The sequence below is a fragment of the Nicotiana tomentosiformis genome, chromosome 1 (assembly GCF_000390325.3).
Source record: "Nicotiana tomentosiformis chromosome 1, ASM39032v3, whole genome shotgun sequence".
Taxonomy (NCBI): domain Eukaryota; kingdom Viridiplantae; phylum Streptophyta; class Magnoliopsida; order Solanales; family Solanaceae; genus Nicotiana; species Nicotiana tomentosiformis.
In genome coordinates, this window is record NC_090812.1 from 117,053,614 (window position 1) to 117,125,702 (window position 72,089).

At 39.3% G+C, this 72,089-nt stretch overlaps 2 protein-coding genes across 2 annotated transcripts in view; both read right to left on the minus strand.

Annotated features, from left to right (window-relative positions):
* Positions 1-26,259: 26,259 nt before the first annotated feature.
* Positions 26,260-29,281, minus strand: LOC138908948 (uncharacterized). Its single transcript, XM_070199770.1, has 6 exons — positions 29,155-29,281; positions 28,300-28,360; positions 27,630-28,073; positions 27,112-27,527; positions 26,844-27,024; positions 26,260-26,437 (listed from the first exon to the last, which is right to left on the minus strand). The coding sequence occupies exons 1-6, from the start codon at positions 29,279-29,281 to the stop codon at positions 26,260-26,262; spliced, it is 1,407 nt and encodes a 468-aa protein (XP_070055871.1).
* A 41,430-nt stretch (positions 29,282-70,711) lies between these two features.
* LOC138908949 (uncharacterized) overlaps positions 70,712-72,089 on the minus strand; it is a 1,563-nt gene continuing 185 nt past the window's right edge. The window contains exons 1-3 of the mRNA XM_070199772.1: positions 71,899-72,089; positions 71,635-71,774; positions 70,712-71,482 (exon numbers count right to left, since the gene is read on the minus strand). The exon at positions 71,899-72,089 is cut by the window's right edge and continues 185 nt beyond it. Coding sequence (XP_070055873.1) covers positions 70,712-71,482; positions 71,635-71,774; positions 71,899-72,089 — 1,102 coding nt within the window. The remainder of the gene's footprint in view (positions 71,483-71,634; positions 71,775-71,898) is intronic.

The following is a 72,089-nucleotide window of genomic DNA, read 5'->3' on the forward strand; positions in this document are numbered from 1 at the left end:
GTATGTTGACTACACATGTGGTTGACGTGAATATTATTCTAACCACACCTCGCCACTACTTCATTGTTAAACAGTCGGGTATATTTACTGAGTACTGTGCTGGTGGACTCATACTATACTTCTGCACCATGTGTGCAGATACTGGAGTTGAGCGAGGTGAAGAGTTCGAGAGTAGCCTGTGTAGATATATCAGTGTAACAACTTTGAATTGCCACTTTGTTCATGGTAGATTAGAACCTTGTATTTCTGTTTGCTATATTTCAAAAAGATGATGTATTTTTTATATAAGCATTGTATTCTTATTTTTAGTTGCTCATGACTTGTGACACCAGTTCTCGGGTAGTTATAATGATTTTCTGCATATTTATTCTTAATTTATATACTTATCTTCAGTTTGAGTTGTATTTGTGTTGGTTAGTTCGCCTAACGGGTTGGTTTAGGTTCCATCATAACTTGGTGGAATTTGAGTCACGACAAAGTGGTATTAGAGCACTAGGTTCACAATTGTGAACTCTTGTTCGCAAAAGCTAACAACTATTCGCAAAAGAGAACAACTTCTAAGCCCTCTGATATCGCAAAAGCGATGAATTCCTCGCAAATGTGAACCCTGGGCAGTCCACAAATGCGAATAATGCGAAGCTGCCCCTAAGACCACAGTGTCGCAAATGCGACTGGCTAATCGCAACTGTGAAGCCCCACAGTCCTCAATTGCAATACGAACTTCACAATGCGAAGTACCCAGACCCCAGCCCATCTTCGCAAATGCGAGCCATCCCTCGCATAAGCGATTCTCAGATTTGCAAGCAAGACCTCGCAAATGTGAGAACTGCAGACTCTCAACACCAGCTGATACTCAACTATTCCAAAAATATCCAAAATACATCCGAAACTCACCCGAGCCCCTCGGCTCCAATCCGAATATTTACACAAGTGTAATAATATCATACAAACTCGCTCGCTATCTCAAATTATTACAATAACATCAAATAACAAGAATCAATCTTCAAAACTCAAGATTTTCAAGTTTAAAACTCAATTTTCCAATTTTTCACATTATGCGCCGAAACGACCTTGGATCACCCGGGACCCCAACCAAATATGCGTAAAAGTCCAAAACATCATATGAATCTGCCGGAATTGTCAAAACACCGATCCGAGGTCGTTTACCAAAACATTGATTGTGGTCAATTCTAATCATTTTTAAAGCAAAAAATCATATTTCTTTAAATTTTCACATATGAACTTTTCGAAAAATGATACGGACCACGCACGTAAGTCATAAATCATCAAATAAAGCTAGGGGAGGTCTCAAAACACAGAAAAGGGAGCTAGTACTCAAAACAACCTATCAGGTCGTCACATTCTCCACCTCTAAATGAAACGTTCACCCTCGAACTGACATAGAAATGTATCTGGACTGGTAAAAAGGTGCGAGCATCTACTCCTCATATCAGACTCGAACTCCCATGTAGCCTCCTCAATGGGCTGACCTCTCCAATACACTTTCACAGAAGGAAAATTCTTAGATCTCAACTTTCGAACCTATCGTCTAAAATAGCCACTAGCTCTACCTATAGGTCAAATTCTCATCAAGATGTACCATGCTGAAGTCTAAAATATGTGACCCATTCTTATGGTACTTTCGAAGCATGAAAATGTGAAATACCGGATGTACCCCTACTGGTCTAGGAGGCAATGCAAGCCTATAAGAAACCTACCTAACTCTCTCCAAAATCTCAAATGAGCCAATAAACCTCGGGCTCAACTTTCTCTTCTTCCCAAATCGCATCACGCCCTTCATAGGCAACACGCCCACACGCCCGTCACCTAGCATGTGCGTCACATCAATACCAAACACATAACATGTATGTTCAGGGATTCATACCTTCAGCACCAAGTTTAGAAGTGTTACTTAACTCGAACAAGCCGAATCCAATATCAAGCAAGCCAAACAATACTCTAGTAACGCCATCCCGTGCGTATCGACCTTCGAAAGACTCGAAACTAGCCAAAAGAAACTCAAGAACATCAAATAATTCCAAAGGAAACAAATCCAATCGATAAAGGTCGAATCTTTAATCAAAAGCCCAAAGTCAACCAAAAAGTCAAACCCGGGCTCGCACCTCGAAATCGACGAAACTCACAAAATCCGATAAACCATTAAATTACTAGTCCAACCATACTAGTTTCACTCAAATTCGACTCTGAATCGATGTTCAAAACTCAAAAATTCATTTTATGAAATTTTAGACAAAACCCCCCGAATTTCACTTTGAAATCATCTATCAAATGCCAAAAACGAAGATAGATTCATAAAATATAACCAAAATCAAGTATAGAACACTTATCCCAATCCATGTGGTGAAAATTGACTCCAAAATAGCCCAAATCCGAGCTCCTTAACTCAAAATATGACCAAATAAAAAGACCATCGATATTATATGCTTCTGCCCAGTTGTTCTGCCTCGTTTCTTGTGCCAAATGATCCCGAAACTCGCTTTTGATGCCCCCAATGGATTCCCCATGAAATTTCAATCAAGTTAGGCCTTTGAATCACTCCATTTGACCATGTAATGAAGGCGATATGTTGGTTTAATATTTGAAAATAATGCAGATTTTTAAATACGAATTCAGTGGCAATTTCATAATTAATCTAAAACAAATCTGGCAACCCAATTCTTAGTAAAATGACCATAAATTTCTCATACGATGTCGAACCTTGATGATTTCAGTTGCTATGGTTCCAAAATTATGATACAAATACAATGATTTAGTCAAAACACGAATCAAAGGCCGTTTTCTCAATATAGTAAACTTTATGGTCAAATCGACGTCGAAACTGAAAACAATCACCATACAACCCAAACTTATCCAAAGCTCATCGGAATTTAATCAAACTTTGTGGACATGTCCAAAATCATCATACAAACTTATTGAAATAATTAAAACCTGATTCCGAGTCCGTTTACCCAAAAGTCAAACCTTGGCAACTCTTCCAACTTAAAGCTTCTAAAACAAGAATCATTCTTCCAAATCAAACCCGAACCGCTCGAAAATCGAAACTAACCACACACACAAGTCATAATACATAATATGAATCTACATAAATTCTCAAACCACCGAATGGAACGCTAAAGCTCAAAATGACCTGTCGGGTCGTTACATTCTCCCCCACTTAAATATAGGTTCATCCTCGGACGTGCCAAGAGTCGTTCCAAAGCCATCAAATCGCCATATACCCTTACCATACACATAACCATGGGTGATAACACATCACCCCAATCCATATAAGCCTGAAAACACCATCTAACAGAGGATCCTTACTTCAACCTTAGTCCATAAACCTTAAAACCCAAATCCCCAACATTCGAAACTCATTATATGACCCGATTCTTGCATCTATGCACCGTATAAATCCGAACAAGCTGTATCAATCCATAACCATATCTCAAGACATAATCACATGATATACCACATAACTCAAATACTCCTAGCAATCACTTCCGACCGCAAGAAACCAAAACCTCTCTTTTGCTTTTAAATCCAAACATTGTCATGGCTTAACTAAACAGATCGTAATCAATGAAAATCCAAACATTTGCAGCCACATTTTCGTAAACTAATTAATTCATGTATGCTCCCAAATAACGCATCAACGGAAACTTTAACATAAATAAACCAAATTAAGAAAGTTTTAGACAAACAACAGAATAATCACACGACATTCATAATCATCGGAGATTAATAGAGAGGAAACTTATCAGAGAAAGAAATTGACCTCAAAGAGTGACAGCTTTTCGATTACAGTAGCCGTATATGAGTGGAAACCCGGACCGAAAAACCCCGACGGAAATAGAAACTCGAACTTAAGATCGACATCGCACTGGTGATCCTGAACGGAAAACCTGCCGGCGACCTCGACTTCGAGCACAGAGCTTCAATGTAAGATTTCGGAGATAAAAATGGTGGCCTCCATTACTCGTCCGTTTCCCCTCTACTGTATCTACATGTGTGTGTGGCTGAGTGTTGTTGGGTTGAGAGAATGAGAGGGTGGTGGCAGAAGCTTTTGGAATTTTTTCCTCTTTTTGAGGAAGATAGAGATACAGAAGGGAATGGGATTTTTGGGAGTGGGCGGCCGTTAGAATAAGGAAGACCTCCTTTAGGTTTTGTGAAGATATGGGTTTTATATGGTTTGGGAAAAGAACCTTGGTCATTGGATGAAAGTAGATCGATGGCTATGATTAAGGAGGGGTTTTATGGGTGAGAAAAGGTTTGGGCTAAAAGAGATTGGGAAGAATGGGCCTTTGTCTTACTGGGCCACTAAAATTCGAAATGAGCTCCCAATTGGCCCAAACTTAATTCTTTCTTATTGAACAAAAATAAAAATAAAAATAAAAATACTATCAAAATATACTAATTAATAAGAATAAACTATTAAAGTAATCTATATATTAAAATAAAAATATTTTTGGTATTTTTTAAGTGTTATAAATATTATAAAATACTAATAAGCTTATATATATATATATATATATATATATATATATATATATATATATATAATAAGAAAAGAAACATTATAAAACTATTTTTGTGTTTTTAAACTTATGTTTTAAAATTAAAACTAAAAGTTGACTGAAATCCTATTAAAATAGAAATAAATAAATATTTTTAAAATACTACTTTTAAAAGTTGCGCGGGTCAAAAATTACGTGCTTACATTCAATAAATAAAGTTCAGTTCATGTGCGTTATATATCATGCTTCTTACCTCTTGATTGAGTTATCTTATCGGGTAAACCAATAACCGAACCGATAATGATCGATAATCGATTAACCGATAAATGATAACCGATATCTTATCGGTTCGTTTATCGGTTTACCGTATTTGTAAACCGATAACTGATACGCTAAACCGATAATATTCATAACCGAACTGAACCGATTGATGCCCACCTCTAAGTGAAATTGCAGCTATTGTTGTCAGAGGATGTTGTTATGGTTAAGCGACTTATGTGGTGAATGGTGTGATTTCAGCGGAGGAGCATGGTCATGTTGGGTGCAGTGTGTAAGGATTTATATGGTGCTTATATGTTGGAATCAGGTCTTGTAGAGAAGTTTGGAGGTTGGAATTTGGTTCTAAGGCTTATTGACTAAATAAAAGGGAGGATATTCAGTCTGGCTCGAGCTAATGTGCTTACATGGGTTGTAGCTGCTCGGGTAGGTGCACGAGGTGTTAGACAGTGATTTTGGACAACTCCGGAGCAGTTCTTGGCACGTTCGAGGACGAACGTATGTTTAAATGAGGGAGAATGTAACGACCCGATCAGTCGTTTTGAGCTCTAGCACGTCATTTGGAAGTTTAATGCCTTCTTTAGCTTCACTTCATGTGTTATGGCTTGTACGTGTAGTCGGAATTGAATTTCGAGAAGTTTAGAGTTGATTCAGATGGAAAATTCTTATTTCGGAAGCTTTAAGTTGGAAGAATTGACTAAGGTTTGACTTTTGAGTAAACAACCTCGGAATCGGGATTTGAAGGTTTCAATAGGTTTGTATGATGATTTCGCACTTGGGCGTATGTTTGGGTTGAGTATCGGGTGGTCCGGGAGCATTTCAGCGCTTATTGTAGAAAGTTGGCATTTTTGAAAGTTTTAGAATTTTAGAAGTTTGGTTTGAAGTGGATTTTGAATTTATCAATGTCTGTTTGGTGTTCCGAGCCTAGGAATAGGTTTGTATCATGATTTGTGACTTGCAAGCAAAGTTTGGCGTCATTCCAGAATGTTTTGATATGGTTCGGACGCGTTCATCAAAGTTTGGAAGTTTGAAAGTTTAAAGAAAGATTTCAAACATCGATTCGTAGTTTCGATATTGTTTGGCATGATTTGAGGCCTCGACTAAGTTCGTAATATTTTTTGGGACGCGTTGGTATATTTGGTCAAGGTCCCAGGGGCCGCGGGTGGATTCCGGATGGTTAACGGATTGGATTTTCAACTTGAGGAAAAGCTGGAAAATTCTGGTTGCAACCGCTTCTGCGGAAGCTTCATCGCAGAAGAGAGGCAGTGAATCGCAGAAGCGACTGAAAATGAACTGGGCAGAGGTCACAGGTGCAAAGCAATTCCCACACTTGCATGATCGCATACGCGACCACTGGAGTGCAGGAGCGGACAGAGGCAGCTGGGCATGGCTTCGCAGAAACGATTGTTTTGTCGCAGAAGTGACATCGCAGATGCGAAATGCCTTCCGCAGGTACGATGGGATGCTAGCCAGGGACATCAGCATGAGTGAGTTTTGTTTCACAAAAGTGAGACTGCAGGTGCGCAAACTATGTACGTAGATGTGAAGCAGCAATGGGCAGAATTGTTTTAAGACGGGTCCTTGCTCATTTTTCACTCCATTTCTTCATAGGAGCCGACTTTGAGAGCAATTTTGGAGCACCATTTTCATCATCAACTGAGAGGTAAGCGATTTCTTCACATTGCAAGTTAATTACACGGATTCTATAAGGATTTGACATGGAAATTTATGGAAAATTGTGGGATTTTGAAGAAAACCTAGAATTTGATATTTTTTTGATTTTAAGCACGTAATTGGACATGGAATTGAGAATACATCATATATTTGAGTTCGTAGTGTTATAGGTAAAGTTTATCTTCAAATATTTTCAGGATCCGGGCACGTGGGCCTGAGGGTTGATTTTATTGACTTTTTTAGCGAAGTTGGAAATTTTTCGGAAGTGATTATTATGAATATTAGAGTATATTTTCATTGGTTTGCACATTGTTTGACTAGTTTTGGATCGACGGGCATATGTTTGAGGTGTTAGAGAGGCTTTGGAGCCGGTTATGGAACTTCGGGTCGAGGTAAGTCTCCTGCCTAACATTGTGAGGGAAAAACTACCCCTAGGTGATGTATTTGATATGTGCTACTTGTTGCGGGGGCTACGTACGCACGAGGTGACGAGAGTCCGTGCGTAGATAAATTCATGTTATTATCCGGGTAGACTTAGGTTCACACCATGCTATAATTATACTATAGGAGTTATATTTGCTCGTTTAATTCCTTTATTTTGTATTAATACTTGAGACTAGGCTTCATGATTAGCCGCAAAATAATTGTACTCCTCTTACGAATTTCTCCCGCGCTATGTGTTTTCATCAAAAAGCTTTACTTAAAATTCATAACTCACACATTTATTTGTGAGTGGGGTCAAGGACCCATTAAAGCTTCTTATTCTAATAGGATCGGGTCGCTCGCCTCTGTAGGATTATGTACCACACTCTCATGGGAGCGGGTTGTTCGCCTCGGCAGTATAATAGATGCATCTATGGTTCGTGCCGTTCGACCCTCGCGAGTGCACACATTATGATGGGATCGGATCGTACGCCTCGGCATTTCTATAAAATACTCTTATGGAATTGTGCGTAATATTTGACAAGAAGCCAGTGTATCTTTGAATTTTCCTGATTTGAACTGTGACAACCTATCTGGTGAGGTCCATTATATATATACTCCGATTGAGGAAGTAACTGCTAACTGAGAGCTTGAGTTTATTGTTGAGAGGAGGATTGTACCACGTATTTAAACTTGTTATATTGTTTGGTTATTCTGCCTCACATCTGTTTACTTCCTACTGCATTTAATTTATTGGACCACTTGTAAGTGTTGATGTCGACCTCTCATCACTACTTCTCTGGGGCTAGGCTAGATACTTACTAGGTACACGTTGATTTACGTACCCATGCTGCACTTGCTACACTTATTGTGCAGGTACACATATGCCTGGTGGTCTTTTGGGCGCAGAGGCGTGGCTATTGCGGGGACTTTACCGTGAGCTGCATTCCATGTTACGATCCACAGCATACAGAGTCTCCATTAGCGTTATTTATATTTTCCTATCTAACTTGTATTCCAGAAATATGTTGTTTTTTATTATATTTCCTAGTTGATGCTCATGCACTTATGACACCGGGTTTTGGGGGATTCTATTGGATGTTTGCTATGGTAGTTCACGTAACTATTATTATTTTATCCTGTAAATTCTATTTCATACTATTTAATTAATGAAAATTATGATTTAAAAGTAATAAAAAAATGAGTAATTAAGTTGATCAATCACTGTTGGCTTGCCTGACGGCGGCGTTAGGCACCATCACGACCTTTAGTGAATTTTCGGTCGTGACAACACTCTTATGTTATTGCCATATCCTTGTGCACGTTATTGGTGAGTTGTGATCCTATATTTTCATGTGACTTTGGATATTGTTGTTTTGTGATATTGTATCACATGTGGACATGTTGTGCAGGTTGATTGTCGTTGTGTGGAGTATAAGGGTGGCTAGATGCGCATGTGGAGATATAAGGGTGAAAAATTATTGTGATGTGCATACGGCGACATAAGGGTGGCTATATGTGCATGTGGCGACATAAGGGAGGCATTCCATTGATTATGTGCATGCGATGACACAAGGGTGGCTTTGTTGTTGATATTATGTGTCATTTCAGGGTGTTCTTTTGATGTGATTCATGTATTGGAAGGAGGTTGATATTTTGATCACATACTTGTTTCTTAAATGTTCCCATCTTGAGTTTTATGAGTAGTTGTTGATTTTTGACATGCTATTACCTGCCACACTCTTATTTGATATTTTGTTGGCAAAGACGGATTATTCTAAATTGTGGTGTTGTGACACGCTCTGCGAGATTGTTGATATTTGTCCCTGTTATGCATTCTGTTGTCAATTTTATTTTGATATCTTGTGTAGGTTATTTGACTAGTGAGTATCATGATTTGAACCTCGTCATTACTCCACCGAAGTTAGTCTTGATACTTACTAGGTACCGACTTTGGTGTACCCATACTATGCTTCTGCATATTGTTTGTGTAAATTCATGTACTTCGGATTGAGCTGATATTTAGAAGGTGTGCTAGAGCTTTTTGGAGGCTTTAAGGTATTGTTGTTTCATTCTCATGCCTCAGAGTCACCCTCTTTAATTTACTTTTAATTGTTTATGTATTTCAATCAGTATTGTGCTCTTCGAGACTCGTTATATATTTCATGTAGAGCTTATGACTTAGTATTATCGGGTATTAGAAAATTGTTCATTGTACCATGCTGGCATCATTATCATATTTCGCATTACTTTGTTAATATTTAAGTTCTTACATTTTGTTTGACATCGTATGTGATAGGTTTTCTTATTCTTAGAGACTAGGTGTCATTATGACCCTTATGACGGGATTTTGGGTCGTGAGATTAAGTAATATCAAACTCATGGCCATTTGGGCTACACTAACATATGCATAATGTCAAAAACTCAAACGTTTAATCTAATAATATTATCCATCTTTTGAGAGACAAATCAAACTAAGAAAATCATATTCATTGATTAAACAGTTTGTACCAAATTAATTCCCCATGGGCCTAAACTAAAAGACGGTTTATACAACCTGCCAACTGCCACATTCATCCAAAAAACGAAAAACAAAATATCACCAAAATAAACTGGTATTAAAAGGGACTATGCTGGGACTACACGAGGGAATAGATTGAGCTAAGGATAGGACTACGGACAGGGCTAAGGACTAGGTCTATTTGCTAGAGGAGTAGGGGATACAAGCTTTAATAGTCAATCAAGACTAGTAGAATCCTCCTAATCTTTTATCATCTTCTCCATCAGCTCCTTATTTTCTCCTTCAAAAAGGCATTTTCCATAATCGACTTCTTAATTTTCTTCTTGGCCTCCTTAAATTCACTAATCAACTAGGTTATTAGACTGTTGCTCTTGGTACCCAATTTCATGTCCTGAAGATCACACTCCGTCAGTGTAGCTTGGTTAAATATGTCCTTCTTGGTCCCTTTCTTACCTTCTCCAACTGGGATCCTAAAGTGAACAAACACTTGTGTAAGCTAGAATTCATATGGAAATGCATGCCTTCCCTAAGATGGAGTTGCTACCCTAGTCATGTACTTGATTATGATTGTAGGGAGGTTTAGTCAAATGCTTTTGTCAAGCACCTCCATCAATTCCATGTCTAAGGCAGTGACCTTATTCCTTTTTTCAACCCTCGGTATGATATTGATGGTAGGTTAGAAACCCGTATTTTAGCTGTAGTATTGCACTCTAATTATTACATTTTACGTGTGTTTGAGCTTAATTGATAGTAAATTATACTTATTACGTGTTTTATGCCTTGTAGGAAATGATTCTGAGCTATTTAGGTAATTTGGAGTGAAATCGAACAAGTTGGAGCTTTGATGTCTCAGTAGAAGCCCAAGAAATTAAGTCGAGATCACGTTCGGGGGTCTAGGACCAAGTACTGATATCAAAAAGTGAACACATGAATTTACTCTAAGAAAAAGCCACTACCGCGCTACATGGGACGCGGCACAGTAGTGCAAAAGTGGTCTGGCAAGTAAAGTGCAAGCTCTCTGGATTTCCACACTAGCGCGTCGCCGCGGCGCGACTGTGCAAAATTGTCAGAGTGATTTCCAAGTTCGGCTGGGAAAGGGTAGTTTCGTCCAGGCTTGTTTCTACATGGTATAAATACAACAAAAATACGATTTTGAAGGGACTTTTGACCTACGGGATATTGGAGAACCAACCAAGGCAAGAAGACTCACGAATTCATCAATATTACAACCTGCAATCGGTGCAATACGGGAGTTTGTATTGAATCATTAGAATTGATGTTGTCTTTGTTCTTCAACTTATTTGAGATGTATTACTCCATTGTTATGGAGTAATTTCCTTTAGGGTATTGACAGATACGATGTTTCGATAAATTGAGTAGGGATTAGATTCTTGATAATTGTTAGAATTAATTGATGGAGCTTTAATTTGCATTTTGAGTTATTTATTGTTTTGCTTAATCGAAAGAGGCGTTTGATATTGAATTTCTTCACATATTATGCTCTAGTTTAAATTCGTGATTCAAATAGGTGATCAAAAGAGCCTCTTGAATTGTTAATCGAACTACAAAATAGGAAAATATTCGTGAGAAGCTACCCTTTAGATCATAATCATCATTTGATTGTTGCAGTTGTTTACCGTGCTTCAATTGGATTAATTACTAAATTATTATTTAATCGAAAGAGGAACATTAACTTCAAGTGCAATCTCATTATCTGTTGAATTCGTGAGAATCAACCGTATTATAGAGTGAATTAACTCAAGAATTGGACTCCGAGTCAGTTATCTTTCACTATCAGTCAAATACTCTTATCCCTCTCATTGATAATTCTTTGTTGCTCATCTGCTGTCTTTTGTGATCTATTGTTATTTGCTTAATATTTAGTAGTTAACCGTAGTAACAGTCATCAAATCAAGTGTAAATTTTCCTGGATAGTAATTAACTGGAGATTATTCAAACACTGTTTAAATCCAATCTCTAATTAAACTATACTATCTTTGACTAGCGAGCAATAATTTTGTGTTGTGGTTTGCACGCATCAAATTTTGGCATCGCTGCCGAGGATTGGCAATCAATAGTCTTTAAAATAGTTTTTCGTACTAATTCGGGAACCAATTTTTACTTTAGTTATTCACGTTTCTTTCTTATGTGCAGGATACATGTTTGATTTCTCTTGTGTATGACTCGATCTTCTTCAAAGGAAGTGATACCCTACAAACCGGAGTTGGAGAAACACATGCGACAACTGAGAAAAGAAAGAGAAGTAACAGAAAATTTCTTGGGTCAAACTTCAACTCAAGATAACATGGCAGACAAAGAGAGCGATGGAGTAGACTTAGTTGCACGAGAGGCAGCACAACAAGAAGCAGCCCGGAGAATTGCTGATGAGACCGTCAACGATGACAGGCGTTAAAGATTCAATCTAAACCGACCCATGATTGAAGACCAGTTCGAGAATGCAGCACCAAGCCTGGAAGATCATTGGGTGATTATGCTACGCTAGTATATAATCAAGGATTGTCAAGTGTCAGACCCCCACCCATTGCAGCAAACAACTTCGAATTGAAGCAAGGCTTGCTTTATCCAAAACAATTGCACTTTCAGAGGGAAGGTGAACGAAGATCCTAATACTCACTTGATGGACTTTGAAGATATCATGAACACCTTCCTATACAATGGAGTATCAAAGGATACAGTCTACTTAATGGAATTCCCCTTTTCATTGAAAGATGACGCGAAGCAATGGCTTCACAGCTAACCCGTAGGTTCTATCAGGATATGGGAAGATATGACCAAGAAGTTTCTTGACAAGTACTTCTCAGCTGCAAAAACAGGGAAGTTCAAAAGGGAAATCCACAATTTTTTTTCCAGAAGGAGACAAATGGTTTTTGAAGCTTGGGAATGATTCAAGGAGATAGTCAGAAAGTGTCAGCACAATGGAATTGATTTTGGATGCAACTCCAGGATTTTTGGGATGGACTGACATCGTCCTCGTGACGAACTCTGAATACTTCTTGTGGAGGTCCACTAATGAAGAAAATGTTAGAGGAGGTTGTCTTAATCCTTGATGAATTATCTGAGGATACAAATCAGTGGCCGGCTAAGAGTAATGACAGAAGAAAATCAGTTGGGGTTCACTAGGTGGACTCTAACACATCCATGCAAGCCCAGCTAGACAACATGGCCAAAGAGATAAAAAGGCTGACATTGGCCAAGGTACAAAATGAGCCGCAAACAGCATGTGATTTTTGTGGATTGGGACACCGTACACATAAGTGTCAAGCATCAGCTGAGGAAGTCAAAGCTTTGGGGAACTTTAATAGAGGAAACTACCAAGATGGGAACAACTATAATGTTATGGGTCAAAGACATCCAGGTTTTTCATGGAGTTCACCTGGTGGGAGCTTGTATTTATGACAGCAAAATAATCTCAGACCCCAGGGTCAAGGACCACAGGTTTTCAGAACCAGCAGAGGCAGCAATACCAGCCACAACAGTCAAATCAGTCTAGTATGGAAGATCTTATGAAGGCATTCATCAACAAATCAGATGAAACATTTGAGACTCAGGACACAACCATCTGAGAGTAGGGCACATCCATTCGAGAGCAAGGCACAGCTATCCGGAATTTAGAAAGACAATTGGGACAGATTGTAAATTTGTTATCTTAGAGGGCTCCTGGGTCTTTGCCCTCTGATACTGAAAAGAACCCAAAGAAACCATCAATGTTGTATCTCTAAGAAGTGGCAAAATATTGGCTAATCCAGTGGTAAAAGCTAGACCCGAGGTGGTGAACAAGCAGGCAGAGACACCAACAGAGGAAAAAAGGTGAAGAGCAGAAAGGCCAGAGTAGTGGGGTACAAAAGGAGATTGAAGAAAGTAGACATGCCAACTCTACCATTCCCTCAAAATATGAAGCGGGAGAAACTTGACAAACGTTTTGGGAAATTCTTAGAGATGCTTAAGCAACTTTATGTGAATATTCCATTCACAGAGTTACTCACTCAGACGTCGGCCTATGCAAAGTTCTTGAAGGAAATCCTATCTAGCAAGAGAAAATTAGAGGAAACAATAGTGGTCAAACTAAATTTCCACTGCAGTGACATATTGCAAAATAAAATTACCCAAAAGTGTGGGGACCCAGGAAGCTTCACCATACCATGCTCGTTGGGGACTGAAAAATTCGACAAGGCCCTCTGTGATTCTGGTGCGTCTATAAATCTAATGCCTCTGTCTGTATTCAGGAAACTAGAATGTGAGCTTGTAGTGATGACATCAATACCAGTGTCCCTACAACTAGCTGACCAAACCACCATTCTACCTGAGGGAATCATTGAGGATATTCTAGTGTGCGGGGACAAGTTTGTGTTCCCCGTAGACTTTATTGTGGTGGATATGGAGGTGAACAAGGAGGTAACTATAATTCTAGGGTGGCCATTCTTATGTACAGGTAGAGCTATCCTTGATATCTATGAAGGGCACCTTATGATCAAAGTGGGCAACGAAAAACTGGTGTTCCAGATGAAGAGGATGATGAAATACCCCAGTGACGAGGCATCCGCCTACTAATGTTTCAAGTTGGATGTTGTTGGAGAATTGGCTGAAAAATACAAGTTTGACAAGCTTGTGAGGGATACTCTAGAAAGGTGTATTACTCAGTCTAGCACTGTGGATGATGAAGATTCTTAAATAAAGAAAGAGGTTGAAGCTCTTTAAACGGAGGATCAAGTGGTTGATGAGGAAGAACTAAAAGAGGAGGCTTCTAAGCCTAATGTGGAATTGAAAGTCCTCCCCACTCACTTAAAATATACTTTTCTTGAAACTAATAATTTTTCTATGATTATTTCTGCTGACTTGATAGGTGTACAGGAGCAAAAGTTGGTGGAGTTGCTGAAAAAACACAAGAAGGCCATTGGCTGGAGTATAGTTGATATTCAAGAAATCAGTCCAGCCATTTGCATGCACAAAATTCTGTTGGAAGAAAATAGCAAGCCAGTGGTGCAGCCCTAATGCAAGCTGAACAAAAATTTGGATGAGGTAGTGCACAAGGAGTTCATCAAATTACTAGATGCGGGAGTGATTTTTCCCATCTCTGATAACCAGTGGATTAGTCCAGTACAAGTTGTACCTAAGAAGGGGGCATGACAGTGGTGAAAATGAAGATAATGAATTGATCACCACAAGAATAATCATTGGGTGGAGAATGTGCATTGATTATAGAAGGTTGAATGATGCAACAAGGAAGGACCACTTCCCACTCCCCGTCATTGATCAAATGCTCGGGAAAGTGGCTGGACATGGATGTTACTGCTTCTTGGATGGGTATTCAGGCTACAATCAGATACCCATTACCCCATAAGATGTAGAGAAGACCACATTCACTTGCACGTCAGGTATATTTCCTTACATGAGGATGCCGTTTGGTTTGTGTAATGCACCTGCCACTTTTCAGAGGTGCATGGTGTCTATATTCTCTTATTTAAATGGGAAGTGTCTAGAAGTATTCATGGATGATTTCACCCTCTTTCATGATGACTTTGAGGACTGCTTGAAGAATTTAGAGCTCGTGAACGTTTTAAAGCCACGCACCTGGTTCTTAACTGGGAGAAGTGTCACTTCATGGTGAAAGAGGGAATTGTGTTGAGACACAAAGTAACTGCACATGGAATTGAAGTTGACAAAGCTAAGGTGAATGTAATTGCTAGGCTTCCTCCACCAACTTCTGTGAAGAGCATAAGGACTTTCTTGGGACATGCTGGGTTCTATAGGTGGTTCATCAAAAACTTCTCCAGCATTACCAAATCGTTGATTGCTAGTGAAAGATATCAAGTTTGTTTTCAATGTGGAGTGCCTACGAGCATTCGAATTGATAAAGGAAAATCTTGTAAGTGCTCCTATTATGGTGACACCTGATTGGAGCCAGCCATTTGAGATAATGTGTGATGCCAGTGATATAGTTGTGGGGGTAGTTCTGGGGCAAAGAAAAGATAAAATGTTTAAGCCCATTTACTATGTCAGCAGGACGTTGAATTATGCTCAAGTCAACTATGCCACTACTGAGAAAGAGTTCTTTGCTGTGGTCTTTGCTTTTGACAAGTTTAGATCATACCTGGTGGGGAGCAAAGTGATTATACACACGGATCACTCAGCCTTGAAATATTTGTTGAGTAAGAAGAAGTCCAAACCGCGTGTGATACAGTGGGTGTTGTTGCTCCAAAAGTTTGACTTGGAGATCAAATACAGGAAGGGCATAGAAAATCAAGTCACTGATCATCTATCTCCACTTGAGAGACCTCCGATTAAAACATTTGATGTAAGGGAGGAGTTCCCTGATAAGCAGATTTTTTCTATTGTTGCGGTCTCCGAAAGGCTGCCTTGGTATTCTGATGTAGCCAACTTTTTGGCAAGTGGATGATTGCCATGTGACCTCTCTCGTGATCAAATAAGGAAGCTTCAAGGTGAGCTAAAAAGTTATTTTTGGAATGACCCTTTCTTGTTTAAACTGTGTGCAGATGGTGTGATTGGAAGGTGTGTGCCTGAAGGAGAGATGGCAAGCATTCTTTCTCATGACCATGATGGAGCAGCTGGAAGACACTATGATGTAAATCACACTGCAGCAAAGGTCATGGAAGTCGGTTTCTATTGTCCTACTTTGTACAAAGACACACGGGCATATGTAGATGCATGTGACAAGTGTCAAACGGCAGGTAACATTAGCAAGCGGGATGAGATGCCACTAAACTCTATTTTAGTATGTGAAATTTTTGTCGTTTGGGGCATTGACTTCATGGGTCTGTTCCCATCGTCTATTCATATAAGTATATCCTAGTATCCGTGGACTACGTCTCTAAATGGGTCGAAGCAATCCCTACTAGGACCAATGATGCTCGAGTGGTGTGTGAGTTCCTATGGAAGAACATCTTTACCCGCTTTAGGACACCTCGAATGATTATCAATGACTGTGGGTCGCACTTTGTGAACAAACAGTTGGCTGCATTATTATCTAAGTATGGGGTCACATACAAAAAAGGAACAACGTACCATGCCCAAACTAGTGGGCAAGTTAAAGTGGCTAACCATGAACTTAAACGAATTCTTGAAAAGACGGTTAGTGCTTCTCGTAAGGATTGATCTACAAAGTTAGATAAAGCTCTATGGGCATATAGAACTGCATTCAAAACAACCATAGGGACTTCACCATTCAAATTAGTATATGAAAATCGTGTCATCTACCTGTTGAGATAAAACATAAAGTTTATTGGACAATTAAGATGCTTAATCTTTCTCTTAGTCCTGCAGGTAAACACAGGTTGGCGCAGATGAATGAATTGGAGGAGTTTAGACTGGACGCGTATGAAAATGTGCAAATCTTTAAAGAAAAGACAAATAGGTGGCATGATCGTCTGATTAAGCCAAAGGAGTTTCATAAAGGGGACAGAGTCTTACTATACAATAGTAGACTTAGGTTGTTCCCCGAAAAATTCAAATCAAGATGGATAGATCTGTATGTGGTGAAACACGTCTCACCGTATGGTACCATTAAAATACAAGATGAAGAAGAGAATGAAAGTTTTAAGGTGAATAGGCAATCCTCCAGCATCGTGATCAAATGAGCTTAAGTGGCAGAGTCAAGCTAATAACTATAACTCAGAACTACTTCTAACCCTCTTTATTGATTTTGTAGACTAGTTATATAATGGTAGTTTAGGAGTTTTGGTAATTGTTTTGACAGGTATGAGCATGAATCGAACACAAAATAAGTACAAAATAGAGTCGGGGTGCGACCTGTAGGCTAAAAAAGTGAAAACAAAATTAGGACTCTAAGAAAAGTGGCCTACCGCATCACATGAAGCCGTGTGGGTGCCGTGCTTGGTCAAACGAGAAAAATCTATTAGAGATGGCTCTATGGAAAACCCATACTACCGCGCCGCGCCCAGTGCCGTGGTAATGTAAGAATTTAGGCCCCTAATTTAAAAAAGAACATTAATCTGATTTTGCAAAAAAACAGGACAGACTACCCCACCCCACCCACCCCATCCCACCCATTATTTCTCTACTTTCCACCATATCTCTCATTCTCTCTCAAACCTCTCCTCTCTAACTCACCCCCAAATCCCCCATTATTCTTCTTCTTCTTCTTCTTCTTCTTCTTCTTCTTCTTCAGAGCTCTTCACCTCTAATTATCCCACTTCCATCACTCATCAAGGTAAGTTTTCTTTTCTTCTCTCTTCTCTTTTAGTAGTAATTAAGGTAGCTTAGTTCATATCTCTAACCCTAGGTAGTTTTTCAAATTTTTTTTTTGGTTAATATTCATCTCTTGGCCAAAATTCTTACATAAACTTGTGGGATTTTCATTGTTCTTATAATTGTGGGTGATTGTTGGTGTATTTTAACTGTGTTGGAATTAATTTATGTTGAAGATTGGTAGGGGTGCCCAAGTGGCCGAAAATTGGTGATGTTTTGTGTAAAATTGTTCATGTTGTGATATTGGGAAGATGTGGTGATGTTGTGGTTATGGTGAGTGGTGTTTGTGATGTGGTTATATGATGATTCTAACCCACTTTGAATTGAAATAAGAAGGTGAAAGGTATGCCCACAATGTATTTGTTGAAATGCCTTAGTATCATAAAATTGTGTGGTGTTGCTAATTTTGAAGGGAAGTGCTTTGTGGGATGTGATGTTAGATGATAAGTGTGGGGTGGTAGGTTTGTTCGTATATTGTGAAACTTTAATTTGTTAGCCTCGAGTGCTTATTGATTGACCACCCCATACTAATGTGTTGCTAGGTGCTAAATGGGGTGTCTGATTCATGTTATGTTCTTGTGTAGTGATGTATTATATCTTAATTTTGTTAGTAGTGAATTAGACTAACTTATTTTTCTTCTTTTCTTAATTACTAGTTTAGCTTCTTAATTTTGTCTTGTACACTAATGTATTCCGTGGTTATGTTGTTGTAATGTTATATTAGTGGTCGGGTGGGTTCTGGATTACACGTGGTGTGCTTTCAGTGGGGTAGTCTGAGTCCCCGATATACATTGTACTTGTGAACATGCTAATAACATAAGTGTGGGGTGGTTACCCCGTTCGGTCTTGTTTTTTATGTTCAGTGTTGTGGCTAATGTTGTTCGTTTTGTGCAGGTATAATGTCTTGTCATCCTAAGCAAATGTTCTAACACAGGTACCTTAGAGGTTGCCTCTAGTAGTCGTCGAGGAGGTAGGCAGGCACCTCCCCTCCCCCCCCTAGTGGAGGAGGAAGAGGAGCGCATTGATACTAATACGGATGTAGTACTAGGTTGCAAGTATGGCATTCGGGTTGTGCCAGCTCATACTAGGATATGGTACTGGACCTTTGTTCCGACGGTGAGTCCTGACCCGGATTTTGGCATTGATGATGGTAAGCTAGCCACGAAATTCACGAGGATTTAAAACAATACCAGATACATGGGTTTTGAAAGCTTGTTCTGTCCCGGTGAGTCGGTGAATGTGAACATGGTTAAGGCGTTTTATGCCAACTGGCAACCTGAAGCCAGTTTAGATGCAGTGTATGAAGTAGAGGTGCGAGGCAAGATGATTACATTTTCTTCTCGGGTAATAAATCAGATCATGGGATTCACAGAGAATTCGCATAAGTTGTTCTTGAGGTTGCTGCGTCAGCCCCCTATCCTGATATTAGACGCCAGCTATGTGGCGCAGAGTATCTTGCCACTTGAACGTGAGATGCTAATGAGTTCCACAAGGACATGAAGAAGTGTCATTTCCAACGTCCCGCCAAAGTCGCTCTCTGTTTGACTAATGCAAAGATCATGCCTACCCAGAACAACACTGATGTCTACCAGTTGAAGGTGTGTCTCATTTATGCTATCTTGACTCAGATGAAGTTTGATCTGGGTAAAATTATGCTTGAGCACATGTCTCGAGGTTGACCACTTGGGGCCCGCCGCCTATATTGTTCGAGTATAATCACGCGGCTTCTGAGGATCCACCATATAGAGGAGGAGTTCCATTATGATCGGGAGATTTCGATTTTGCGGCATCTTAAGCCTTTTGATGTCACAACTGTGACAGACCCCCTATTGTTATTGTTCCTTTAGATCAGAGATTTGTTCATGTTGAGGAGACATTGCAGTTGTTATTTGCTGATATGCACTTTTACGCTATTCGGGGGAAGGTTGACTTGGCAAAGCTGCATGAAGACCATCCACTCTCCGCGGTCATGCAACGGTGGTTGGGCTTAGCTGCTGGAGTACAGATGCCACCAGATAAGGACGCCAACTCTGTTCCCTCTGATGATGAAGACTACATGTGCACTTTTTAGGGTATTGTTGAGGAGTAGGCCACGGGCCTCAGGGAGTTACCTTTTCACTCTCGTTTTACTGTTTTGCATTGGGGACAATGCAATTTCTTACGTGTGGGGTTCTCCTATTTGATTGTATTTGTACTTGTTTTCTATTTCCCAGTTGATTTTGTTTGATTTGTTTCTTGCTTTCTTAGACAATATGGTCTGTAATCATAACTCGGAATTATCAGCCTTTAATAGTTAGTAATTAATTGTATAGTTTCGACTCTTCCCGACGATGGATTTTGTCGACTGGCTTCTTGAGGGATTTGAAGTCGAACGAGGAGAGAAACACAAAAAAAATCAAAACATTTGAAAATTCAAAAATATGTCTTTTATTTTTATTTTACTTTCTTAGGTAGTGTAATAATTTTCCCTTGATTTTCTTTGTGTCGCGGTTCTTTTTCAAGGGTTTTACTTGAACCGGGTGTAGTTAGTTTTTTTTTGTTTTATAGGAATAAAGAATTTTGAGTCATAGTGCTAATTTGAAGCAATTTTCCTTGACTGCATATGCCTTGAGAGTGGTGAGTGCCTTAGTTGTGACGCCTAGGCTCAGTTCTTGACTCTTAGATAAGTGCCTTAAATTGCTTGATTGTAACTCTGCTAAACTTCTTTGACTAGAGAGTTGGGAAAGATCCGATCATAAGTTAGAAATGTGCCAATATGTGAGTGAGGTTTTTGTTGATATTCTGTGCATTTTAGTGATGTCTAGAACTTTTTCCGTGTGTTTGCAAAGCAAAATAGTAGTCTTGTTCAGTCTAGGAAGTGATATAGGTATTTCTTTGTTGAGCCAATTATATGTATGTGACCCTCCTAATTGCTGTGCATCTTAGTTAATCCCTTTGAGCCTGTAGTCCTATTTTTTTTGACAATCACACTACAAGCCTTATCCCATTATTTAAATTGAATATTTGTTTGAACGAGTGATCTCTCTTGAGCACTAAAATTTGGTATGAGCTTGTTAAAAGCTACAAGGAGGTATGGTTGGATTTTGAGTGGAACTATAGAAAAGGAAAAAGATGCATTGTTGTGAGAGCCACTTGTAGGGAATTGAGAAAAAAAAAAGAGAAAATCAGAATATAGAAAAAGAAAAAAAAATGTTGGTGTTTGTATATATTATAAAAAAAATTAGTCCTTGCTAGTGGTAACTCTTGATTTGTCTGTGCTTAGAGAAATTGGGGGCTTGGTGTTAATATGAAGTGAGGGTTGGGACTTGGTTCAACACAAATGTGGGATTTAATGTGTTAATGTACGTATATTAAAGTGCTCAGGGAGGTGTAATCACTATATCCATATGTATCCTACTAGTACCGCAGCCTACATTACAACCAAAATTAAGTCCTACTTGATCCTTCACTGAATGAGCTCAAATCAGTAGAGTATTACACTACATGCAAGAATATGGTACGTCTTCTGTGGCGCATGAATTTTATTTCTGAGAGTGAGTAGATTCTTTATATCTTGAGTTCCTAATTGCTCTTGAACTTTATTGTGTGTGGAACTACTCTCTATTGCTTGTGTGAGGGCACATGACTTGTGAAGGTAAGGTAAAGTCTTTGACCTCTGTGTTAGAGTAAGTGAACAGGTTGTGAAAAAACCGTGTGGTACTTTTGAGTCGAGTCTTGAGGTTAGGATGTTATGATAGGGTGCTTAGTCAATTTTAAATATTCTTGGGATGAGGTGTTAGGGATGTTGTTTAATGAAAAGGTCGTCCCTAGGTAAAGTGCAGTTTGATTGCTCGAGGACGAGCAATAGTCTAAGTGTGAGGTGTTGATGGTAGGTTAGAAATTCGTATTTTAGCCGTAGTATTGCACTCTAATTAGTGCATTTTACGTGTGTTTGAGCTTAGTTGATAGTGAATTATACTTATTACGTATTTTATGTCTTGTAGGAAATGATTCTAAGCTGTTTAGGAAATTTGGAGCGAAATCGAACAAGTTAGAGCTTTGAAGTCTGAGTAGAAGCACAAGAAATTAAGACGGGATCACGTTCGAGGGTCGAGAACCAAGTCCAGATATCAAAAAGTGAACACATGAATTTACTCTAAGAAAAAGCTACTATCGCACCATATGGGGCGCCGCAGTGCAAAAGTGGTCTGAAAAGTAAAGTGAAAGCTCTTTGGATTTTCACACTAGCGCACCGCATGGGGCGGCGCGGGGTACGGTGCGGCTATGCAAAATTGTCAGAGTGATTTTCAAGCTCGGCTAGGAAAGGGTAGTTTTGTCCGGGCTTGTTTCTACATGGTATAAATACACCAAAAATACGATTTTGAAGGAATATTGACCTACAGGAGATTGGAGAACCAACCAAGGCAAGAAGACTCACGAATTCATCAATATTACAACCTGCAATCGGTGCAATACGGGAGTTTGAATCATTAGAATTGATGTTGTCTTTGTTCTTAAACTTATTTGAGATGTATTACTCATTGTTATAGAGTAATTTCCTTTAGGGTATTGACGGATACGGTGTTTCGATAACTTGAGTAGGGATTCGATTCTTGATAATTGTTAGAATTAATTGATGGAGCTTTAATTTGTATTGTGAGTTATTTATTATTTTGCTTAATCGAAAGAGGAGTTTGATATTGAATTTCATCACATCTTGTAGTCTAGTTTAAATTCGAGATTCAAATAGGTAATCAAACAAGTCTCTTGAATTGTTAATCGAACTAGAAAATAGGAAAATATTCGTGAGAAGTTACCCTTTAGATCATAATCATTATTTGATTGTTGCAGTTGTTTATCGTGCTTCAATTGAATTAATTACTGAATAAACGTTTAATCGAAAGAGTAATATTAACTTCAAGTGCAATCTGATTATCGGTTGAATTCGTGAGAATCAACTGTATTATAGAGTGAATTAACTCAGGAATTGGACCCTGAGTCAGTTATCTTTCACCTATCTAGTCAAATACCCTTATCCCTTTCATTGATAATTCTTTGTTTCTCATTCGCTATCTTTTGTGATCTATTGTTATTTGATTAATTTTTAGTAGTTAACTGTAGTAACAGTCATCAAATCAAGTTTTAATTTTCCTAGATAGTAATTAACTGGAGATTATTCGAACACTGTTTAAATTCAATCCCTATAAAGACGATAATTAAACTATACTATCTTTGACTAGCAAGCAATAATTTTGTGTTGTGCTTTACGCTCATCAGATACACTTGTTCACCGGCTCCTACAGAAGCTTGTGAATCAATTTTATTTCTCCCTTGTACACTTTCTCATTTGCTTTTTTTTTCTTGGAAGAACTTTTTGGTCGAATGACCGTACGTATGTCCCTCTTGGACCTTAATCCACTTTCATTTGACATAAGTGCCAAACCCGTTGGCTAGGACCTTCAAGATCTGTCCAATTCCATCAGCATTGAAAACCATCTCAATCCCCTTCATGGTGGTGCTTATGGTGTCATCCTCCAACAGTTGAAGGTTGGAGTAAAATACTCACACCTCTTTCTCATGCACCAACGGAAATAGACAGAGAAGCATATGCATGGCCTATGGGTCCACTGCTAGAAATCCAACTTTTCCATCAACTCTCTCATACCCACTTCTTTGATAATCTCGGGGTCAATCACTCTCCCTTTCAGCACATACAAGTCACTAAACCAGTTCTCTTTACCTACACGGGCAACTTTTTCTTCTATTTTTCTTCTCCATTTACAACCGATTCCTTACTGCTCTGGGTTAGATTCTACTTTTCTTTTTGGCTTCTTCTTCTTTTCTAGATGATTCATGATGAACCAACCTTTTTATTTCCCTTTCTCTTTAGAGGCACCTCCTCTTTTCCTCTTTATCATCAAGATTTATAGCCTCCACATCATACGGCTCATCCTTCAACCCAAACTCACTCTATTCTTTTCTCTCCTTTCTCTTCTTCTTGCTTGCTTAAGCAGCCTTTGTTAGAAGAGCTTGTCCCTTACTCCTCGTTGTAGGGAGTCCTTTTCTTTGAGGGTGGTATATTCTTGGCAATCATCTTGTTCTTCCTTCCAGAATACTTAACACCCCTTTTCACTGCTATTCTTTTATCACGTCTCAATCTTTCACTCAAAGTCAGATTATCGTCTCTTTTATCACTACTTTCTCCCTTAGCATGTTTGACACCTACAGAACTAGGTTATGTGCCAGCCTTTTCTCCTAGAACTTCATCACCAACACTGTCAGCATGTGCCCTCAACCTCTTTTTGCTTTTTTTCCTCACTTGTACGTTCTTCGTGCACTCTTTCATTATCAACAAAAGGGTCTGGTTGTAAACCACGGGCTTTTATGACATCACCAACACTCTCACCCTCCTCCTCTTACTCTCTCCATCATCACCCTCTTTTTTATTTCTCTGCCTTCCTCAACCACCACAATTTTCTTACTATCGGTGTTCACCCACGTACCATTCTCCTCAACATCAGTTTCTTTACTCCTTCCATCAACATCTTGTTCTAGAATAGGGTTAGGATTTGGGTTGATTTCGGTTTGGGGTTGGACAGGAGAAACATCATCAACAAGATTTTAGTGTTCAGGCTCAGAGAAAACGGATTGATTTTTTTTTTCTGGGTGTTCGACTTTGTGAGAATTTTAGAAACTTTGGGGGGTTTTCTTGCATTATCGGTCTAAGCTAAAAGATAAAGGGATTTGGGAGTGATTTGTGAGGGATAAGGCATGGGAGAGGTAGTTAAATAAGGGGGACATTATTTGACAGCTCTAAAGTGGATCATTCGGTCTAACCACAAAGATAAAGGGATTTGGGAGTAATTTGTGAGGGATTAGGCATGGGGAGGGAGTTAGATAATTTATTTGAAATATCTAAAGTGAATAAATTAGGAATTTAATGCCTAAGTAGGTTCTTAGTGGGAAAGAGATTTTCTCAAGATTTGAATTTAAAACTAGCATTTTTTAATACGCTTGGACTAGGCGATAGAGGCATGTAGTTAGTGGATTTAGGAACCTATACTTTTTCACGCGGTGACGACAGTTATGATTACTTCTTTATGACACGTATATGATCAAGGCACAAAAACATGGAGTAATGAAGATGATGTATATACCTAAAAACAATAACATCAACCCAGTAGTAATCCCACTAGTGGGGTCTGGGGAGGGTAGAGTGTATGCAGACCTTTCCCCTACCCGGGGGTAGAGAGGCTGTTTTCAGAAGACCCTCGGCTCAGAGAAAAAAGATTTGTAACAACACAGAAACCAGACAAATAGAATCAGCACCGTAAGAGATAGTAAATAAGTGAAAGGGCAATAAGTATGTCAATAATAAAATTGAAAAATAAATTATGGAAATAAAAATCGTGTGATGAACAACAACCGCTAGCAGACCCAAACCAAACACTATCAGACTAGCTGGAAAAATGCTCAACTACCCCTAACCTACAACTCTAATGCTCGACCTCCACACCTCCCTATCCATGGCCATGTCCTCGAAAATCTGAAGTTGCGCCATGTCTTGCCTGATCACCTCGCCCCAATACTTCTTAGGTCGCACTATACCTATTCTTGTACCTGTCAAAGTCAACCGTTCACACCTCCTAACCGGGGCCTCTAGGCTCCTCCTCTGCACGTGCCCGAACCATCTAAGCCTCGCTTCCTGCATCTTGACGTCCATGGGAGCCACACCCACTCTCTCCCGAATATCTTCATTCCTAATCTTATCCAGCCTAGTGAGCCCAAACATCCATCTCAACATCCTCATTTCGGCTACTTTCATCTTCTAGATATGAGAATTCTTGACTGGCCAACACTCAGCTCCATGCAACATGGCCGGTCTAACCACCGCTCTATAGAACTTACCTTTAATATTTAGGGGTACCTTCTTCGCACAGGACTCCAGACGCTAACCTCCATTTCATCCACCCCACCCCTATAAGGTGCGTGACATCCCTGTCGATCTCCCCGTTTTCTTGGATAATTGATCCTAGATACTTGAAACTCTCTCTCTTAGGGATGACTTGCGAGTCAAGCGTCACCTCCATGACCGCTTCCCCCGACCCCTCGCTGAACTGACACTCCAAATATTCTATCTTGGTCCTACTCAACTTGAAACCTTTAGACTCCAGGGCTTGCCTCCATACCTCCAGTCTCTTATTCACGCCGCCTTTCGTCTCATCAATCAGAACTATATCATCAGCGAATAACATACACCATGGCACCTCCCCTTGAATATGGTGTGTCAGTGCGTCCATCACCAGAGCAAATAAGAACGGGCTGAACGCAGATCCTTGGTGTAACCCCATAACCACCGAAAAAGGCTCTGAGTCCCCTCTCACAGTCCTTACCCAAGTCTTAGCTCCATCATACAATTCCTTTATTGCACTAATATAAGCTACTGGCACACATTTCACCTCCAGGCATCTCCAAAGAACGTCCCTAGGGACCTTGTCATACGCCTTCTCTAGATTAATAAATACCATGTGCAAATCCCTCTTCTTATCTCTGTACTGTTCCACCAACCTCCTGATAAGGTGGATAACTTCCATTGTAGAACGACCTGGCATGAACCCGAACTGGTTATCTGATATTGGCACCTCCCTCCTTACCTTCCCTTCCACCACCTTTTCCCCAAACTTTCATGGTATGACTTAGTAACTTAATACCCCTATAGTTGTTACAATTCTGGATATCCCCTTTGTTCTTGTACATCGGGATCATCATACTCCACCTCCACTCATCTGGCATCCTCTTCGTCCTGAATAATATTAAACAGCTCAGTCAGCCACTCCAAACCTGCTCTACCCACATACCTCTAAAATTCCACTGGAATCTCGTCTGGTCCAGTCGCTTTGCCCTGGCTCATCTTACGCATTGCTCCCACGACCTCCTCCATATCAATACGCCCACAGTACCTAAAGTCTTGGTGACTCTCGGAGTGCCCCAATTCCCCTAACTCGATGTTTCTGTCTCCCTCTTCATTCAGAAGTCTATGAAAATACGACTGCCATCTCTGCTTAATTTGGGCTTCTTCCATAAATGCACGACCTTCCTCATCTTTGATACACCTCACTTGCTCCAGATCACGAGCCTTCCTCTCTCTCGCTTTGGCCAGTCAAAATAACTTCTTGTCCCTACCTTTACCCCCCCCCAATTCCTCATACAGCTGCCCAAACGCAGTCGTCTTAGCCTCTGTGACCGCTACTTTTGCCTCCCTCCTAGCTTCCTTATACCTTTCTCTATTCGCTCTCATCTTCTCCTCATTGGTGCTCTCCACTAACTTAAGGTAAGCCGCTTTCTTTGCTTCCACTTTACTCTGGACCACGTCATTCCACCACCAGTCGCCTGGATGCCCACCTCAGTATCCCTTCGGGACCCCTAATACCTCTCTCACCGCCTCCCTTATGCAATCTACTGTCGCCGTCCACTTACCGCTAGCATCTCCACTACTCTTCCAGGCTCCCATCATCGCCAACTTCCCTTCCAACTCCAGCGTAGTATCCTTAGTCAAGGCTCCCCACCTGATCCTTGGTTGACCCCGTACAAACCTCTTCTTCCTCTTTATCAAGATACCGATGTCCATCACCAAGAGTCTAAGCTGTGTCGCGAGGTTCTCACTCGGGATCACCTTACAATCCTCGCACATCCCCTTATCACACCTCCTGAGGAGAAGATAATCAATCTGAGTCTTAGCCACCATACTCCGGAAAGTAATCAAATGCTCCTCCTTCTTCGGAAAAATAGAGTTCACGATCACCAACTCAAAAGCTCTAGCAAAATCCAACAGTGAAGTGCCTCCTCCGTTCTTAACCCAACAGCCGAAGCCACCATGTACCTCACCATAGCCACTAGCAGAAGACCCAATATGCCCATTGAAATCCCATCCTATAAATAACTTCTACGTAGGCGGAGTACCCCGCACCACCTCATCCAACTCCTCCCAAAATTGCCTTTTAACCTCCTCATCCAAGCCCACTTGCGGCGCGTAAGTGCTAATGACATTCAGAGTGATTAGTCCAACTACTAACTTAATCGCCATCAATCTATCACTCACACGCCTAACCTCTACCACTGACTCTCTAAGATCCCTATCCACCAAAATACCCACTCCGTTCTTGCCCTCCACGCCTCCGGAGTACCACAACTTATACCCGTCGGCATTCTTCGCCTTCGATCCTACCCACCTAGTCTCCTGAACACAAGCTATATTTACCTTTCTTTTCTGGAGAATCTTCGCCAGCTCTATAGACTTACCCGTCAATGTCCCTATATTCCACGATCCAATTCTTAATCTATAGGCACCATTATTCCTCTTACCCCCTATAGGCCCCGTCCCACCCCCGACCCTTTCCCCAATCCCTACCCCGCCACCCGCCCTCCCCGAGGACATGACCCTACATTACCATTACAAACCACAGCCATTATACCTACGGAAGTCTATGTAAAAAATGGGAATATAGGCCCACTACTAAATTGACTGAACTAAGACAGGAGAGAGAGAGAGAGAGAGAAACAAGAGGCGGGAGGTACCAATTCCTGCAAATATAACCTGGACTTTCGACTTGGTCTACTCCAGATGTTGTAGAACCCGATGTTTTGTCCTTGTTCCTTCCAACTGACCTGCTTTGCTGCTTTTGCGCGTGCGCCTGTCTCCCGTCACCAAACAGCCACAAAATGGTACCTGTAGCACTCACAACATACCATGGAATGAAGAAACATAGATGATGGTAGGGCTGTCACCCTCACCACAGGTGGCCCAATTAAACTCGAAGCAGAGACGCAGCGGATAAAGAAAGGTATAAAGAAGAGAAGACAAAAGGAACGGCGTCATCGTGGGGTGGTCGCTGGACTGCTCATCGTTCTCCGAAAATCTGCTGTTGTGTTAAAAATGGGGGGAGAAGAGGAAAGGGGAAGAAAGAGAGGGGGTGGGGGAGTGAGAATAGAGGTGGAGGAAAGAGAGGGGTGTGGGGCGAGGGGAGTGTGGGAGGGATTACCTGGACTGCCCGTCACGCCGGAGCCGGCGCTGAAGTAACGGTCGTAAACAGTGACTGAGTAAGAGAGACGAGACAGTGGTAACGGTCAAGACAATATTTATCGCTATAAAAAACAAACAAGTTGGGTAGAAATCTTTTCCTTGCTTTCATCAGAATGAGAGAGAGAAAAGAAGATGCAGCCATTGTCCCATAAACACCTTCGTTGTTATATCATCTGCTGTAAAAAAAAAATCGAAACATTAAATCTTCATATACCTAATAACAAAGGACCAATTTATCTGATTATTTTCTCAATCGACTAAATGTCCTCTAGGAATAGCGATAACATTATTAGACCTCATCTAAGCAACTTGGCCATGCCATGCATACTTATAAGGATGGGTTAGATATTTTTTACACTTAAACATACTAAACACTTTAATTTAAAATATAGGCAATAATTGAGGGGGTTAGAGATGTCACTAGTTTAACCTGATCAAACCTAGCTCCAGTAGGTTTCTTTCATAGTGATCCTTACTTAAAGCTTTAGTAAAGATATCCGCTATCTGCTCTTCAGTCTCGATAATTCCATTGAGATATGACCTTTTCTCATATTGTCTCTTAAACATTATTATCTCAAATTAATATAATTTGTCTTCTTCTGATGAACCCGGTTCTTTACCATTATTCATAATATTTGTATTATTATAGTATATTAAACCTATTATATCGTTACACTGTAATCTTCTAACTGCTATTTGATCCACAATAGTTAAGTACAACATGATGCAGCAGCAATATACTTAGCTTTTGCAGTTGACAAGACTACAGAATTCTACTTCTTTGGAGCCCAATATATATAACATGAATCAAGAAATTGAGACATCCCAAATGTGTTTTTCCTATCAATCAGATACTCAACATAATCAGTATCTGCATATCCCACCAAGTGAAATATACAACCGGACGAATACTAGAGGACCAGATCCTAAGTACCTTTCAGATACGTCAAGATTCTTTTCTTTTAGGGGAGACTCCTTGATATTTGATTGGAACCAAGAACATAGTACAATACCAAATACAATGTCCGATCTTCTTGTAGTTAGATGCAATAAATAGTCAATCATACCCTTATAAAACTTTTCATCAATAGGAGAATTTGTATCATCCATATCCAATCGGGTAGTAGTGGCTATAAGAGTATCACGTGTCTTTACATTGTCCATCAATAAGAGAACCTGTCTGAACCATATCATCATCCTATTTGCAATCCAAGGAAGAAGTTCATCAAAAATCACATGCACACTCTCTTCAATACATAAGGTTCTTTTATTGTAAACTTTATAAGCTTTACTATGCGGGATGTATCTATGAAAGACACTCTCATGACTTATAGCATCAAACTTTCCTAGAGCATTTCTACCATTATTATGCATAAAATACTTACTATCAAAGGCTCTTAGGTGAGTTATATTGGGTTTTCAATCCTTAAGTTATTCAATGGCAGTCTTCTCGAGTAATGGCCTAATCATACACCTATTAATTTTATAGCAAGTAGTGTTCACAACTTCATCCCAAAAAGTCTTAGAAAGACCACAAGCAATTAACAAGGTTTTTGCCATATTTTCTAAAGTCCTATTTTTCTTTCAAAAATACCATTTTCTCGTAGAGTCCTAGGTGCATAGAAATTGTGATCAATGTTATGACTCATACAATACTCAAGAAACATAGTATTTTCAAATTCAGTATCATGATCAGGTCTAATGCTAGCCACAAGACTATCCATTTTTCTTTGCAATTTCGTGGCAAATGCCACAAACAATTCATAATATCTCATATTTAGATGCAAGAAATAAGTTCCAAGTGAACCTTGAATAGTCATCAATAATAAAAAATATATTCCTCTTTCCACCTCTACTTTGAACTTTTACGGGTCCACAACAAATTTATATGCAATAGTTCCAGAAGTCGAGAAGTGCTTACCACTTTCTTTGACTTGAAAGATAATTTAATATATTTACCTTTGGCCCAAACTAAAGTTGTCTAACGGGACGGGCCGTCCCGTCCCGGCCCACTTAATTCTAAATGGGATGGGCTCATGTTAAACGGGATACGGGATGGGATGGGATGGCCATTTCGTCCTGTTTCATCCCGTTTTATCCTGTCCGTCCCATCCCGTCCCGCCTGTCCCGCATCTTTTATTTTTTTGAATTATAGCCGTTGGGCAACCTTTGTCCAATTAATCCATCAATTTTTCATGTTAGATGTGCATGCAATATTTTTAACTTGGTTGTAAAAGATAGTATTAATTTATTTTTTGATGTTTGTAGTAAAGTAGAACATGCTTGCGGCTATATTTTTCGTGCTAATAAAGCGAGTAAAATTCGTGAATTTGCTCAACAATGTGCTAGTGCTAACCTTCCATATAGAAAAGTTCCAAAAGATGTTTGTACTAGGTGGAATTCTACTTATGAAATGCTTAAAGTTGCTTATGATTATCGGGTACCTATACAAAAGATATTTAATATGCATAATAGTATCCCCGCTGATCAAATTATTGATTCTGATTGGGATCAGATTAAAGAGCTTACTAAATTTGTAAAAAATATTTATTATACTATAAAATAATTTTCTGGTATATATTATCCTATTGTTACACAAATATTATGGGATATTTGTGGAATTTCTGTTGTATTTGGTAAGTATAAAACTAATCCAACTTATGCACCGGCCATTAATGAAATGATTGCAAAATCTAAAAAATATTTATCCTTATTCCCCAAGTTTATTTAATTTCTACTATACTTAACCCATCTTTAAAATTAAGAAGTGCAAAGGGATTTGTTTGTAAAATTTATGAGAATTTAGCAATTCAAGAAAATGAACAGCCATCTCTCGAAGACTGCCAAGCTAACATATATTCTTATCATAGATCAATGTTTGATAAATATAAATCTATGGAAATAACAGGTGGTGAAACTGCTCGTTCTATTTCTAAGTCTAGAGTAGAAGTTTTATAGGAAGATATGGAAGATATAACAGGTTTTGATTTCTCTATTGATGATGAACTTGATTCTTATCTTAATCAAGGATTGGAAAGTATTAAAGATGAAGAAGGCAACGAATAACTTTTGTCATGGTGGAGGTAGTTTAATCAAGGATTGGAAAGTATTAAGTTACAACGAAGTTATATAGGAGCTTACAAATATTAGTATGATAATTTATAATTAGCTACTAAGAGGCCTAGTTCAAACAGAACTCTTCCTAGAAAGTGGCTGCATAGATTAGGTGCTATTCAAAAGAATTATATTTGTATGTGAGATTTGAAAGTTCTATTAATAAAATAAAAGGCTCTAAGCGTTGAATTTTTTTTATGAATTATCTTACACTCTTACTTAGTTACTTAATGGCTTAAAATTATATTAAATAAATTATAACTCTATTATAAATTTATAATTACTAGAATATTTCATTACAAGTCTTTTATTTTAATATTTTATAATTCTTTACTTAGTTTTCTAATTTTCGTTTAACTTTTAAGTTTATTAAATAAGTTAAAAAACTAGTCGTTGCAAACTTTAAAAACTTACTCATTGTCAAAAAAATAGCCGTTGCCAAACTAAATGCTTAAATAATTTTTTTTTAAAGCGAACCCGTCTCGTCCCGTTTCGTCCCGTCCCGTCCCATCCCGTTTGTTAGCGGGGCGGGATGGGCCTACCGTTTCATCCCGTTTCATCCCGTCACGCCACCGTCCCGGCTAAACGGCGTCCCGTCCCGTCCCGTTGGACAGCCATAGCACAAACATTACAACTTGTCTTCCATGAACGTGGATTTTGGTAGACTAATAACTAGGCCCTTGTTGATTAGTTTATTCGTGAGCGAGAAACTTACATGTCCTAGTCTTGTGTGCCATAAAATTGAGTTATTATCTAGTACGCTAAGACATATCAGTTTATTTTTAGGAGAAAATATAATATTAGTTTTGTAATTTTTATGTCTTTTTCCGTTAAGAACCAGGTTGACAGAGTTAAGATTTATGACCATACATACACCAGAAGTGAATTTAACGTTATTCCCTTTATCACACATTTAAGACACACTTAGCAAGTTATGTTTCAGACCTTTAACATAGAACACATTTTTAATCGCATGAAAGTGGGTCTTACCAACTTTATTTATACCAATGATATCTCATTTCTTACTATTACCAAATCTCACACTCCATCCTTGATACACTGTCAGTGAGAGGAAATTTACTCTTTTTCTAATCATGTGTCGGGAGCAAGCACTATCTACATATCACATGTTCTTACTTTCCCTTACCTTAAACTGCAAAATAATCCAATGGTTATCTTTAGGAACCCAAGTAAGTATGGGTCCCTTTATATGAGTGAAAAAATGAATTACATTCTTTTTAGCCCATCTTGGAAGTCTTGCACCTTAGTTAAATAACCATGTGTCACGATCCAAAATTCACTATAGGCCGCGATGGTGCTCAACATCATGTTAGGCAAGCCAAGGTGAGCTATCAAATTAATTATTCATTTAAATGTTATTAAATAAAGAAGTTAAAGTGTTAAAATCATGGGTACATATAATTTTAATAATATATAAAATAAAAGGCGACAATATTAAGCCAAACCATAAATACCTACTAGAGTATCCCAAAACCTGGTGTCACGAATGCATGAGCATCTACTAAGGAGCACAATTATAATACAACATTTGTCTGGAATATAAAATAGACAGGATAAAGTAAATAAATATGATGGAGACTCTGTGTGCTGCGGCACATAGCATGGAATACAGCTCACCATAAAGTCCATGCAGCAGTTGCGCCTATGCGCCATGATGACCACTAAATTAACCTGTCAAATCATGCACAATTAGTGAAGAAATGTAGTATGAGTACGTAAATCAACGGATACCCAGTAAGTATCTAGCCTAACCCCGAAGAAGTAATGATGAGTGGTCGATATCGATGCTTACTAGTGGTCCAATAAATCAGTATAATAAATCATAAATAGAGATGAAGCACAACAGCAATAATTAGGCAAGAACTATAACTAACAAAAATCCTCCAACTTAAATGATTGTATAAATCCCTCAATATGATATGTTATCCCAACCAGGTAAGAAATATCAAGTGTTATCTCTAACATATAAGGAATATCAAGCGCTATCTCAAACAGATTAGGAATATCATGTAAATACCATCTCTCAATCAAAAGGGAGATCTCATGAATATTCAGACTCATAGCGATATTACGCACGAGTCATGTCGAGGTCATACGGCCCGATCCAGAATAGTGTGTAAACTACCGATGCGAACCATAGATGCATATCAATATACTATCGGGACGTTGAGCCTGATCCATAGGAAGAGAAGAAACTTATCGAATTACGGGCCACGTGTTTGCAACACAAGAACAAGAGCAAAAAGTAAACATGATTCTTACCAACAATCAAATATCTCGCCAAACAACTCAAGGTAGTGAAGCTCAGTCTAACGTAATCCCAAATCAAATTTCCATTATAAATTCAAGTAATTAAACTAACAAATTGAGTTCAAATAATACAAATGTTGCATGATAAAGTCCTAAGTATACCCGTACATAATCATGCTTATAGCTACGTATGGACTCTTATCACCTTGTGCGTACGTAGCACCCACAACTAGTAGTACATAACAAATAATCACCTATGGGGTAATTTTCCCCTCACAAAGTTAGACAGGAGACTTACCTCACTCTGAAATTCAGTAATCGGCTCCAATGCCTCTCTAACACCTCAAAACGATATCCATCAATCCGAAACTAGCAAACAACGTGCAAAGTAATCAAAATATACTCCAATACTCATAATTTAACAATTTCTAACTTCACTCGAAAAGTCAACAAAGTCAACCCCCAGGCCCACATGCCCGGATTCTAAAACATTTCCGAGATAACCACTACCCATAATGCCATGAATTCAAATATATAATTTATTCCTAATTCCATGTCTAATTTTGTGGTCAAAACCTAAAAATACCAAACTCTAGGTTTCTTCCAAAATACAACAATTTCTACAAAATTCCATGTTTAACTACATACATAATCCATGTATTCAGCTTACAACAAGAGAGAACGACTTACCTCATGATAGATGATGAAAATGGCACTCCAAAATCGCCCAAGCAAGAGAGAAATGAGTTGAAAATGATAAAATCCCGACCTTTCTAACATTAAATCTGCCCAGACATCCTTCTATGCAATCGCGGAAACCACCTCGTGATCGCGAAGGCCAACCAGTCATACCCATGAAATCCTCCTTCACGAACGCAACAAATACCATGCGATCGCGAACCACTACATGAACAGCCTCTGCGAATGCGAGCCTAGCTCCGCGAACACTAAGGCCAAACCTTCCAACCTCAGACCAATGCGAACAGATCCCTGTGATCGTGAAGAGTAGCCCTCCAAGCCCAGGCCACCCACTAACACTATGCGTTCGCGACCGTGGCCACGCGAACGCGATGAACATCAAGACCAAGAACCGCGATCGCGAGCCACCATACGCGATCATGAAGAACTAATTCACCCAGCTCCCAAACAACACTACGCGATCGCGAGCCTTCCTCCGTGGTCGCAAAGAACACCCCTGACACAAGAAACCAACAATTACAAAACAAGATAAAATGGTTTGAAACCACCCCGATTCACACCCGAGGCCCTCCGGACCCCATCCAATCACACCAACAAGTTCCAATATCTTATTCAAACTTATCCAAAAGCTCGAACGCCACTAATAACATCAAAACCATGAATCGACAATCAAAATCCTTCTTTTAACTTTCAAACATTCAAATTTCGTCGAACACGTCCGAATCACACTTAGACATTCCGGAATGACGCCAAATTTTACATACAAGTTACAAATCACAATACAAACATATTTCAAGGCTCAGAATTCCAAACGGACATCGATAACACAAAAGTCCACTTCAAATCAAACTTAGGAAATTCTAAAATCTTCAAAATGCTAATTTTTCCCATTAAGCGCCGAAATGCTCCCGGACCATTCGATACTCAACCGAACATACGCCCAAGACCAAAATCATCACACGAACCTATTGGAACCTTAACATCCTAATTCCAAGATCATTTACTCAAAAGTCAAACCTTGGTCAACTCTTCCAACTTAATACTTCTGAATTGAGAATTTTCCTTCCAAATAAACTCTGAACTTTCCGAAATTCAAATCCGACTACACGTACAAGTAATAATACATGAAGTGAAGCAACTCAAGGCCTCAAATTACCGAACAAATTTCTAGAGCTCAAAACGACCGGTCGGGTCGTTACACCATGTTTATTATTTTTTCTTTTCTCAATATATTCAATATTTTGTGGATAGCTTTAATCCTAATCGTGCATGTATTTTTAAAGTTTTCATTGTTACCACAGAGCGTGCACAATCGATTTTCATGAATAGAGGCATACTTACTTCAGGGATTATACGAGATTTTAGTCTTTTTATGTCCTAAACCTTTCCTATTATTACTATAATTTTCATGCATGCTATTTATTATTTCTGAAGACTTGGTCCATTTCAGATTCCTTTCAAGTTCATAATTAGTTTGGCTCAAGTCATCTTGAAGCACCCTATTTTTTCTCACATTCAACAGAGAGATAAGATCTAACCCTTATTAGTTCACTCTCTAGGTTTTCCTGAATATCAGTAGCATGGGTTTTACCTTTAATGGGAGCATTAAGAAGTTTCTTATTTTAACTTTCTAAAACTATTTTTTCATTATCTAAAGTAAGAACGTGGCTGTAAATCTTTAATGGTATTTTCCAAGTTCTCTATATTCATTTCTATGTCTTTGTGGTCAAACCTAAGTGATGCATATTCATTCATAAGTTGATCTTTCTTATTAGAGGCATGTTGATATAACTCAAAAAAGATATTAAATAGTGAGCTAAGTTTCTTTTTAGAGTAAGTATGAATCTTGTCTTTAATGTCTAGAAAGTTTACCTCAAGTTGATCATCATCATCAATATCAGAGTCTGAGTTTGCCATTAAAGCAAAAAGAATTTTATCTTCTGAGACAGAACTTTCCTTGGCCATCAAGGATTGGTCTTCTTCACCACTTTCTTCATCATCAGACCCATCAGTTGAGGAGCTTTGCATAACAATCATTGCCTTCTTCACATTGTTATCTACATTCCTTTTTGACAACCTATTTTTAGGAAATAGGTCCTTCTTCTATGATTTTACTTTATCATGGTTGTTCTTTTTCCATTCAATTTCCTATAATGGACAGTGTCATGGTCCGCCACATCACCATGCCACGTAGGTGCCACTTGGCATATATTTTTTTCATATGGAAGGGTTACATAAGTTAGGGACTAGCTCATCGTAGAATATTCTAGAACTATGAAGAATTTCCTTGGGAAAGCTCTAGATATTTATTAACTTGGTAGAAAGACTCTTTTGGAAAGCCTTGGAATGTTCTAGTCATGTAAAAATTTCTAGAGGGTGTACTTATTTGTCAATATGGAAGGACTTGTAGAACAATTATTATTTACACACTAGCCCCTAGGTGATCAGTATAAATAGGGGCATTTATTTGTAACTCAACAACCAAGCAAGCAATTCAAGTTCTCTCTAATACAAAGCTTTCTTTAACAATTCTCTTGTGTTCTTTCTACCATTCTCTTAGCGATCTTGAGTGTGGTAAGGCTGACTTGGCATAGCAAGAACGTGAGCAAGTTGTGCAAGATCGTGAGCGAGTTATCAAGTGCCGCATGTGTACTTAGTTAACAACTAAGGACGTGACAACGTAGTATCATAGCAAAGGTTGCAACTAAGGGAATGGCGAACGACGGAGAAATTAACGCTGCCAACACCCAAGCCAACATCATCCAGAATGTTGATGGCAAGAAGAGCTGTAACAAAAAGAGGAATGCCACCAACAAGAGCCAAGAGGTGCCACCCGAAATTGTGCTAAACGAGGGGCTTACATTCCAAGAACCATCTGCCACTAAGGTGAGTGAGGATGAAGTAGAGGTCTTGCCGGAGGACGTCTCGCTCGGTAAAGAGTGGATGATGAAGGTGAATGCGAGGATGGACGCCATCAAGATCTTTGGCCAACACTTGGGGAACGTGGAAGGCACCCTTAGCGTTCTTGAAGGACACACTCTTGTGGAGATTGAGAGTATCCGAAATGACTTGGAGGGACGTACACAGACTGAGATGGAGCTAAGTCAAACCATATCTTCCTTGGAATGCAGACTCATGGAGGCCTTGGGTATTATCGATGCTATGAAGGCAAAGATAGAATTACTCGAGGAACATGTCAATGCTAGCGTAATCGAGGCAGACAGTAATGTTATTGTGATGAGGGAGGCCAAGATCGAGGCTCCCAAACTGCCAGTGTTCAAAGGTGTTCGCGATGCACAAGAAGTGGAGAATTTCCTTTGGCACTTGGAGAACTACTTCAGGCACGGCAAAGTGAAAAACGACAAGGCCAAGATCAACACTGCTTTGTTGTACCTCTTAGAGATTGTTGCGTTGTGGTGGCGTCAAAAGTGTGTTGACATGGAGAAGGGACTATGCAAGATTGAGACGTGGGAGCAGTTTAAGAAGGAATTGAAGAAGAAATTCTACCCGATGAATATGGTGTATGAGGCTAGGCGGAAGCTAAGGGAGCTCCGACAGACAGCCACAATTCGGGAGTATGTGCGCGAGTTTACTACCTTAACATTGCAAATCGCGTCATTATCCGAGGAAGATTCACTCTTCTACTTCATGCATGGGTTACAAAATTGTGCAAAGCAGAAGTTAAGAAGACATCAAGTAATCAACGTAGATGAGGCCATAGCGGTAGCCGAGTCACTCATTGACTTCAAGATGGAGCCTGCCAAGTTCAAAAAAGGCAACGCCAAGAGGGGTGGGGGAGATCATGACAAGGACAACGAGAAAGGCATAGCCTAGGTATACAAGGGCAATGGCAAGGGGCCATCCCATAATGGACTGGGGTCCAAGAGAAACGGCAAGGGGTCGGAAAACGGTAGCGAGTACGTGCCTAAGGGAGGGTGCTACATCGGGCAAGTGAACGCCTAGATCTGGGGAGGCTTGCAGCAATGATCAGAAACTTTGCTCAAGGACACAAGGATGACACAGGAGGGACCGCCTGTATTGGGGGGATGCGCTTGGAATCTAAACGGAAAGTAGGGGATTCCAAATCCTATCTTGGCACCATAAAAATGGAGCATGGTGGCATCAAAAAAAGTTGGGCGTACATAGTTGAAGAGGATGGCGAGTTACAAAGTGATGGCATGCTATCAGACTTGGACGATGCACCAAGAAGAGGGGTTATATTTTCTAGCAAGGTTGTGACCACGGAGGGTATCTAAATAGGGAGTGGAAGCATGGACCCGATGCTTTAGAAGCTACTAGACTTGGTTGAGTCATGGGGAGACTCAGGCCAAGAACAAGGAGAGGCATCTGATGGGCAGAGGATTGAGGTCATCATTGCTAGCCGTCCAAAGTACAAACGGGGCCAGAAGAAAGGTGACTAGTGCCTTGTGACATAGGAAGGCGAACCGCTCCATAGAGCATCATGGCTAATGGACAAAGATCTCCAGAGACGCCAAGGCGAGGTGCGCGCGTACGTGTTGATATTTTGTGCTGAGGACGACACAAAATTGGGTGGGGGAGAGTGTCATGACCCACCACATCATCATGCCACGTAGGTGCCACTTGGCATATATTTTTGCCATATGGAAGGGTTACCTAAGTTATGGACTAGATCATGGTGGAATATTCTAGAACTATGGAGAATTTTCTTGGAAAAGCTCTAGATATTTATGAACTTGGTAGGAAGACTCTTTTGGAAAGCCTTGAAATATTTTAGTCATGTAGAAAATTCTAGAGGGTGTACTTATTTGTAAATATGGAAGGACTTGTAGAATAATTATTTTACACACTAGCCCCTAGGTGATTAGTATAAATAGGGGGCATTCATTTATAACTCAACAACCAAGCAAACAATTTAAGTTTTCTCTAATACAAAGTTTTTTTTAATAATTCTCTTGTATTCTTTCTACCATTCTCTTAGTGATCTTGAGTGTGGTAAGACTGACTCGGCATAGCAAGAACGTGAGCAAGTTGTGCAAGATCGTGAGCGAGTTGTCAAGTGCTGCACGTGTACTTAGTTAACAACTAAGGACATGAAAACGGTCCCTAATAAAGTGATCATGGTTTCCACACTTGAAGCATCTATCAATGTTAGTTTTCTCAAGAGCCTTAGGCTTAGATAAGCTATCCTTTTTCAGAAATTCTTCTTTTCTGATTGCCCACCGAAAACATCGAGTAAGCAGTGCCATATAATCATCGTCAACATCTGGCTTCTCAATGATTTAAGAATAAGGTTCTTAGTCTTGCAAGATTTAGTTATTTGTCGATCTTGATACAATTTTAGCTCCTATGTCTGAAGGTTTCCAATAAGATCATCTGTAGTCATTGTATTCAGATCCCTGACTTTAGTGATTGCATTGACCTAGTCATCCCAGGAAAGTGACAGTATACTCTAGATCTTCCTTACCACTTTATTTCTGAAAATAACTTATCCAAGAGAGATATTTATTTATGATTAATGTAAGTCGTGTATTCATCTCTTGGACAGTTTTTCTCTCTCATCTTGAAGAGTTCATACTACCTGGTAAGCATGTCACTTTGACTATTTGAGTACCTTCATAAGCAGTCTACAAGGTATCCCAAATCTACTTAGCATCTCTCCATGTTGTGATCTTATTGTACTCGTCAGGTCCTATACTACAAAATTATATTTTTTTTGGCTTTGGCATTATTTTGAACTAATTTGACCTCTTTCTGAGAGTATTTTAGGATTCCCTTATCATCCACAACTATAAGAATCTTAGAACCTTTCTGAATGATATCCAAAATTTTCAATTCTTTGCCTTTCATAAAATCATGCATTTTTTCTTTCCACCATCCATAATTTTTTTATTGATCAATGGTGGTCTAACATTTGATTGTCTTTCTATAGCGTGTGGTGGTGTAGCCATCTTAAATCCTTTCAAGGTGTTAGCCTTTACTAAAATAACGTGCTCTGATATCAATTGTTATCACCTTCATACAAGAGGAGAGATGAATTTTGTCATGCCCAATTTTTGCGAGTCAAAGAATCTTTGAAATAAGTAAATCAGACACAAATAGATAGTGAAATGTGAAATATAAAGAACTTAATGATTTTACGTGAAAAACATCCTTGATCAAGGGAATAAAAATTCCGACTATCCATGTAAGACTCACTATCAAAAATTCATTAATTGTAAAGAGCAATTTTAGGTTATATCTCAATAACCAAGGGGACTAACTATAGTATGCTTCACCTACAATTAACCCAATTGTAGCTACTCTTTTCTAAATTAACTCTAGTCTAGAAAGTGAACAAAAGCTCAAAATTTATGCTAACCTATTTATTACACTTTTTTAAAAGGAAACAGGTTACAATTCAAGACCAATTGGCTCAACTAAACTACTAAGAAACTTCAGCAACTTCGTCTTCTAGAACAGGTTCTTCAGTTGAGCAGCTTAAATCTCTAAAAACACTTTTTTTATGAATTGTTATTTTCCTTGAGAGATCTCTTGAAATCGTGCGAATAATCATTAGTTTTCATCACAAAAAATTAGTCACTTTATATAGGAGTGAGGTTATCCGAATTATTTTCTAATTTTAGCTCCAAGGCCTAAAATAATTTGGCCACCTCTTAAGGAAAATAAATTTTAAAATGATTCTATTTTCTTTTCTTAAAAGACTCCTTCATGTGTCTTCCATTTTATGTAAGTCTTTCCTTCAGCTAATATTTTTCTTGTAGCACACAAATAGAAACTTTCCATTCATCAACCTAAATTGTTTTCCAACTAACTTGCACTAGGAGATAGTCTTCAGTTTCTTATCAACTGACTTCAAACAACCTCACTCTTGTGCAAACGTTTGTTAATCATCAAAATAAATATGAGTTCATCTCAACAAGTAATAATTATTATATTGTGTTTATACTCATTATTTCTGTATCTTAGTAATGAATACTTATGAAAATATTGCTTTCTTAAACTTAAAGCATCAAAAACATATCTTTATCAAATTCTTGTTGCATTGTGAACCAACTACTAAAAGTACATATTTATCATATTCTTATATTCCTTATTGTTAGAAATATAATATGATTCTTCATAAGGAAAAAATATCTTTCCCACGTTATCTTAAATTATTATATTAACACGTTAGATGGTTGATATAAAAGCACGTTGTGACTACCCGATAGGTCGTTATGAGTACTAACTCCCTTTTCTCTGTTCCGAGACCTCTCGTAGCTTTATCAGATGACTTATGACTTGCGTGTAAGATCGTGTCATTTTTCGGAAAGTTCATACATGAAAATTTAAAGAAAATGTGATTTTTGGCTTTAATGATTAGGGTTGACCACGGCCAACGTTTTTGGTAAACCACCTCGGATCGGTATTTTGACAATTCCAGTAGATTAGTATAATATTTTTGGACTTGTAGGCATATTTGGATAGGGTCCCGGGTAACCCAAGGTCGTTTCGGCGCATTATGTGAAAAATTAAAAAATTAATTTTTAAACATAAAAATCTTGAGTTTCGATGATCGAATCTTGATATTTGATATTATTTTAATGATTTGAGATAGCGAGCGAATTAGTATAATATTATTACACTTGTGTAAATGTTCCGATTGAAGCCCGATTGGGTCGGGTAACTTTTGAATGTATTTTGGATGATTTTGGAATAACTGAGTATTAGCTGGTGTTAATAGTCTACAGATCTCGCAAATTTGCGAGATTCTGCTCGCAAATGCAAACATTGCTTTTGCGAGGGATGGCTCATATTTGTGAAGATGGCTGGGGATGGGCACTTAGCATTTGCGAAGTTCGTATCGCAATTGCAGACTGTGGGATGTCGCAGTTGTAATTAGGCAGTCGCATTTGTGATACTGTGACCTTGGGGGCAGCTTCGCATTTGCGAAGTATTATTCTCATTTGCGAACTACCCAGAGGTAACGACCCAATCGGTCGTTCTGAGCTTTAGCATTTCATTCGGTGGTTTGAGACTTTGAGTAGCTTCATATTATGTATTATGACTTGCGTGTTTGGTTGGTTTCGGTTTTTGAGCGGTTCAAGTTTGATTTGGAAGAGTGATTCTTGTTGTAGAAGTGTTAAGTTGGAAGAGTTGACTGTTGGATAAACAGACTCGGAATCGGATTTTAATTATTTCAATAAGTTTGTATGATGATTTTGGACATGTCCACAAAGTTTGATTGAATTTCGATGAGTTTTGGATAAGTTTGGGTCGCACGATTGTTTTCGGTTTCGATGTCAATATGAGAATAAAGGTTATCATATTGAGACAACGGCCTTTGATTCGTGTTTCGACTAAATCATTATATCCAAATCGTAATTTTGGAATCATAGCAACTGAAATCACCAAGTTTCGACATCGTATGAGGAATTTATGGTAATTTTACTAAGAATTGGGTTGTTAAATTTTTCAGATTAATTACGCAATTGCCATTGCATTCGTATTTAAAAATCTGCACTATTTTCAAATATTGAAACCAACATATCTCTTTCATTACAAGGTCAAATGGAGTGATTCAAAAGCCTAACTTAACTGAAAGTTTACGAGAATCCATTGGAGGCATCAAAAGTGAGTTTCGGGATTATTTGGCATAAGAAATGAGCAGAACAGCTAGGTAGAAGCATATAATATCGAGGGTTTGTTCATTTGATCATATTTTGAGTTGGGGAGCTCGAATTTGGGTGATTGTGGAGTCTATTTTAACCACATGGATTGGGGTAAGTGTTCTATACTCGGTTTTGGTTATATTTTTATGAATTCAGCTTTATTTTTAGCATTTGATTGATGATTTCAAAGAGAAATTCGGGGGGGGGGGGGGGGGGGGTTGTTTAAAAAATTTTGAGTTTTGAACATCGATTCGGTGTCAGATTTGAGTGAAACTAGTATGGTTGAACTATTAATTGAATGGGTTATCAGATTTTATAAGTTTCATCGAATTTCGAGGTGCAAGCCTGAGTTTGACTTTTTGGTTGACTTTGGGCATTTGATTAAAGATTCGACCTTTATCAATTGGATTTGTTTCCTTTGGATATTTGATGTTCTTGAGTTGCATTTGGCTAGTTTTGAGTCGTTTAAAGGTCGATACGCGCGGGATGGCATTTCTAAAGTATTGTTTTACTTGCTCGGTATTGGATTCAGCTTGTTCGAGGTAAGTAACACTTCTAAACTTGGTATTGAGGGTGTGAATCCCTGAACATACGTGTTATGTGTTTAGTATTAAGGTGACGCACATGCAAGGTGACGGGTGTATGGGCGTGCACCGTGTGAATAATAACTCGGTTGATTATCTGGTACTGTGTAGTTACCAAATCTTGTTTCTATCCATGAAATTTTTACATGCTAGAGTAATTGAGCTGTGATCCATATTAGAAATCATGTTTAGGCTATATGCTTATTCTATTGGGATCCACTGAGGTAATTTTTGTTGCCGAGTTATTTGCTTAAATTGCAATTACATACTCATTAATTTGCATATCATATCTTAGTCTCTGTTATCATTTATTGTTACATCATGTATTATTGTTTGGGCTGATTAACATGAGATTTGTGAGCCTAAGAGACTGGAGAGATTGATGACTGAGTTGAGTCCGAGGGCCTGATTATGAGTGATATTTATGGGATCGGTTTGCACGCTTCAGCATGCTTTATTGATTCATGAAGGGCTTGGGCTGCATGCCGCTGCAGGTTTTATTGATTCATGATGGGATCAGGTTGCATGCCGTAGCAGGCCATGTTGGCTTATGTTAGCGCTTGGGCAGGATCTGCCCCTCCGGAGTATGGCGTACCAGCAGTGAGCGCAAGTACCGAGTGCCGAGTGATTGAGTGTACCGAGTGATTGAGTATGAGACAATGAGATTGAGTATTCTGTGAGTGTGAGTACATGAGCTGATCACTGTGATGCATTACATTTGACATGCATACTTGGCATGTAGGCATAGAGATGTATTTTCTCATGCTACACGATTTTGTGACATTCATGACTTCACATGCACATTGACATGTAGGCATAGAGATGTACTTTTCTCATGCTATTTGAGAATGAAATATCTTATCTGTTGTTGAAAGTTTTTGGGAAATCACAGTTTTCTGATACACTCATATTTTGGTGATTTCGGTGAAAGATTTGGGTTTTACTGTTATACCTAAAAAGCATGCCTATTTTCCATAACTACGAACGAGATGAGCATCATATCTTTGAGTTATTACTTATCTTATTTTTATTATATTGTTACGTTGTTCTTTGCTATTGGTATTGGACTCTGACCATTATCCAAGCTCGCCACTACTTTCAACCTAAGGTTATGTTTGTTATTATTGAGTACATGAGGTCGGTTATGCTCATACTACACTTCTGCACCTTACGTGCAGATGTTGGAGATGATGTTGCTGCATGTGGCGGGAGCTGGCCTTGAAGATATACCGGCGTTCCGGTTACAGCTGCCTATTATTCTTGGTAGCTTTAGATTTATAAATTTGTCCATGTACATTTCGAACAGATGATATATTTATTTCATACCAGCTTTGTAAACTCTAAGTCTTAGAAGCTCATAATTTGTACTACCAATCGATGAAATTTTTGTATAAAGTTCAGCTATTTCATCACTTATTTTCTTAGTAAATCTCATTTGAATTGGATTGCTATTAATTGGCTTACCTAACGGGTTGGATTAGGTGCCATCACGACTAGTTAGATTTTGGGTCGTGACAAGTTGGTATCAGAGCTCTAGGTTCATAGGTTCTACGAGTCTTGAGCAAGTGTCTAGTAGAGTCTTGCGGATTGGTATGATGACGTCCATACCTATCTTCAAGAGGCTATAGGGAATTTATGATGAACTTCCCATCTTTCTTTCCTTATCATGCAACATTGATTTAGCTTGAAGAGTATCTCTTTGAATTCATCCCACTCACTTATATGCGCATGTGAGTGCTTGATATCAGTCGTACATCGACATCTTGTGGATTTCATGGATGAGGTGCGAGATGTATTTTCTGTTTTTTGGTGATGGGCCAGTCTGGAGGACTTGAGGCCCCCGTTTTGGACCACAGCTTAGGCTCGGTAGTTTCAGTTGTGTGAGCATGTACTTTTGGACTTCTATGTCTAGTGGTGTCCCTATGAGTGGGACTGGTGGCTCGGTGAGTGCTTAGATGGCTATATGATGAGTAGAATGTGATTGCGGGATTTGCTCAAATGGTTTGAATGTGACGGGAAGAGTTTGCTTGAGATGTGAAAAGGACTATTGGATGCTAGATTTCTGTGGATGTGTCATACAGTCTTGAGTTATGAAGGTTTTTGAGAGATTCTTTCGTGTTATTTCATTTGTGGAATGAAGTAGATTTTCATGTCTTGTTGATGAGTTGAGACTCAGGAAGATTAAGTGATTGCGTAGAAGTTGTGGCTGTGAAAGGGTATAGAGAGATATCAGTTTGAGGCTAAGCAGGTGGGTTATCACCTGCGGGGTAATCTACGGATGTGTGATCCTTATGATATTTTGTGGAGGCTTTCTTTTCTACCAGTGGGTATAGGTGTTGTGATTTGAGTTTGGATTGGTTAAGAAAGTTGACATGACCGTCACGAGGATGAATACGAGCTTAGCAGATGATTTGAGGTACTATATGGTTTGTGTTACATGAGCTTATGAAGGATTTAGTTGAATCTCACTGCGGTATTATGGCAGTAATAGGGTATAGGCATTGTGAGTTATTGAGTGTTTTGATTTATGGCTTTGAGCCAAGTGGGGAAGTCTGCTATCGACGATTTGATTGCATGGTTACGTGATGTATTGGTTTAGGTCTGAGGCATACTTATGGATCAGTTATGACTTGCAGAGGCTAGTTTTGAGGATGACTTAAGCAAGGAAATTTCTAGATGCATGGTGTATTACACTTTATGGGTATATGGGAATCATGGAATGATTGAGTTATTATTCGTGAAGGATGTAGTGCGCATGGAGTAGGAATTTGCTCGGTTGCGTTAAGGCGGGGTTACTTCTTTGGGTGTTGTCGTGCTAATGGGGCACGAATCGTTCGGCCTATTTGGGCGGTGCAATTGAAATTTGAGTAGAGTAGATGGATCTCGAGAAGGTTCTAATGGATTCAAAATATATGTAGCAATTGAGAATTTTTCGGATTTGTATATGGCTAGAATCTGATATTTACATTGGATGGTGTCGAGACTCACGGTATTTCTATATCATTATGGATTCTACATTTTAGTATCATGAAGGTGAAGGAAACCGCTTTAGATTCACAAAAGGTCTCTTCAGAGTGGATGTCTCGGTTGTGGTACTTTTAGGATGCTTAAGAGGGAATATAACAGCTTATGGGCCTTAGGGCGGTGTGGTTTTATACTAGGATACCTTGTGGTGAGCTTTGGTAAGAAAAGTGGTGTTCTGGCAAGGAGAAGTGTCAACTTGAAGGTAATTCGGAAGGAACTCGAAGAAATAGGACGGTTTGGTAGTAGGTTGAATCGGTACGGTAATGGATATTATCGGTTCTTTTGGTACTTATGATGTGGTGAGTCTCTGCAGGTGTTTTGTGGCAATACTCTTAAGCTTTGGCGGCCAGCATGACTTGGTTAAGTTAGAGGGGTTCAGTTCCAATGACTTGGTTATGTGCAAATGGGTTCTGAGTGTCCTCGATGATTTCTTCCACCACTTGAGATGGGTATTATCTACATGTATGAGGGGTATATGGTGTGTTGTGATTTTATCTTGGATGGGATCAAGGGGAAGGTTTCTGACTGACCGGGTATGTATTCTGCTTGTTACTCAGAGTTGATTACGATATTCTCGTTGCTTTTCATATGATGGCATGATAGATGCAATACATCCTATGGGATTGAAATTTGCATGTACAAGGTGACGGTTCAGTTTTGATGGGAAGGTCATGAATCTTGAACAATATGGATGGTTTCAGATGTATAGATAAATGTTATTACTACTTGGTATTGCATGAGAGGGGTGCGCATTTCAGAAGGCGCATTGTGTTTTGACTTACGGATGCTTCATTGGTATTGCGGTACTCGCCTGGTTGATCGACTGCTGATGTTCAGTTTTTACAATATGGCATGGAAGAATTATAGAAGTATTCCTCGTGGGATGATTGCGTATGAGAGATGTGTTAGACATTCGGGCGCTGGTGTTGGGATCAGATATGGTGATTCATGAGTTCTATTGATTTGGAGACTGGGAGTTCTCAGAAGTAGATTGTTTCATGATTGTGGGACTGTGAAGATATGGCCAAAGTTATCCAGACGGTGGTACTTGTTATGGTTAAATCCTTGCGGACTATTGGAGGGATATTTATCCATTTGGGGATGACCGGAATTGATTTGGGGCCCATTGGTAAGCCCGAAGGGGATGTGCATTCTATACCGGGTCGGATTTATTGACTCAGAACTGTTACTGTTGAGGGGTGAGCCATTCAGTTGGAGTTGAGCTTATTCATGTTCTGATATGTTTTATGCGTTACTCTTTTATGCTACAAGAGGTGGTGATTCGTTGGTTATATGCACACATGGTGCGGTTTTGTTTGGGCCTTATAGCGGAATTAGAGCTAGATGGTTATTGGGGTGTTGAATGGTTGATTTCACCTTGGTTATGGTCTTTCTGGGCTGTGGTATATTGTGTTATTTGCTTCTCCATGGTTATGGTCATGCACTTTGTGTACTTGATGTCGAATTGCGTGTGGTTGTTGATTTTGAGCATTGTGGCTTGAGGTATTTCGTATAGACCGGTGTTCGGATTGGGTAATGCATCGCAGCGGCGTTATGCTAGGATATGATCATTTGTGCTTATTTCGTGTGTTATGTTTTCCCTTGTATGGCAGATTGATAGCATTGCGCTTCGTGGTGGAATATGTTGATCTGGCGAGATGGTTTCTTCATTTCATTCTCTTTCCATCATTGGGTATATTTGCGTGGTGGTATCTGTTGAGCTGGCGGGATGATTTCTTCATTTCCATTCTCTTTCCATCATTGGGTACATTTTAGTTATTGTTCGTTGGTGCACGTATTGCATGGTATGTGGCTCTAAGTAGGATTTATATGACAGATCGGTCGAATAGCTTATACTGGATGAGGTGAGGTTATTGGGCCTGAAATGAGTGTCATCGGATTTTATTAAGGTATGTTTGGAAAAATTATGTCACTAGTCGGATTAGATTTTGGCTATGGTGCTTATCGGGCAAGAGAGCTCTACGACTTGTTAATTTGATGGGTGGTTATAAAACTAAAAAGGAAAAGGGAAGGGCGAGATGCCTCTATGCCAACTTTCCAGCCTATTTTCCCTTCTCTAGCCTCCTCCTCTCGTTTTCAATTTTGGAGGCAAAAGAGGCAAAGTGTGTGTAGTGGAGGCTAAGACTGAGGAAGCCACCGTATATGTCCGGTTCGCGCGCATACTTCCTTACTTGTCTCTTTTTCAAATCCTTTGTCTTGTTGTACTTATCTCTTCTCTTTCTCTTTTTCTTCCCTTTTCTTGTCTTCTCCTCTTAATCTTTGCTATTAATTACTATGAAAAAAAATGTGATTAAGTACCTACAGAGCGGGATTTCTAGCACCAAATGACAGAAGGCATGTTGTTCAATATTTAGTTAAGATACCAAAAATCAAAGGATGGGTTCCTGAATCAAGAGAGATCAAGAAACCCAAATCAGCCTGCAGAAGTGGATCTACCAGTTCACAAGCAGAATTAAAAAAGAGATTCTTAAAAGTCTTAGCAAACATTGAAACAGCAAGTCCAATAGAAGTACAGGCTATGTTAGACACAGTATCAGCATCCTCCTTAACAGAAAACCAAGACAATGGGGGCATGAAGGACCCACACGGAATAGCCCAAGCATACCGGGCCTACGCAGAAGAAGAATAGCATCTGAAGAAAATAACTCTCCAGACAAAGACAAACGACTCTTCAAAAAAGAAGGAGTCACCTGACAACAACGACCACAAAAAGACAAAAACAGTACCTGTCTCTTCAAAAAAGGAGCAGACGACCTTTTAGTAAAGCAACAGACAGCAAACTGAGATCGTCCATTTAGACGGTTGAGATTAACTCAGCAAAAAACTGAAGTCTATATAAGACTTCCAAAATTATAATAGAAGGCATTCGAAAAAATTTCCCAAGATTTTTCCCTATCTTTTCTCTCCCTTCTGTAAAAATGTTCTCTTATGTTTGAATAAAGCTTTTAACAAGTAAGTATTTCTGTCTTACTATTTTAATTCCGTATTTATTTTATCTATTTTAAAGATAAAACGTATGATCCTCTTAATGGTATAGATTTAATGGACAAATCCCTTATGACAATCTTACATATGGAGATTTAATCAGTTTTATTAATGTAACAGGTCAATCTGCACCTGAGTCTAATAATGCTAATTTATTTATCGTGATGTCTTTTACCTTTAAGGTAATATGAATATGATAACTATGGGCTCTTACTTTAGTAATCTTCGCCACAGCTGTACCAATAATAGATTCTTCATTAATTTTTGAATTATCATCTTCTGTGAAGTATTCACCAATTGTTTCTTTCTTATTGGCTGCTTGTAATACTTCTCTAGTAAGATTTTTCATTTCTATTTTGTCAAGTCTAAGCTTAACCATTTTTATTTCATCTTTTACAGATTTTAATTCTGTTTGGAGATGTTGAATAGTAGGTTTATCATCTTTAACTGAAAATCTATTCATAACCTCTTTCATATTAAAGGGTTCTATTTTATGATGATTTTCTTTCTGATTAATGATGATATTTTTTAATTCTTTTAAGTATTTTATTTTAGTATCTTCATCATATATGTGATTAATAATATCAAATAAGATTTCTTTAGAGAAAGCACTACCGCAGTCTTCTCTAATCATTACTTTTTCTATAAATATATCTTTATACCATCTAAAATCTGTTAATTTTTGACAGTTAAGATTGTTAAGAAGTTCTAAACTCCTGTCTTGGAAAAGTTTTGGTTCTCCAATGAAGTGTTTAGCAATACAGTGGATTAAAGTTGCAAAAGCATCTTCTCTAGCTTCTTGCTCTGCAACTTGCATTCCTGATTCAGTTTTTATTATAGTTGAAACTATAGTGGCTCCTAGAATTTGATTTCTATTTTTTTCTCATAGATAATTATCCAACCAATTTTCTAGGGGGTCACTGGTTTCAACATAGTTTCTGTTGGTGTAACAGGGTCTAATCAAATCTTGTTTGTCAAAGTTTTCGTAACCTTTGTCTAGTGCTGTCACTTTAATTGGTGCTTTGAAAATTATTTCAAATGTTTGTTTTTCTTGAGAAACTGATTTTTTCCCTTCCTTATTGGATGGTGTTTCTGGCTTGACTGCCTGCGCGAATGACTCTGGGGTCTTTATTTCGTAATCTGAACTGGTTAGTATCTTACCAGTTTGGCTTATCGAAGCTTTCGAAGAAGCTTGGTGGAATGGTCCTTCTATCTTTGGAATAGTACCAAGGACTGTCATTGTTGCTGGTTTATTTGTGGTGGGAACTCTCGGAGGGGTTACCATTATATTTATAGGTGGTCTCACGGGTAAAGGTGGATAGTAGTCTGCAAGTGCAGAGTACCTATTTTCTCTCTTTGGTAAGGCCCTGAAGGGACCCTTCTGATTCGGTCTCATTTTTTCCCTGTTGGAATTCTCTGGTTAGAAAGTAGGGTAAAGAGTTTTCTTCACCTTTAATGAAATCAATTTGAAAATCAAAACTAGATAATAATGCTTGCCATCTGGCAAAAATCTGTTTTGAAATGAGGTTTTTAACATCTTTTTGTAAAATTTCTTTGGCTGATTTACAATCAACCCTTAATAAATTTTTTTTATTTATTAAATCGTCTTGAAATTTTGTAATACATAGTACTATAGACAAAATCTCTTTTTTGACTGTACTATAATTTTTCTAAGCTGAATTCCATATTCAGGAAGTGAAACGAACTAATTATTCTGGAGAGTTTGAAGAGATTCTTTGTTTGAGAATACCACCGTACCCCTCATCAGAAGCATCAGTTTCAACTATTATGAATGCCTCAGGATTAGGAATATCTAGACAAGGAAGTTTTTGGACAATAGTTTTGACTCTTTTGACAGTGTCAGTTTGTTCTTGACTCCATGAGACTGGATTCTTTCTGAGACGTTTGTATATAGGTTCACATATTTTGCTAATATCAGGAATGAAGTCTGCTACATAATTAAGGCTTCCTAAAAACCTTTGTAGTTGTGTTTTATCTAAGATTTCATTAGGGAATTTAGATGAGAACTCAATGGCTCTACATATTGGTTTATACGTGCCTTGGTATAGGTCATGTCCTAAGAATCTAATAGTTGTTTGGAACAACTTAATCTTCTTAGCACTAACTACTGATCCATTATGTTTTACTACTTTAAAGAATGTATTTAAATGTTTCAGAAAATATTAAGACATTATCAATGTAAACAATTGACATATTACTGTATGGATTGAATATGTTGTTCATAATGTTTTGAAATTCTGATGGCGCATTTTTTAACCCAAAAGGCATAACATTCCATTCATATTGTCCAAATGGGACATTGAAAGCAGTTTTATATTTATCTTTTTCACTAATTTGAATTTGCCAGAATCCTGACTTCATATCAAATTTACTATAGATATTGGCTTTATAAGTTCTTTTTAATAGATCTCTTTTATTAGGTATCGGGTATCTAATCCATTGTAATACTTTGTTTAATGGTTTATAATTAATAACAAGTATAGGAGCTCCTCTTTTCTTTTCTGTACTTCTGTTAACATAAAAAGCTGCACAGCTCCAAGGTGATTTAGAGGGTCTAATTATCTTCTTTTAAAGGAGATCGTTAATTTCGTTTTTACAAACTTCCATGAGTTCATGATTCATTTGAATAGGCCTAGCCTTAGTGGGTATGGCTTGTTCAGTGAATTCACTAATATAAGGAAGATGCCCCGGAGCTTCCATATTCATTATGAGAGATTCCAGAAAGAACATGAAATCTCTACCTTACTAGATCATATTAAAATCTGCAAATATTATTTTGCAAAAAGGATTTCATTCATAATCGGTTGGACGTTCGAAATTGAACAGATCGAATGAATTCAATATTTAGTTAAGATACCAAAAATCAAAGGATGGGTTCCTGAATCGCCATTATAATCAAATACCTCCAAATCAATCAAATTACGGTGGCTGGCAAGCCTACACATACATCCACGAATCACTTGTATAACTAATAAGCCGAAGGAACTGATCATTGCTACAATCATGCTGATTCGAACCATTACTAACCGATCCAATTTCTTCCAATTTACTCTTGACTTGCCTTAGAAATAATAATAGCTCCATTCAAAACATAACAAACTCAATCAGCATTCATCCCGAGTGACCGAAATCACGAGACCATATCGTCTCAATACCCACGAACCATCTCATACCCTCCTTATGCGCACAATGGCATCTCCAACTGGTACACCCGTTCTGAAGGATCTTCTGCGAATCCGAAGTAGTTTCTCCAATTTCTCCAATATTGCCCCGCAGACCCGATGATAACATAGAAATGTCCCCAAGTGTTCCACACACTCTGCTACAAAATCCGATCTTTGGTCGCATAATGAACCCTAAAATCCTTAGACGCTGTACTTTAAATTCTTGGACCCACTAGGACCGTTATTGAGAGTCACCCACTCTGACTTGGTCCCGAATATAAACAACCTCCAATGCTCTACTAGCACACGAACACCCGCTCGAAGAAACAACCGACTAAATTATTTTCCTTGTACATCACATCCACAAGAAGCATAAACTCTGAGTCTTCCCAAAACCTATACCTAAATCGATAAGGCGAAATGTAGCACACATTCATCAAGTTCTTTGATTGAATTACCCTTGATATTTTCTTTTCTTAATTATAAATAATCCACCCACACACCGATAACCGAAAACCGTACAAGCAAACAACCACGTGATCTAATCGTAGACATTGGGCTCCCCCACTTAGCTTTAAGCTACCATCACATAATGTAGAACCCACAAATATTCCTCCTTCTCTATTACCACGATCTCGCACCATCAACTCGCCAAACTTCTCGTAGTACCTTGTTAAACTCTTCATGAACATTCCGAATTATCAGCCACAATCACACACTCGATCTCCTATTGGGTAGTAAGTAGAACTCTTTGTAGAAACTTCATCAAAATTATGTAACCGCAGACCTGCTCACAGGAGATAACCCACCTGTGGAATTCCATACTGACATCTTCCAACGAAGCTGCATTGGGTACAACCACCATGAAAATGAGTAACCCTCCTGAGCCCGTGCTTGCCCACCAGCTGTAAGAGTCTGTTCATTCCCCATATACATTAACTGAAAGTCCGACCATACGTTCCAAAGTTGAAGTCACGTCGTATCCCACAGCGGTAATCAAGCTCTTACACCCTTAAACACTGCAAGCAAACCTCTTTCGTCATATTCAATCTTCCTCAACATAATACCACTATTCCAAATAAAATCCGTAGACCTAGTCACTATCTACCATGATCCCAAATTGCTCTAAACGCCTGTCAAGGCATGTGGCTATCCTACCACAGAATCCATACGCTACTCCGCCACTCCCACTTCGGTTAAACCACCTTCTTTAAGAAACTCCTCGACCTATGCTCTTCATACTTTGACATGCTAGTAATTCAACCACCGCAAGACACCTCCCACATGTCCTTCCTCATTCTTTGCTGCCCAATTGCTGCCTCAATTAAAAATCCATACCTGTAGCCCCCGAACTAATAAATTTCTACCAACTCTAAGCCTCCTCGCAGATCACCTTTCTCAAGCCATCAACATTAGAAACACCGATTGAATTCTAAAACTGCTACATAACGCCATCCCTAACAACTGCCTCCCAACCACCACTTCACATCATCCCGACCCATAGGCAAATCAAAGAAGACCATAACACCAATGAGCCTTAATGCGTTCAAGCAAGGACAACGACACCACATCATAATGAGAATTCCACCACGCTCGAAAATATCGAGTCTCATTACTCCATCAACCAAAGCCTTAACATCCATAGTCCGATTGCCTTTCCTTCGCTGGAATTAAATGCTGAACCTCTAAACCACGCACTGAGAGATCCTCCTTCAAAGTCATTCACTGCTTCGACACATAAACAAGCACCCTACCATTACACTAATACTGTGTGATAACAACGCATGAACATCATAGCAATCCGTGCATAGTCTCAAAACCATAGGAAGTATAGATACTGAACTGAAATGACAGAACATCCTTCCGCAAGGCGACGATAATAGTTTGCCTGAATATGTAGGGAAAAACATCCTGCACCACGTCTGCAGTACCCCTACAGCTCCTCGATGCCCAATTGATTATAAGTGCTTCACGTCGCATGAGATTGAGTAGGAAGGAAATAAAGGCATAAGCCTTAAAGGAACCAAATCATACAAAGAGGAATCAAGAAGGGAAGTGCTCCTAACAGCCCTGTAGTCTCTGAAAGATAAGTACAGACGTCTCTGTACCAGTCCACAAGACTCTACTAGACTTACTCACGACTCATGAGACCTAAGTGAACCTAATGCTATGATACGAAGCTGTTACAACCCAAAATCCACTAAAAGTCATGATGGCGCCTAACGCCGCCGTCAGGCAAGCCAACAGTGATTAATCAACTTAATTACTCAATTTTTTATTACTTTAAAATCATAATTTCCATTAATTAAATAGTATGAAATAGAATTTATAGGGTAAAATGACAATAATTATGTGAACTACCATACAAAACATCCAGTAGAAGCCCCCAAAACCTGGTGTCACAAGCGCATGAGCATCAACTAGAAAATATAATAGAATACAAGTTAGACAGGAGAATATAAATAACTTTGATGGAGACTCTATATGTGGCGGATCGTAACATGGAATGCAGCTCACGGTAAAGTCCCCGCAATAGTCGCGCCTTTGCGCCCAAAAGACCACCAGACATATGTGTACCTACATAATAAGTGCAACAATTGCAGCATGAATACGTAAATCAACCCGTACCTCATAAGTATCTAACCTAACCCCGGAGAAGTAATGATGAGGGGTCGACATCGGCACTTACTAGTGGTCCAATAAATTAAATAAAGTTGGAAATAAACAGATGTGAGGCAGAATAAGTAAATAAAATAACAAGTATAAATACGTGGTATAATCCTCCTCTCAACAATAAACTCAAGCTCTCAGTTAGCAATTACCTCCTCAATCGGAGTATATATATAATGGACCTCACCAGATAGGTTGTCACAGTTCAAATCAGGAAAATTCACAGATACGCTGGCTTCTTTTCAAATATTACGCACGATTCCATAAGAGTATTTTATATAAATGCCGAGGCGTACGACCCGATCCCATCATAATGTGTGCACTGAAGAGGGTCGAATGACACAAACCATAGATGCATCTATTATACTACCGAGGCGAACGACCCTTTCCCATGAGAGTGTGGTACATAATCCTGCCGAGGCGAACAACCCGATCCCATTAGAATAAGAAGCTTTAACGGGTCCTTGACCCCACTCACAAATAAACATGTGAGTTATGAATTTTAAGGAAAACGTTTTGATGAAAACACATAGTGCGGGAGAAATTCATAAGAAGAGTACAATTATTCAATGGCTTATCATAAAACCCGTCAAATCTCTACAATATCAAGTCTAGTCTCAAGTCGTAATGCGAGATAAAGGAATTAAACGAGCAACGATACTCGTATAGTACAATTATAGCATGGTGTGAACCTAAGTCTACTCGGACAATAACATAAATTTAGCTACGTACGGACCTTTTTCACTTCGTGCGTACGTAGCTCCCGCAACAAGTAGCACATATCAAATACATCACCTCGGGGTAGTTTCCCCCTCACAGAGTTAGACAGGAGACCTCCCTCGCTCAGAAGTTCCATAACTGGCTCCAAAGCCTCTCTAACACCTCAAACCGTTGCCCATCGATCAAAACCTAGTCAAATAATATGCAAACCAATGAAAATTGACTCTACTACTCATAATAATCACTGTATAAAAATTCCCAACATTGCTCGAAAAGTCAATAAAATCAGCCCTCGAGCCCCCGTGCCCGGATCCTGAAAATATTCGAAGATAAACTTTACCTGTAACACTATGAACTCAAATATATGTTGTATTCTCAATTCCATGTCCAATTTCGTGGTCAAAATCAAACACATTATCAAATTTTAGGGTTTCTTCAAAATCCCACAATGTTTCATGTCAAATCCTTATAGAATCCATGTAATTAACTTACAATGTGAAGAAATCACTTACCTCCTAGTTGATGATGAAAATGGTGCTCCACAATTTCTCCTAAAGTCGACTCCCATGAAGAAATGGAGTGAAAAATGACCAAGTACCCGTCTTAAAACAATTCTTCCCAGCGCTACTTCGCATCTGCGGACATAGCTTGCGCACCTGCGGTCTCGCTTTTGCGAGAGATAAATCGTTCCTGCGAAAGTCCCTGGCTAGTATCCCATCGCACATGCAGAAGGCATTTTGCATCTGCGATGTCGGTTCTGCGACAAAACAATCGCTTCTGCAAAGTCATGCCCAACTTCCTCTGTCTGCTCCTGTGCTCTAGTTTTCACATCTGCGATCACGCAGGTGCGGGAATTGCTTCGCACCTGCGACCTCTACCCAGTTCACTTCTAGTCACTTCTGCGATTCACTACCTCGCTTCTATGATGAAACTTCCCTAGAAGCGGTTGCACCAGCGACCAGAATTTTCCAGCTTTTCCTTAAGTCCAAAATCCGATCCGTTAACCATCCGGAATCCACCCGAGGCTCCCGGGACCTTGACCAAATATACCAATGCATCCCAAAACACATTATGAACTTAATTGAGGCCTCGAATCATGCCAAACAACATCGAAACTATGAATCGACGATCGAAATCCTTCTTTAAACTTTCAAACTTCCAAACATCGATGAACGCATCCGAACCATATCAAAACATTCCGGAATGATGCCAAATTTTGTGTGCAAGTCTCAAATTACGGTACAAACCTATTCCAAGGCTCAGAACCCCAAGCGGACATTGATAACATCAAAATCCACTTCAAACCAAACTTATGAAATTCTAAAACATTCTAAAATGCCAACTTTCTACAATAAGCGTAGAAATGCTCCCGGACCACCCGATACTCAATACGAACATAGGCTCAAGTCCGAAATCACTTCAAATCCCACGTTCGAGGTCGTTTACTCAAAAGTCATACCTTAGTCAATTCTTCCAACTTAAAGCTTCCGAAATTAGAATTTTCCATCCGAATCAACTTTGAACTTCCCAAAATTCAACTCCGACCACATGTACAAGTCATAACACATGAAGTGAAGCTACTCAAGGCATCAAACCACCGAACGACGTGCTATAGCTCAAAACAATTGGTCGGGTCGTTACATGTGCGGGGAGTATTTAACAATTAGGCATGTTTCATATAGCAAACAACCCCAATTCAAGGCCTGTTAATAGCCTAAGGTCTAATCTGGTCATAAAACACACATACGTCCGTTTACACACTCGTCACCTCATCTACATATTATTTTACATAACATAAATATGCAAATTAGACCAAATCTGAAATGGGTAATTCACTCGTACAAGGTGTAGCAACAATAAACAAGGTGATCATAGAGAGCAGGTAATCGTAAAGAGAAAATAAGGCATGTAATCATGTAGTTGCAGTTTCAATCAAAATCATAGCAATGTACGAATAAATCTTGAAGCAAAATTAGTCTAAATCTGCTAAGGTCAGAACCTAAGTGGGGTTTCCCAATCAGAGTCGCCATGTTGTTGCACCCTATTTTGCACTAGTCAGGATATGATTCAACTTGTGGTTTCTCTGTTGTTGAAAAAAGAAGAGTCGCCACCTAATATTTAAAGGTATACTAGGGTACCAATTTGAATTATTAAGTCATTTTCTTCATTGATCCGCTAACCGGTGAGATTATGGATAAGAGTTCTTGTTCTTTTAAGGGAAAGGTGTTAGGCACCCCTTAGAATCTAATTGAGGTAGCTCCATAGGATTTAGACTAAGTATGGGATTAATTATTTATAAATTGCTTTTAGTGGTGATAAGGAATGTTGCTTACTATAGATCTAAGATTGCTTACTATAGATCTAAGTATGGTATTGATAGAGAGAATGCGGGGTCTTATAGGGATATGAGTTTATGACGAGGTTTATAAGATACATTGAAAGAGTTTTGAAATTGGTACATAAGTGGCCTAAATTATTTTATAATTTTATAAAAGGGATTGAGTTATGAAAATACTTTGATTTGGGGGATGGCTATATATATAATGCTAAAGGTACGTTTAAAAAAAAAGCATATCTAGAATTTACCTTATATTCGAAGGGTTTTTAAAGAAGGGATTATTTACCAAAAAAATTCCTTAAGGGCAACAGTTTCTTGAAATTCCGATTTTTGCCTTTGGAAATGAAGCTGAAATCTGATTTCCCCTTTTCAAATAAAGCTTCTATTTTGCTAAGTTCTGGATGTTGAAAATCTCTTAAGGAAAGGAAAGATGAGTGAAACACAATAATAATTCGTGGGCAGATTATAATTAGTGAGTTAAGGATCTACTTCTACCTAATTTCTCTTTTAATCCTATGTTGTTTAAGGCTTGTCTAAGTTTACATGATACTAAAGCATGAAAGTAAAACATGTGTTATAATATATGAGTGTTATATACACGAGAGATGAACAACAATAAATACATATTAAATACAACTAACATTAATCTAGTAGACGCAGTAAACTAAATTAACGAGATAGTAATATTGATAAAGGAGTTGAGGGAAAGAGGACTGGACTCTGTGATTGGTTCTTAAGAAGGTAGGCCCACCAGTAAAGAAAGACAAACACAACTGACTTTGGATTCCTAGACACTGTTCAATAAGGCTGGAATTGGGCCTAAGTTCATCAAGAACTCAGAGGCCCAAATAAATGTACATGTCAAAAATAAGAAGGTCATTAGACATATATCCCATATATATTTAACATATTCTATATATAATACTTTGATGGACATAACAAATACAAAAACAGATAATTGAAGCAAGAATAAGATTAATACGGTAGAGGAAATTATACATTAATGTGGTGACTTTACTTAGCAAATAATTCACATTAGAAACCTTTTGTTGTCATTAAACTCTAAACCCTTAAAGAACTGAATGTTTCCCTGAATTAAGAGCTAAGGAGGGAACCCCATTTGAGGTTGATGCTCCCTTTGGATCCCTCGACACTTCAAAGTTCCCAAGGGACTCAAGGCCAGGGCAATACTTGTGCCGGGGAGGGCAACCCAACCTAGAGTCGAACTCCGCTCCCAAATACCCTTAATCACTAACCACATGTTTTCCTTGCGGGTTTAAGTGCCAATGAGGCCCTACCAATGAAAACTAAGTACTAAAGTATTACTTACCACAAAATATATACTTTCCTCTTAATGAAAATAACACAAGAGAGTACATTTTACTTTTAATACTAAATAGGGAATCACATATCAAGGAGACCTAGAGGGGGAGGGGCTGAGTTCAGAATATACATAGATACAAAGAGGTTTCATAATCACACATTTGCATGAATGAACCACTAAGGCATGACCTATTCAAACATGCATTGACAATATTAATTGGCACCGTAAAGACATCAAGGCAGATTCAAACCAACAGTCATGGTCAGCTATTGTTACAGAGGGTTTGTCAAGGTCATAGAATTAAGCTCTCATCATGAGTACAGATTCATAGGTTCAAAATGACATCCCTAAGGTCTAAAAGGATCATGCTTCTAACAATATTAGCATGTCAATGTGTTCAGATAATATCAACAAAGGAGCTTCATAAGGTTTGAGAGTCAAGTTCAACTTCAGGTTAACAGTAAACAGGAGGACTAAGCATCACTTAAAGAAGAACATAGTGTTACAAAGTTAAGTAAGGAGACTAGCAACATTCAGTCAACTGTTCAGAGGCAAGGTAAATGAGATAGTGATCTCATATAGTAAAGGAGATTTACACATTACAGAATCAAGTTGATCATGCAAATGAAGAAAGGAAATGGAAACACTGTATCAAAACAAGTTTAATTCAAACATAAGTCTAGTTTAGCATGTAAGTATGGGGTGACCGTGTTTCAATTCCTAGAACTATCAATTAACTATAACAGTATGTCTAAATCCTACTTTCATGGAAGATAAGCTAATGATAGATGTATGCAGACTTTACAGAAATTCAGCAGGGGTCAAAGGGATTAAGGACAGGGATGTATTGCACATATGTGTGAAGATATCAACTCACTATGGAATAAACAAACTCAGTTGCGCAGCAACCAGTAGTTGACTTCATCTAAACAAAATCATGAATTACACTAAGAAGAGGAAAATAGTTTAACCTTAATAGAATATATACACAACAAAGATTCATGTGAAAAAGGCAGTTTGATGCAAATAAGATGGTTTCCTATGAATACAACAGTTGAACATGATCACGAAAAAGTTATAATGATAGTTCAGGTATCACCCTCAGAGTTAACATGTACAGATACAGGGAGGAAAGACATCTAAACTCTGAGACTCTTTCAACTTAGTTAAGTGATATGGGTATATTGAATTTCTAAGAGTATATCAACTAAGGTTACCAAATAATAAAATCAACCATAAGGCAAATAAGGTGCATGGCAACAGATGAAATCTGAGTAGAATCATCAGTGAAGGGAAAGACATGAAGTTTAGATGAGCATGATTGGTTCAACAATAATGACAATCATACAGAGTGAGGACTATAGTGGTAACTTAGAGGCAGTTTAACAAAACACAGGCAAACAAGAAAGTATTTAGACATTGTAAGTTCAAACTTAAGGTTAAGAAGCAGGGGAAGATAAGTCATCTTAATCACATTCTCATGTACTAAACTCAACCTCAAAGTTCACAAAATTACAGAGGTGTAACGAGAAAGAGGTAAGTTTACTGCAAGTTAATGGAAATTATGAAGTTCATACTGAGCACAAACACATAGACATGAAAATTGTTAGAAAATTCAAGACAGATATCAACATGTATCATTCACGACTAAATTGATTATCCCTTAAGGAATCATAACAGAACATGCTAAACACAAGCAATTGTTAAATTAACTAATCATAAATATGAACATGTTGACCACACATAGAATATTTACAATATACAGAACCTAACTTGACATATCAAAATCATTCAAAAAGATAAACAAAAGAGAAAAGGGAGAGAGAGATGATGACCTTCTCAATGGTAGTAGACCAAATGAATTCCTTTGTTGCTCAAGATCCCAGAACTTTCAAGCTCGAACCAGCAAAAGAATCTCGGCAAAAGAGAGAAAAACAGTAAGATACCTAAGACCAGGAACCCTATTGTTCTTAGTGTTTTTGCGCTTGGTGTGTTCAGTGTTAGGTTTTCTTGTTGTGTTAGGTTATAGCATTGAAGCCTCCTTTTACAGTAGCATTCAATGCCTCTAGAGTTTCAGATTTCAAATTAAGATAGTGGAGAGTGACGATGAGTGGATGATGTGAGCATAGTCGGGTAAAATCAGAGAGAACAAAGGGGAAATTAGTGTTTGAGTTTACGTGAGTGGAGGGATATGAGAGTCGGAATGTTGAAGCACAAGAAACCACCGGTCAGAACCCTAATACCCAGAGGTCATTGCATTTGACCTATGGGTGTCGAATATTGATGAAGAAGCTAACTAACATCTCCCGCTTGTTTTGATTTGAAAGGACGAAAGAATATATCAGGCGAATTTGAAGTTTCACCTTTTGGGTCTGATTTCTTCAATTAGGGTTTTGAAATCGAAAGGCGATAATGGAAAGAATGACGGGACCAAGAGTGCAGGAACAAAAGGAACAACCATGCATGCCATGGATTTGAAAGTTCAGTTGCAATTTGAAGTTTCATCTCTGAGGTTAGTGTTTGGGTTTTGGGAGATTTGATATTTGGTGATGAAATAGGCAAAGGTTCAACGGGAATCCTGGATATAGGAGACAAACAAGCTGATTTGAGGTTGATTTCATGACCTTGCATTAATTTGTGCAAGGTTTGTTGATTGATGGCATTAGGGCAGATGAGAGAAAAGAGAGAAGAAGGGTAAAGAAGGGCGGCTGGGTGGGTAGGAAATGATTTAGGGTTTCTGAGGTATTGGGCATCTCTAAGGTTAAGGAATGTAACACCCCGGAAAATTTCAAAGTACTTAAGTGTAAGGCCTGGTAAAATTTGCAAAGAAAATAATATTTCATGGTGTCGGACTATGCTTACGTGTTTGAACAATGCACATATGTGAATAATATTTCATGGTGCCGGACTATGCTTAATGTTTCATGGGTGCCTGAATAATGTTTCGGACCTTTTGGGTTGAACAATGCACAGGAAAGCAAAGGAAAATTTTTGCCGAAAAAGTGCGTTTATGCGGTCCATTATGCGACCGCATAATCACTCTGCGGGCCGCATAATGGCCGCAGAAGTGAGCAGGAGAGGGCTATTCTGAAAGCAGTTATGCGGTCGACTATGTGACCGCATAGTGACCGCATACACAGGCAGTTCTTTTGGCTATTTTGTAACCAATTATGCGACCGATATGCGGTCCGCATAACTATTATGCGGTCGCATATGCGACCGCAGAACTTATTTCGGAGCTTCATTTTTGGGTTTTTAAAATCCGACCCTATTTTGTTAAATACACTCTTTGGGTCATTTTTGAGCTATTATCTGACGTTTTAGAGTGAGAGGGGGTGCCCTAGAGTGAGTAGGTGTTCTCCAATAATTGTTCTTCAATTCTTGCCCAAGTTTTGGAAGATTGAGAAGAGAAACTCACTAGGTCTTCATCATAGAGGTAAGATTCTACACCCTAACCCTCAATTTCGAATTTTGTGTAGAAATGGATAATAAGCAAGATAATTTCTGGGCAAGAGGGTTGGTTATTTTACATGCATGTGTTATCAAGGGGTGTAGAAAGATTGTTGAGCTAAAAATGGTAAAATATTGGGTTGTGGGATGATGGAATCCTTCATTAAAAAAAAAGACTTTGAAACCTTGTGCACACCTAGTGTTTGATAAAATGCTCAAATGAGCTAGAACCATGATCATCTTCCTAATTATGGTTTAATTTGTTATATTTCTAAAATAGATTGAAGTTGCTAAGAATTTCGGAACATTTAGAGTGTAAGGAAGCTCAAGTGAGGTATGTTGGCTAAACTCTTCTTTAAGAGTTGGAATTCTCATTTTCCTTGTGAGTTCTGAGATGTTGATTATAAATCGAGTATTCCGATAAGTTTTGTGATGAAGATATATGTTCAATTCATATTTTAAATGCTCTTATCATATTGCATTATAAATTGAGGATGTGTCCCAAACTATAGATTATGGATCCATATGTTATAATTTCTAGTCGTGATTTATGTGAAAGTTATTATGCCAAGTTGTGTAGAGATTGTGATACACCTCCACCCGCATACATTGGAGTGAGGCGGAATGACCGCTTTGTGTGGGGATTATGGTATAGAGAGTTTGATTGTGATACACCTCCACCCGCATATAAATTGGGGTGAGGCGGCATGACCACTTTGTGTAGTAATTATGGTATTATGGGACTGCACCTCCACCCGCTTACATTGGGGTGAGGCGGTACGACCGCTTTGTGTATAGTTTTGGTATTGTTGTGGCACCACTACCCGCATACATTGGGGTGAGGCGGCATAGCTGCTTTGTGTAGGTTCTTGGTACTTTGGTTATACATCCACCCGCATACATTGAGGTGAGGCGGTAGGGTTGCTTGATTTGAGTTATGGTATTGAACGTACACCTCCAACTGCATATATTGATGTGAGGCGGCGGGGCCGCTTTGTGTGAACATGGTTATAGAGGATCACATCTTAAATCCTATAAATGTTGTTGATAACTTTTAATAAGCTTGCTAGGGTTGAGACGGTTATCTATATTATACTATTGTCGCACTGGTTCATCATAATTATCTTATATTTCTAAATTCTTAAATTGGTGTTTAGTTTTCATACTAATACTATTCGACGGTACTAACGTCCCTTTTTCCAGAGGCACTGTATCTTTAAATGGTTGCAGGTGATTCCACAGCAGGAGACATTGATCAGTGATAGCAGCACACCTTCTTCCCAACTGACTTGGTGAGCCCCACTTCATCCCGGGGTCATGTATCGTTTGATCTTTATGTATTATGGTTGAGGTATAGTCGGGGCCTTATTGCTGGCATTATCATTATACTCTTCTTTATCTATAGAGGCTCCGTAGACATAGTGTGGGCTGGGGAAAGACAAACTATGTTATGTTGTGGATGTATTACTTGTCCATTGAGACTTTAAAAATGATTAAACAATTGGAAATGAATTGGTAATTGCAGACATGACCACTTTATTGTTTAATTAAGGAAAACATATATTTTCTTTATTCATGAAAGAGTTTGGGTAGAAGGAATCTAACAGGCTTGCTCGGTCGGGTTCACTCGGTTGAGCGCCGGTCACGCTCCCCGGTTTTGGGGCATGACAGGTTGTAAGGCCGTGTAAAACTTTACCTAAAACCCGGGGTTTTCTGGTGCCGAAGTAGACTTATGTGTTAACTTATGAGATGTACAAAACTCTCTGAGTTATGCATGATACTGGGACGGAGGGAGTGGAGTTGGCCTCCTACCTCCTGAAAGGGGTGGCCTATTCTTGGTTTGAGATGTGGGAGGAGTCCCGTGAGGAGGGGAGCCCTCCGACGAGGTGGATGGAGTTCACCGATGTCTTTATGGATCACTCCTTGCCTGCTGAGACTAAGGCAGCCCGCGCCACTGTGTTTGAGAGCCCAAAGCAGGGTAGCATGAATGTGTGGAGTACAATATAAATTTCGCGCACCTGTCCAAGTATGCTATTCATATGTTGCCCACTATGGAGGCTAGAGTGCGCCAGTTTTTGCAGGGCCTTAGCCCATTGGTTATTAATGAGGCCGTTAAAGTTGGCATGATTTTATGATATGAACTATGGGAAGATGGTGGCATTTTCTCAAGCTACAGAGGATCGTAAACTGAAAAATAGAAGGGAGCGTAAGGGTAGCAGCAAGGCCCGGACCACGAGCAACTCGGGTGGTTCTTCTAGTGGTGGTAGGTCGGCATTTATGGGAGGGTCATCAGGGCCATCTCAGTCAGTTTCTCAGTCTTCGTTGCGTGCATAGCCATTCGGGCCTAGTCAAAGAAACAGGGGACCCCACCATCAGGGTCAGCCTGGAGGGAGATTCTAGTAGCAGTGGAGGCCTCCATGCCCTAAGTGTGGGAGGATGTACTTTGGGGCCTGCTTCATGGACCTACATATATGATACGGATGCAGTATGAGGGGTCATATGCAGAGGGATTGTCATTCGTCCCGCCGGATCATGGGAAGGGGTGCGGTGCAACCAGGTAGTTCTGCCTCTACTACATCCATAGCACCTCCTCCAGCTCGAGGCACCCCAGCACCCGCATGGCATGGTGTAGCTAAAGGTGGTGCACATAGTTCGGGAAGACCTAGCAGATTTTATGCTATGCGGAGGCGTCGGGATTCAGAGGCTTCTCCAGATGTTGTCACAGGTATATTGGCTATCCAATCCCATTATGCATATGCTCTTATTGATCCTGATTCCACTTTGTCATATGTTACTCCCTATGTTGCTATGGAATTTGGGATAGAACCGGAACAGCTCCCCAAGCCATTCTTTGTATCTACTCCAGTTGGTGAGTCTATTATGGCTGCTCGGGTTTATAGGGATTGTCGTGTCATGGTGCATGGTCGGGACACCATGGCCAATCTAATTAAATTAGGGATGGTTGGTTTAATGTAGTTATGGGGAGGGATTGGCGTTATTCAAGTTTCACTAAGCTTGATTGTCGAACCAGAACCATTACGTTTGAATTTCCAAATGAGTCAGTGATTGGATGGAAGGGGGATGATGTGGTGCCGAAGGGTTGGTTTATTTCTTACCTTAAGGCCACAGAGATGATTAACAAGGGGTGTATCTAACCTTTGGTCCGGGTTATGGAAACCGATGTTGAGGCACCTACACTTGAGTTTGTGCCTGTTGTGAATGAATTTCCGGAGGTCCCTTGGATCCCACCAGATAGGGAGATTGATTTTTGGATCGATGTGATGCCAGGCACACATCCATTATCTATTCTGCCCTACATAATGGCACCTGCAGAATTGAAGGAGCTAAAAGAACAATTGAAAGATTTTTTAGAGAAGGGTTTCATCCGCCCGGGTGTGTCGCCATGGGGCGCACTAGTCCTTTTTGTAAGGAAGAAAAATGGGTCACTGAGAATGTGTATTGACTATCAGCAGCTCAACAAGGTTACGATCAAGAATAAATACCCAGTGCTAAGGATAGATGACTTGTTTGGCCAATTGCAGGGTGCTAAATATTTCTTCAAGATGGATTTAAGATCCCGGTATGGGCACTTTGAATTCTGGTAATGTGTTTTGGCCTAACAAATGCTTCGACAACTTTCATGGATCATATGAATCGAGTCTTCAAGCCTTTTCTTGACTTATTCATGATAGTTTTTATTGATGATATCCTTGTATATTCACGAAGTCAAGAGGAACATGCCAATCATCTCATGGCAGTTCTACAAACTCTATATCATGACATGTTTTATGTGAATTTTTCGAAATGTGAATTTTGGCTTGAATCTGTCACGATCTTGGGTCATTTTGTCTATAGAAAGGGAATTGAGGTTGATCCTCAGAAGATTACAGGTGTGAAAAATTGGCCCAGACCTACAGCTCCGACAGAGATTCGCAATTTCTTAGGCTTAGCTGGATATTACAGGAAGTTTGTGGAGGGGTTCTCTTCTCTTGCCTCTCTGTTGACTAAATTGACGCAGAAGGCGATTAAGTTCAAATGACCAGATGCTTGTGATAGGAGCTTCCAAGAGTTTAAATAAAGATTAACTACTACACAGGTGTTGACCCTACCAGAGGGTACACGCGGTTTTGGGGTATATTGTGATGCATCAAGAATCATACTTGGGTGTGTATTAATGCAACATGGTAAGGTTACATCTTATGCTTCTAGGCAACTCAAGAATTATGAAAAGAATTATCCAACACATGAATTAGAGCTTGCGGCAGTGGTATTTGCATTGAAGATTTGGTATCATTATTTGTATGGGGTCCATGTTCATATATTCACAGACCATAAGAGTCTTCAATATATTTTCAAACAGAAGGAATTGAATCTAAGGTAGAGGAGATGGCTTGAGTTACTCAAAGATTACGACATCGATATTCTGTATCATCCGGGGAAGGCTAATATTGTAGCAGATGCTCTTAGCAGAAAATCTATGGGTCATTTGGCTCACTTGGAGGCATATCAAAGGTCGTTGGCTGAGGAGGTTCATCGGTTGGCTAGTTTGGGAGTTCGTCTTGCGGATTCTAGTAAAGGAGGAGCGATAGTGCAAAATAGAGCTGAATCATTACTTGTTGTGGAAGTCAAGAAAAAGCAATACAACGATCCATTGTTAGTACAATTCAAGGAGGGAATTCATAAACATATGACCGTGGCCTTTTCTCTTGGCGTGGATGATGGTACCCTAAGGTACCAAGGGCATCTATGTGTTCCAAATGTGGATGGTCTCCGGGAAAGAATCATGACCGAGGCTCACACTTGTAGATACTCCGTGCACCCAGGCTCTACAAAGATGTAACATGATCTTAAGGAAGTCTACTGGTGGAATGATATGAAGAAGAGTGTAGCGAACTTTGTGGTGAGGTGACCAAATTGTCAACAAGTAAAGGCCGAACACCAACAGCCCGGTGGGTTATCACAGAACATAGAGATTCCAATGTGGATGTGGGAAATGATCAATATTGACTTTGTGGTGGGACTACCTCGCAAGCTTCGTAAGTATGCCTCGATTTGGGTAATTGTGGATTGACTCACAAAATCAGCTCACTTCTAACCTGTTAAGGCTATCGACACAGCATAACAATATGCTCAATTGTATATCAAGAAAATAGTCAGGTTACATGGCACTCTAGTTTCTGTTATCTCAAATCTGGGGGCACTTTTCACGACTAAGTTTTGGAAGAAGTTTCAGAAAGGTTTAGGTACTCAAGTGAATCCTAGTACAACCTTTCACCTGCAGACTGACGGGCAGGCAGAGTGGATTATTCAGACACTTGCTGATACGTTGCGAGCTTGTGTTCTTGACTTCATGGGTAGCTTGGATGATCATTTGCCACTCATATAATTTTCCTACAACAACAGTTATCATGCAGTATCCAGATGGCATTGTTCGAGGCTTTATATGGTAGGAGATATAGATCTTCCATTTGGTAGTTCGAGATTGGGGAAGCAGAACTGATAGGCCGAACCTCGTGCATCAGGCTATGGAAAAGGTTAAGATCATTACAAAATGATTGAAAACTACTCAGAGTCGTCAAAAGTCCTATTCGGATGTGCATCGCATGGATTTGTAGTTCAAAGAAGATAAATGGGTATTCTTGAAGGTTTCCTCTATGAAGGGTGTAATGCAATTTGGTAAGAAAGGAAAATTGAGTTAGAGGTATGTCGGACCATACATAATCATTCAGAGGATTGGCCAAGTGGCTTACATGCTAGAACTACCTCCAGAGATAACTTATGTGCACCCAGTGTTTCATGTATCCATGTTGAAGAAGGTGGTTGGATATTCGTCACTTATTATTCCGGTTGAGACTATCGAGGTTAATGAAGAATTGACTTATGATGAAATTCCAGTTGCCATTCTTGATAGGCAAGTTCGAAAGTTGAGAAATAAAGAGATTGCCTCCGTGAAAGTGTTATGGCGAAACCAACAAGTCGAAGAGGCCACCTGGGAGGCTGAGGAAGAAATAAAGAAGAAATACCCTCATTTATTTGAATAGTTATGTAATTGTATCTATGATGTTAAGAGATAATTTTCTGCAAATCATAAATCCCCCTATACAACTTATATTAAGAATACTCCGTCTTGGTAATGCAATGTTTATGGCGTTGTTGCCAGTGTTGTTTCCATATTATTTTGCATTGTGGTGTTGTGGTTTTGATGTTAGGATTAATTTCTGAGAATCTCTGACAGGTGGATAGGTCCAGTTACAAGGGAAACTCTGGCAAACATTTTGGAAATTTGGGGAGATAGTCGAAATTTGGGAACTGTTGATGTGTGTCATAGCAGCTGAGTCACATTGGTTTCTAATGGCGGATTTTAGCCCTCATTTGAGGATGAATGATCTTAAGTGGGGGAGGATGTAAGGCCCCATAAAATTCGAGGACGAATGATCTTAGGTAGGCTTGCTTGACTGGGATGTCTCGGTCGAGCACTAGTCCCGCTCCCCACGGTCGGGACGTGACAACAGATATAATGATGATGATAACAATAATTAACTCAAAGGAATTATCAAAATCAGCTCGTTCACATTACCGGAATTTAGACATGCTTTCAAGTATAACAATTAAAGTCCAACACTGATAAGAATATTTGAGTTACTAGCTAGCATGAGGAATGATACATCTCTATGCCTACATGTCAAGTATGCATGTCAAGTGAATGATATCACAGTGGTATCCCCGAGTACACTCACTCTCAACATACACAAGTTGTTTGTCTTAAATGCCCACTCATCACATAAACCTTCTTTGACACCATGAAACCCTGGGTCTTAGGTAAACTTTTATGGGGCCTTACATCCTCCTCCACTTAAGATACACATTCTGAGCGACCTATCCTTCTTTATCACAAATACAAGTGGTGCGCCCCAAGGCGACACACTTGGTCGGATGAAACCCTTCTCTAATAAATCTTTCAATTATTCCTTAAGCTCTTTCAATTCTGTCGGTGCCATTCAATATCCTTATCTGGCGGGATCCCATGGAGCTCATCCGGAAAGACCTCTGGAAATTCATTCACAACCGGCACAGACTCAAGTGTAGGTGCCTCAACATTGGTGTCTGTAGCCTGGACCAAATGGTACATACACCATTTGTTAATCATCTTTGTGGCCTTAAGGTAAGAAATAAACCTACCCTTTGGCACCACATCCTCCCCTTTCCATTCCATCAGTGACTCATTTGGAAATTCAAACCTAATGGTTTTGGTTCGATAGTCTTGCTTGGCAAAACATGAATAATGCCAATCCATTCCCATTATTACATCAAAATCAACCATCCCAAATTCAATGAAATCGGCCATGGTGTCACGACCACGCACCGTGACAACACAATCCCTATAAACTCGCGCGGCCACGATAGACTTACCAATCGGAGTAGATATAAAGAACGACTCATGGATCTGTTCTGGTTCTATCCCAAATCCCTTAGCAACATAGGGAGTAACATAGGACAAAGTGGAATCGGGATCAATAAGATCATACACATCATGGGATTGGAAAGTTAATATACTTGTGACAACATCTGGAGAAGCCTCTGGACTCTGGCGATGCCTCATAGCATAGAAACCAATGTGTCCTCCTGAACTCTGTGTGCCACCCCTAACTGCACCACGCCCTGTGGGTGTTGGGGCACCTCGAGCTGGAGGAGGTGCTGCGGATGTAGTAGCTGCAGAACTGGCTGGCTGTGGTGTACCTCTGCCCATGCTCTGTTGAGACGAATGACAATCCCTCTAAATGTGACACCTCATACAACACCCGTAACATATGGGTTGGTCCGTGTAACAAGCCCCAAAGTGCATCTTCCCACACATAGGGCATGGAGGCCTCAACTGCTGCTGAAATCTCCCACCAGACCAACCCTGCTGGTGAGATCCCCTGTTGCCCTGGCTGGGCCTAAACCGGTTCCCCTACTGCTGATTGGGCCCTGATGGTGGTGCACTGACTGAAGACTGAGGAAAAGATAAGGACGGCCTTGATGACCCTCCCCTGAAAGCTGTCCTACCACCACCACCAGAAGTACCACTGAAGTTGCCCGCTAACCGGGCCCTGTTGCTACTCTCTCGCTCCATTCTATTCTTCAGTTTGTGGGTCTATGTGGCTTGAGAAAATACCACCATCTTACCATATTTCATATCAGAATTCAAGGTAGCTGTAGAGGCCTCATTAACAACCAAGGGGCTAAGGCCCTGCACAAACCGGCGCACTCTAGCCTCCATAGTGGGAAACATGTAGATAGCATATCTAGACAGGCGTGCAAACCTCATGTGATACCCTGACACACTCATGCTACCTTGCTTCAGGTTCTCAAACTCG

What these genes read in the sequence shown, in the direction of transcription:
- LOC138908948 (XM_070199770.1), bottom strand. Translation starts at nt 29,281, where the DNA reads ATGTTTAAGAGACAATATGAGAAAAGGTCATATCTCAATGGAATTATC. An exon ending in AAGAAACCTACTGGAGCTAG is followed by an intron (nt 28,361 to 29,154) that starts GTTTGATCAGGT and finishes TGAGTGCTACAG; the next exon opens with GTACCATTTTGTGGCTGTTT. An exon ending in TTGGATGAGGAGGTTAAAAG is followed by an intron (nt 27,528 to 27,629) that starts GCAATTTTGGGA and finishes GTCTTCTGCTAG; the next exon opens with TGGCTATGGTGAGGTACATG.